Source organism: Pongo pygmaeus, chromosome X (genome assembly GCF_028885625.2).
Source record: "Pongo pygmaeus isolate AG05252 chromosome X, NHGRI_mPonPyg2-v2.0_pri, whole genome shotgun sequence".
NCBI classification, from domain to species: Eukaryota; Metazoa; Chordata; class Mammalia; order Primates; family Hominidae; genus Pongo; species Pongo pygmaeus.
Window position 1 is genome coordinate 68,970,376 of NC_072396.2, and position 72,089 is coordinate 69,042,464.

The 72,089-nt window shown below is 41.1% G+C and overlaps 1 protein-coding gene, 1 long non-coding RNA gene and 1 pseudogene across 5 annotated transcripts; 1 reads left to right on the top strand and 2 right to left on the bottom strand.

Annotated features, from left to right (window-relative positions):
- The first annotated feature begins 16,742 nt into the window (after window positions 1-16,742).
- Window positions 16,743-21,040, top strand: LOC129024685 (uncharacterized). The gene is made up of 2 exons (XR_008497122.1): window positions 16,743-16,826; window positions 20,095-21,040. It is a non-coding gene; the product is annotated as an uncharacterized LOC129024685 (long non-coding RNA).
- Window positions 21,041-23,017: 1,977 nt separating this feature from the next.
- VSIG4 (V-set and immunoglobulin domain containing 4) lies at window positions 23,018-41,174 on the bottom strand. 4 transcript variants are annotated; one of them, XM_054473079.1, is made up of 8 exons: window positions 41,027-41,174; window positions 34,716-35,072; window positions 33,706-33,987; window positions 29,307-29,369; window positions 28,734-28,783; window positions 26,305-26,409; window positions 24,122-24,143; window positions 23,018-23,897 (listed from the first exon to the last, which is right to left on the bottom strand). In XM_054473079.1, exons 1-8 carry the CDS (start codon window positions 41,079-41,081, stop codon window positions 23,797-23,799), a joined length of 1,035 nt encoding a protein of 344 aa, XP_054329054.1. In that variant the 5' UTR covers window positions 41,082-41,174; the 3' UTR covers window positions 23,018-23,796. The 4 variants fall into 4 exon arrangements, with proteins under 4 accessions (XP_054329054.1, XP_054329056.1, XP_054329057.1 ...); XM_054473081.1 differs by having other exon boundaries at window positions 23,018-23,781; window positions 26,305-26,415; window positions 28,715-28,783; XM_054473082.1 differs by lacking the exon at window positions 33,706-33,987 and having other exon boundaries at window positions 23,018-23,781; window positions 26,305-26,415; window positions 28,715-28,783.
- Window positions 41,175-56,754: 15,580 nt separating this feature from the next.
- On the bottom strand, window positions 56,755-57,927 carry LOC129024110 (ataxin-7-like protein 3; annotated as a pseudogene).
- Between the last annotated feature and the right edge of the window lie 14,162 nt (window positions 57,928-72,089).

A 72,089-nucleotide genomic window follows, 5' to 3' on the forward strand; every position in this document is an offset into this window, starting at 1 on the left:
CTCCTACCACGTGCCAAGTACTAAGCTAAGCAATATCCAATACAGCAGTGAACAAACAATCTCTGTTTATATCACAGAGCTACCAATCACAAAAATGCAGTGTTTAGAGCCAGGGAGGTGATCAGCAGTAAACATATAAATTGATCAAAAAATCAATTATTCCAAATGGTAAGGTGTGCTATTAAGAAAATCAGTAGGGTTCTAAGCATATGAGGGAAAAGGGGTAAGAAGAGCTATTTTATCTTGGTTTGGCAGGGAAGCCATTCCATAGAGAGAATATTTTAAGCTAAGACCTGAAGAATGAGAAGGAGAAGGAGTCAGCCATGGGTTGAAGGGAATTTCAAAGACCCTGAGATAAGAAAGTGCCAATGGTGCACATAGTCAAGCCAATTAGGATTCATAGCCATCTTAAGGCAGTGTGGTATACAGGAAAGGTGAAATGCATTGGATGCAACCTTAGGAATCCCCTTGTATTTTTGACCCATCCGTGCTAAGAGGTCAGAAGGGAACTGGCATATACTGTGTTTTTTTTTTTTTTTTTTTTTTTGGCAGGTTCTCGCTCTGTTGGGTAGGCTGGAGTACAGTGGCATTGTAACAGCCCACTGCAGCCTCAACCTCCCATGCTCAAAAGATTCTATTACCTCAGCCCCCTGAGTAGCTGGGACTACAGGTGCACACTACCGTGCCAGGCTAATTTTTGTATTTTTTGTAGAGACAGGGTTTTACCATGTTGCCCAGGCTAGTCTTGAACTCCTGGGCTCAAGTAATCCTCCCACTTTAGGCTCCTGAAGTACTGGGATTACAGTCACTGTACCTAGCCTACTATGTATCATGTCCAGCCAGGCACAAGCTAGTCCCTTTCTCACATGGATTTTTTTTTTTATTTCCCTGAGCCTCAGCATTCTTATAGGTGTAACAAGGAATTGAGACTTTTTGGCCTCTAAGAGCTTTTATAACTTGGAGAGATTAGTTGATCTAGTCTATGATCCCATCCTCCAGTTAGGAAGCTGAGGTCTTGGAAGATAAAGTGCTTTTATCTCAGGTTGCCAAATGGATAAGTACATTCCTTTTTAACTCTATGCCTGATTGACCAAGGTAAAGCTGAAAGAGTCTCATCTGAACTATAACCCAAGTGGGTAAGCCAGGCCCTTGGCACCGCCCAGAAAGAAGATATGGATGGGAGGACTACTCCTTGAATGCAGAGGATAAAAGTTATCTGGGAGCTCTTTTATTGTATGGTTGTGCCTTTGAATATGAGCAAAGCTTCTCCTAGCTGCAGATATTTTCAGGAAGAGCAGAAACTACACCACAGTGTTTTGGGTAGATAAGGCTTACCCTGGTGGGGAGAGAGGCCCTGGAAGGGGGTGAGCCCAAAATCTATATGCTTTCCTGGGAGGGGACCTGGTGTTTTAAATCCATTTTTAGAATTTTTTGTATTGCCACAAGAACTGGAGAGAGATGAAATCCATTTTCATTTGTTTCCAATAGCCCTTTTTTTGCTGCTGCTGCTGCTGCTGCTGTTTGTTCTGTTCCTCCTCCTCCTCCTCCTCCTCTTTCTTGTCCTTTTTTTTTTCTTCTTCCATCTCTTTTTCTTCTGGCTTTTGCAACTTAGAATGCACATGGTGGCTAGATACAGTTAAAAACCCAGTTCCATGCTCAGGCTCATCCTAGCACTGGTTCTAATATCTATTCCAGATTGTTGGAGAAGATAGGAGAAAATGAAGAAGGGAAGGGGAGAAACAAACAGAGAAGAAAGAAGGAAAAGAAGATAGGAGAGGGACAAGTAGAAGAAGGAAAGGAAAGGAAAAGCAAGGAAAAAGGATAACCTGCCCTCTTTCACTAGTAGGCTCACCAACTCTTCTTTACCATGGAAGGAATTTCAGTAGGACCCAAGGCTTTTCTCATGAAATAGTATTTTATCTTGATAAGAACCTAGCACATTGGTTACCAACCTCCTTAAATTGATTCCCTCAAAAGGAAGAAAGTGTATCTGCAAATCCTCTGAAACTTCCAGAGTTCCCCAAGCCCAATGCTATTTCTACCAGGGGAGAAAGCAGAGCTCTTTGTATATTTGGGTAGGAGCAAAGTAAGATTCTCCTCCCACTTTCCCCACAACCCAAAGCAAAAGTTTCTTCTGAGATTTCAACCAGTAAAATCACCATATAATAGATTAGGCATCTGGAGAAGTTCTTAATGGAACGAGAGCTCTCACTAATCAAAGCAGGAAAGAACAGGGCCTTGAAGAAATCAGAAATCTAATTAAGGTGGAATCTCAAGAGATCTGACTGAATGTTAAATAAGTTGTAGAAGCCTCATCAAAAGGATTAACTCAGCTGCAGAGACAACGCAGAAGGGCAGGTGGGGATTCTGCATGAAGACTGGAAAAAAAAAAAAACAGTGACAAGAACTGAAAGTGGTCATTGTGTTCATGGTGTGTCTAAAGGACAGATAAAAGAAAGAGGTGCCCCTGACCCCTCCTTTCACCCCATCTTAGTTGATGAGGTTTGGGGAAAAGAAGAGTTTGTTAAGCTCATTTAATCTGTTTTGTCTTGTCCATGTTTTCATCAAGCAACTTTCTGATTAATTTGGCTTTTAGAATATATTTTTCCAAGCAAGACAGAGATTGTTATTCAGCCAACATGAGCATTCCCAGCTGTTTTTGGGTTATATTAGCTCTGGAATTAAAACAAAACCAAACAAAAAAGCCTCTCTGTGTTATATCTGCTTTCTGTGAGTTTGACTTGCATAGATCAGTTCATGGAGTATGATCAGGTCAATTCCAGGTGTCTTCTCAAAACTGAACTGTATGGGTTCTGTAAAACTAAACCGTGTGGTCCATAGTAAGAGGTCTCTGCTTGAGAAGTAAGCCACATCCTTGAAGGGCATTTCTATCTCACTCCTTCTGTTATGCAAAGAAGCTTAGTCCTTTATTTTGCACATGGGGACGCTGAAGCCCAGAGAAGCCCAGAGAAGCCCAGAGAAGGGAAGAAACTAACTTTCCATAGTGGATCAATGGTAAAGCCAGGATCTAAGTGTAGGTCATAACCTGGTCCTACACAGGCTTTTTTCCTACAACATTCTATGTCTAGATTTTGTAGTCTCTTTCTTAGCCCCTGTGAGATATATATATATATATATGTGTGTGTGTGTGTGTGTGTGTGTGTAGGTTTTCATCCACAGTTCCTTTAGGCCTCAGAAGCAGGCCTCAGAAAACAGAATCTCTCTCTCTCTCTCATATTGTCCTGCTCTCCTTTCACTTGTCCAAGGCAGCATTCTAATCTGATTGTGAATTAATCTCATTCCAGAGAGGGTCCTGACTCATACCCAGGAGGAAAGAATGCTGTGTAGAGAGGCCAAGAAGAATCTGAATAGATAAACCTTGCTGGCTCCCCTGACCCAGTCTGTTAGTATGATATAATACCATTTTTATCCAATCACATTTATACATGAGTGTCAATCATGCTTAGGTAAAGAAGCCTCCATAAAAACCCAAAAGGACAGAGTTTGGAGAGCTTCTGGATAGCTGAACATGTGAAGGTTCCTGCAGAGTAGTGTGCCCTGGGAGAGTATGGAAGCTCCACACCACTTCCTCCATACCCCACCATATGCATCTCTTTATCTGTACCCTTTGTAATATTCTCTATAGTAAAACTGTAAATGTGTTTCCCTGAGTTCTGTGAGCCACTCTAGCAAATTAATTGAACTCAAAAAGAGGGTTGTGGGTACCCCAACTTGACACTGCCCAGTCAGAAGTTCTGGAGGCCTGGACTTGGGACTGGTGTCTTCGGTGAAGGGAAGTCTTGGGAGATAAGCCCTCAACTTGTGAGACCTGATGTGTTTCCCTGAGTTCTGTGAGCCACTCTAGCAAATTAATTGAACTCAAAAAGAGGGTTGTGGGTACCCCAACTTGACACTGCCCAGTCAGAAGTTCTGGAGGCCTGGACTTGGGACTGGTGTCTTTGGTGAAGGGAAGTCTTGGGAAATAAGCCCTCAACTTGTGAGACCTGAGGCTATCTTTAGGTAGATGGTGTTGGAATTGAATTAGAGGACACTCAGCTGGTGTCTGCTGCTTTGTGTGTGGGGGAAACTATCCCACACATTTGGCCACAGAAATCTTCCATGTTGATTGTTGTGTTGATGTGAAAGCAGAGGAAAAAAATGGTTTGGGGTTTTTCCCAAATAACCCTCAATTCAGGATCATGAGTTTTATGAACTCTCTGAAAAGCAATCTTTAAATCAATTGAACTTAACTTCAGTAGTCATTCTTCAAAGGGCTGAGGTTTATTTTCAGCTTTGCCTTTTGACATTTACAACAGATTTCCTCCCTCCAGCCCATGCAGCTTTGTCGCCTGTCTGATTTTCATTTCCTCTTCTTCCTTACCTAAGGTGACAGGAATGCAACCCTGGTTGCAATTGTGTTTTTCTCTATTCAAATTTTGTCTCATTATGTCCATAGGAAGAAAACAGAGGTTTAGAAGATGTTACTGGCTGGGCGGGGTGGCTAACACCTGTAATCCTAGCACTTTGGGAGGCCGAGGTGGGCAGATCATGAGGTCAGGAGTTCGAGACCAGCATGGCCAACATGGTGAAACCCCGTCTCTACTAAAAATACAAAAATTAGCTGGCATGGTAGCACACATCTGTAACCCCAGCTACTGGGGAGGCTGAGGCAGGAGAATCTCTTGAACCCAGGAGACGGAGGTTGCAGTTAGCCGAGATTGCACCATTGCATTCCAGCCTGGGCAACAGAGCAAGACTCCGCCTCAAAAAAAAAAAAAAAAAAAAAGAAGACATTACTCATCAACCCGATTGCTGTGCTGGCCTTTATTCACCTCCAGACACATCTTGATTTCAAATCGTTCACTAAAAGCCTACTGTGTTCTAGGTATGGAGCCTAAGAAATGACTCACCCCTGCCATCTGAAGAGATTTTAACTTGGGCAGAATTGGAGTTGTGGACTTAACATGTGTGGAAACTATCCATAAGCCAAGATGGAGTCAGACTATATAACACAAATATTAATATTTATTTCAGCAGGCATTTTAGTCAGATTTAACCAACATTTACAGAAAATCTACTTCATGGTAGAAGTTAACCTAGGATCTGGGAATCCAAAAATTATTAAGTTAAAGCCAGTGCCTGGTAGAGCACACTTTGTAACTATGTAAACAGGTAATCTAGATGCAATGTAATCAGGCTGTAATTTAGGTGCATACAAAGCACAGAAGAATTTGTCTAGGACAATTAAAAGAGGTTTCCCAGAGGAGATGATAATTGAGCTGGGTCTGAAGAAGAAACACAAGGTCTCCTGACAGAATAGATGTGAAGGGACTAGGAAGCTTTCAAGGTCCACAGAGAGGCATGTGTAAAAGGCTGGAGATATACTAGAATACAGGGCATGCAGTAGTCAGAATATAGGATGGGAAGAGAACAGTGAAGACATAGGCTGTGTACAGATTGTGAAAGATCCTGATCACCTAGCTGACAAATTTTGAACTTTAAGCTTAAAGCAATGAAAAGTCACTCATCTTTTCTAAGCAGTGCAAGAACACCACTAGAGTTGTGTTATTAAAAGATCATCCTGGCAATAAATATCAAACTTTAAGGATAAAAACATTCCTGGATGAAAATGAACATCATTTTCATCTTTTTTTTTCTATATTCTTCTTCATCATTACGAACAAAATCATTCTCTTCCTCAAATACAGGCACTCTGGGAGCTGACCTCATCACCCTTTATTAATTTAGCTAACAATTGCTAACACTAAGGCCCCTTACTATGTGCCAAACACTGGTGATACAGAAATCAATTTAAACAGAGATACTTTTTCTTGAGGGAACTACAGGCTACTCATGAGAAAAAGGCATGGACAAAAAATATCACACTGTAAGGTCATAAGTGTTATAATCAGAGTATTAGTAAAAATATATAATGGTGATCAACGATGATTGATATTTCTAACTTGGATTTTCTCCATGGAGATAAGAAACACAGTATTATGACCAAGTTTGTTTGAGGTGTAGGGTCTAGGGCATGAGGACTCAGACATTCAGGGAGATAAGTTCAATATTAGATTGAATCTACTGATCTGGAGCTAGGGAAGATAGAAAGATAGTAAGCAAGCATGCAGAGACACAACAAAAAGACAAAAGTACAGCGTATTTGGGAACACATTTAATAAAGAACAGGAAAGAAAGAGATGTCGTTAAGAGAACCAAAGAGAATGGTTAGGAAGATAGGTGAATCAGAGGAGTATAGGTAAATTCAACAATTCTCACTGAGCACTATTTGGGATCAAGTGCTCTGCTAGGTATCAGGGACACAAATGAAGAAGACAGTCTCTGCAATTGGCTGTGATCCTCTGGCATGAATTTGATGTTTACATCTCATCTGAACCACACTTCTGTGGTTCTGGTGATCAAATTCAGTCTGGAGAGGGAGGGTATTCTCTAAACCATTTGATGACAGGTTTTAGGAAAGAAGAAATGGCTGACAGTCACCTGTTGCAGAGACATTGAAGGGGTTGAGGGCTAGTAGAGAGGCTTTTGGCTTTGTTGATTAGGAGTTCATGGTAATTTTGTGACAATAGTTACCAAGGTTAGTGCAGAAATGCGAATAAGGGACAAAAAGCTAAATTATGGTAGATTAGGAGGTTAAACAGTGAGGTAATCTATGGAACCTACTTTTTAGAGTGATCTGAAGAATGATGTGGTGGTCACTAGAAAGATTTTTTTTTTAAAGTTGGTTGTAACGTGATTATATGTACAGGCTCAGAGATCAACAGATGAGGGACAAAACAGGACAATGTCTGAGGACAGGCTATTTGGTTGATGATCGTTGCGAGAACAGAGCCAATGGAGTAGTAAGAAGCAAGTGTAGTGGGAGTAGTAGATTCCAGTTCTAAAACCCCTTTGCTTAGCTTAGGGGTAAAATGAGAGGTTCCTGAGAGGTTTCAGGCTGCAGCTTGCAGCTCAGAGAAGAATGTTCAGAAGAAAAGTAGGATAAAGGAAGAGGAAGTTGACTTAAACCACAATAGGCCTGGTTCAGATTAGATGGGAGGTTCAACTTCCTGCCAGAGGAGCACCAGTTCATGTGAAGAGAAGTGAGAGAATTTCCTTATTTGTGATCCCCAAAACTTAGATATAATTCTCCTGCTTTGGAGTAAAAATTGATATGGTCCAGCCTGAAGGCAGCAAAAGACGTTAAAATGGACCTTCCAATTGGCATGTGGTATGGAAGACAGTAGAAAAATTGGTTTGAACTCCATCTTAGCTGATTAATTAATTACTTGAAGTAAGTCATTTGAGCACTCTGAGGTTCAATTTCCTTATCAGTGAAAGGTACGACAACTCTCACCTTGTAGAGTTGTTATGAAAATTACATAAGCAGATGTGCGTAAAGCATCTAGCTTGGGACAGAGTAGCCGTTCTTCAACTGTTGTCTGTCTTCCCCCACTTCCTCTGGTTCCCTAGCCCTATCAACACAGTGTACTGGAGTCTCCAGTCCTGCTGGAGATAATGAGATAATGAGAAGATGGGAAAGCCTGTGTATGCTGGGAATTTATGCCACAGTGTCCAAGAACTGATCATCTCCTGGATAGTCAAGGTTCTAGAGAGACCCATAGAGCTTCTTCCCCTTTTCTGTCGGCCGCCAGTGCCAAGACTTGCAGATAAGCCAGGCAGCTTCTAAGACATCTTTTATCATTAGTGGCTCAGGCAAATGAGCTTAATATATGGTTAGAGGTAGTTCCAGGCTCCAAAATATATCTTTCCTTTTCAGAGATAGATGATATCTACTTTGTACCAATAAGTGCACCAGCAGATCGCCCTACAAATCCCAAGGGGACTCAGATTCAGGTTGAGGTCCAGTCTCAAAGAAACCTTCATTGAGGGCCACCCATGGAGGTCCAAAACAGGTCAAGAGAAATCCCCAGACAAATGAGAAAATTCATCCCTCACAGTTTTATTATCACTTTGTAGTTTAGAAAGCTTTTTTCACATGTTAGGTGAGTATATATACATATATATATATTTTTAATATAATATAAATAATGTTTATACTATCACTATAAATTATAGTATATAGTGATATATATTATATATTATATAGTATATAGGTATAGTATATAGTATCACTATAAGTTATCTACAACAAATAATCATATTCATTATAATAATGAAAAATTAACAGGTAACTAGTAAAACAAACACAGTATAATTATTGTTAATATTATGTATGTACACATATATACAAGGCCCGAGAACTTTACTTAGTCTAGATCATTCTTTAGGTCTTAAATATTTTTTGAAGAAAGTCTTCCCTAAACTCCCATATCAGATTAGGTTTACTATTATTTGCTCTTATAATACCCTATATTTATCCTGTATAATACTTATATTTTCATTCTGACATACTTTGGCAAGTGCCTGTGTCCCTCATTTGAATGTGAGTTCCAGGAAGGCAGGGCCTTGGTCAGTCTTGCTATCTTTGACACCCTTGTTACCTAGACCACTTGACCAATCTGTGAATGGGAGAGAGAAGAGGGCCCTTTAAAGACCACACAGTTCACCCTATTTATAAATGGGGAGTGAGGGAGTGATATAGTTTGGATATGTGTCCCCACCCAAATCTCATGTTGAAATGTAATCCCCAATGTTGGAGGTGGGGCCTGGTGGGACGTAATTGGATCATGGGGGTGGTTTCTCATGAATGGTTTAACTCCATCCCCCTTGGTACTGTTGTTGCAAAAGTGATTAAGTTCTCATGAGATCTGGTTGTTTAAAAGTTGTTTAAAAGTCGTTTCTCCTTGATCTCTCTTACCATGTGATGTGCCTGCACCCCTTTGTCTTCCACCATGAGAAGCTTCCTGAGGCCTCCCCAGAAGCAGATGCTGCTATGCTTCCTGTACAGCCTGCAGAACTATGTGCCAATTAAACTTTCTAAAAATATGTAAATTGTCCAGTCTCAGGTATTTCTTTACAGCAATATGAGAATGAACGGATACAGGGAGACCAATACTCAGAGCAAAAAGGAAACTTCCCAAGGTCATGTTATAAGCCATGACACAGCTGGGCCTGGAACTCAGGTCTCCTGACACTCTGCCTAGAGCTATTCTCAGTGAGCCTTCAAACCTGATGGCTTCCAGGAACCAGGTCATCAGGAACCAGAGTCCAAGGAAGGTCAAAGCTTTCAGTATTCAGATATCACCTCATTTTCTGGTCTTGCAGAACAGGAAGATTTTTTTTTTTCATCAACAAATATTTACTGAGAACCTACTATTATAAGCAAGGCAGCTCTAGCACTAAGGATATAGTTAAGAATAAAATAAAATAACTACCCTCATGGAGCTTACACTGTAGTAGGGGACATAAACAATAAACAAAACTATAACATGGTAGAAGCAAAGTCAAAAGGCAAATGACAAACTAGTGGAAATAATTACAATTCTCGTTACATACAAAGGAAAAATCTCTCTAACATACAAAGTATGCCCAAAATCAATTAAGAAAAAGAAATCAGCAGTCTAATTGAAAATTGGGTATGACAGACATGGTTCCTGCTCTCATGGAGTTTGCAATTGAGTGGAATAACCCCCTTTTTTCTTTAAGGCTAGGGGAAACAGCTAGGCAGCAGGGTTTGAGGGGGCCAAAGGATATGGTGAGTCATTGAGTAGCCTCTTTTATGCCATCTTAGGGATAAACTTCTAAATTTTAGAATTTGGAATTCTAAATTCTAACAAAATTATAAATCTCAGCTTTGCCACTTACTAAATATGTGACGTTGAAGGAAGTTGCTTAATTTCTTCATGCTTCAATGCCTCCATTTGTGAAACAGAAATGATTCTTATTTTATAAGGTTATTGAGAGTAATAAGTGATATAATAGAGAGTGAGAGTAGGTGGTACATAATAAGCACTCAACAAAAGTGTTTTTCTTCCAATTCCCAGTTTCTATTCTGCCTAGATCTGAGAATAGAAGGCAGTGTCCCTTCTGATGCCAATATGAAGCTTTTCTGCTTCTTACCTTGCATTATCTGGCCGTTACAGGAGCTCTCAGGATTCCACTTTGAAAGCCCATGAGGTATCAATTTTTTAGGGATTGACTAATTCCTGAATCAGTGCCAAATCTAGTTCTAGCAAATGTTTAGCTGTGGTGAAAGCTCAAGGGTCTGCTCTAAATTTTCTTTTTGTTTCCCAAAAGGCACAATTCTTGCCCTTCCTTTACTCAGAAGACAAACTAAGAAGATGAAAATAGTCTGTGTGTGCCAAGTCAATGATATCAGGAGCAACTACCCCAGTCTGAATTAGGAAATATCTCTATACTGATATATAGATAGATGCAGATATAGATATAGATATATTCATTTAATTTTTTATTGTAAATTTATAATTGTATTTGTGGGATACAAAGTGATGTTATGATTTATGAATACAATGTGGAGTAATTAAATTTAATATATCCATTGCCTCAAATACCTATAATTTGTTGAATAATTTGAAATATACTGTCTTAGCAATTCTGAAACATGCAATATACTATTATTAACTGTATTCACTATGCTGTGCAATAGATCTCAAAAAAACCCTATTCCTTCTGTTTGAAACTTTGTACCCTTTGAAAATTATCTCCCCATTCCGCCCACCCCCAAGCCTCTGTAACCGTCATTCTACTCTCTGCTTCTATAACTTTCATTATCTTAGAATCCACATGTAAGTGAGATTATGTGGCATTTGTCTTCCTGTGCCTGGCTTATTTCACTTCACGTAATCTCCAATTCCATTTATGTTGTTGAAAATGACAGAATTTCCTCTTATTTATTTATTTTTTGAGACAGGGTTTTCCTCTGTTGCCTAGGCTGGAGTGCAGTGGCTATTCACAGGTGATCATAGTGCACTACAGCCTTGAACTCCTGGGCTCAAGTGATTCTCCTGCTTCAGCCTCCCCAGTAGCTGGGACTACAGCTGTGATGTGAATAGTGGGAGTGAGAGACAGACTGGAGTGAGAATATATATTTTAAATAAATACATGTTTGTTCCTTCCGAATATACTATTTACAACAGGCTATTGAAAGTTGATTCCTCATTCCTTTCTTCATTGTCCATTTAAAATTGTTCCCAAGGAAGTGTATATTTAGGGCAACTTGAATCTATGCTCCTGAGTTGCGGCTCTCAAGCTTGGCCCAGATAAACTCTTTACTCATTTTAAGGAAAAAAAAACAAACAAACAAACAAACAAAAAAAACAGCTGCTGCTTAGTAAAAATCTTTAGGTGGGTCATTATAGGAAATAGATTAAAATGGTTGATTAGGGTCACTTCAGTTATTTCTGCCATAGATGGAAGCTTCTGAGGGACTCTGACTGGGAGTGAGGTATGGCTAGTAAGTAGAACCAGTTTGGTTTTCTGTCTTTAAACAACTCCCTGGAACTCCCATTTTATTTACTTCATTTATTTTGTCTTTCTAAGAAGCTAAACAAAAGCTTCAGCTCAGACTTATCTAATGATCATAAATTGGAAATGAATGAGGTTTTCCTGGAAAAAACTGCCCTTAAAGACTGAGATGATAACTGACTTGAATTTGACATTTCCTAGCCAGAGACATATTATATATTTTTTCTGTAGATTGCTCCAAAATTTCTACCTTTCATAAATTGTTGCATGATATTTAAATCCTACATCTGCCATTTACTAGGTAATTATAGTATCTCCCTCATAAGGTTGTTGTTAGGATTACATAAACTAACATGTGTAAAGGGCTTCAAACAGTGCCTGGCACTTAGTAAGCTCACAATACTTGTTAATTATTGTTATTCCAGTACAAAATGGATCTCCTGATAGGTCCAAGGTCTTTGCCAGATTTCCTCCAGAGCACGTTTGGTGTGTTGGATAGGCCTTTGGGCTACTATTATTCTACGATGTCTATAGATACTCAAAAATGCTCTCAGGCTTATATTTGCCATTTTGTATCAGTAGTCTCCCTATTCACACAAGCTCACCATATTCTTTCGTATCTCTGCACCTTTACTTGGGTCCTTTCCTCTGCCTGAAATGCCTTTCTCTGATTATTGATCCTGTTATCCTTCAAGGCTCTTTTAAAATTCGGCCTCTTCTGTGAAGTCTCTAATCCAACCAGTTGGAATTAACTTTTCTTTCTTGTTTTTTGCCATAGTCTGGACCCCTAAAATCCTAGGCTTGAATATAGAAGGGCACTGCATCACATATATACACTTTCTGGCTTCTCATGTCTCAAACGCCCAACATAGCATACAAGGCCTTTCTTAGTTTGGCCCCCGGCTTAACTCTTCTACTTGCTTTATGCTATTTTTTTTCCTTTGTTCACTCTTTTTCAAGCCATACCAGCCTTTTATCTTCTTGGAATATGCCACATTATTCTCCATCTCAGAATCTTTATACATGTTGCTTCTTCTGCTTGGAACTGCCTTGCGCCCATTATCCACTTGGCTGACTACTTCTCATTTTTCAGTCTCACTTTAAAAGTTACTTACTTTGAGAAGTTTTCTTGACCTATCCAAGTCTGGTGGATTATGTTATCCTGTTATGTGTTCTCCCTGCTCTCTGATCTTCCCCCTTTCTTGACATATTTAAAAAATTTGTTTAATGGCTATTTTCCACCACACTGTATATGTCAGGAAGGCAAGCGTTTTATATGTCTTTTTCACTTCTGCATCTTAAGTACCTTGCACCATGCCTGACACTTAGAACACATTCAACATGTATTTGTTTTGTGAATAAATTTAATCAGACTTATTGTAGAGATGGAAATATGGAGGCCCAGAAAGGGAGAGGGATTTGCTCAAGGTCACACAGAGAATTAGTGGCAGAGAAAAGACTGTAGCCCAGATCTCCTGACTCTTAGTGCAGTTCTCTTTTCCACACATGCACCTCCACTATTGTACTCATTTTTTGAACATGCTCATGTAGCACTCTGGTTTCTGGACTGGACTGTGAATTCCTAGAGGATAGGGCCCATGTCTTATACCTGTTCTGGTCAATACGGTAGCCACTAGCCACATACGGCAATTTAACACTAGAAACATGGCAAGTTCAAATTGAGATGTACTGTTTGTATAAAATACATACTACATTTTGAATAATGTAAAATATCTTATTAATAAATGCTTACATTGTTTACAGGTTGAAATAACATTGTGGATGTATTGAGCTAAATAAAATATATTATTAAAATTAGTTTCACTTAAAAATTTTTCATGTGGTTATTATAATAATTGTGGCTCGCATTACATTTGTATTAGATTGTTGTATATTTCTGTTCTGTTGTATGTTTATTTTTTCCCCTTTTGCCAAGCATAGAGCTTTGTAGCCAGTAGGTGCTCAACACACCCTTGCTGAATATAGTTAAGCTGTAGTTATTGGGTTAATTGCTGCCATTTATCTTGTCAATATCACTGTTTTGTGGGAGCCTCACAGTGAAACTTCTGTCCCCAGGCCCAGGTGTACAAAAAGTTCTTTAGTCCTGGCCTGCGGGTGCCCTACACATTGCATCAGCCTTTGTATTTCCTTTCAGAGGAAACCCCAGTGCAATCCTATGCATAGCAATAACCAGGGTTGAGGTAGAGTGTGTGGACACAAGCCACTTGCACAGGAAGTGGCCTTAGCTTTGCAATTTTCCCTGGGGCCTCTTCTTGAAAGTCTTCTGAAAGGAGGTGGGGGTGAGTGAACAGGAAGATAAACTCAAAGTGAAGGGTGGGGGCTTCTCAGCTCCTTCATGGAGGTTGGATAAGCTAAGCAATGTGGGGACATTGCGCTATGAGGTCTCTTTCTTTTGCTTATGCATTGACTCATTCACTTATTCACCTCACAGTTCTGGGATAACTAGTTTATTCCTAGGCCTAAGAAGACAGTAAAGATCAAACATAGTTCCTACTTTGGGCAGTGCTTGGTCTTCTGGGAGAGGCTGACACCTAAGTGCTGTGTGGATGTTTTTCAAGAGTAGAGGAGGGCAAGGTGGGAAGCAATTAATTTTGCAGGTGGTTGTCAGAGAAGGCTTTCCAGAGACAGTGAGCATCATTTTTTTCCTCTCTATCCTTTAAGATGTAGCCAAAATCCTATTCTTCTGAGAACCTTTCCAGTTACCATCACCTCCTCATCTTCTGCCCTGGGAGAACCTTATATACGTATCTGACGGCACTTCATGCCTTTGTCAAATTACGTATCATATTCCGTAGGGTGACATAGCTCTTGGGGTGCACACCTGTCTTCCATTTCCCTTTAGCCTGAGAATCCTTCAATCTGATGTAAGGACTAAGGCTCAGACAGGCTGTGTGTGATTGTTCAAGGTCACATAATTGATAAGTTACAGAGCTTGGTCTATAACCCAGGGTTTAAGATGCAGGGACTCTGATTCAGTGTTCTTTCTATTCCAGTACTGAAGAAATAAATGAGTGTGTCTGCAGTGTGGGACCCCAGCACTGCCTGCTTGCTCCGCTTGTCAACTATTTTCCCTTCTTTCTCATCTCCCTTCACAAGCACAGGCAAAGCAGAAATCATACAAAATGGGAAAACTTTGTGACTTTTGGTTGCTCTCTGCAGAAGCCTGGACAACAGATCAAAAAGAAGAAGCCCCTTTGTGCTGTTATTGGAAACTTGGCCCTTCCCAGCATAATTTGTGTTTGTGGGCTAAAGAGGAACTCTGAGCACAGTTCCCTTTTCTCTCATTCAGGCCCTATGCATAGGTGGTACGATTTTCAGAGCCTTCTGGTTCCTAATGCTCTCTTTTATTGCCCTGTCTTTGGGCTCAAAATAGATACCATTCATTACTACTTTAGGTAAACACATTGTCTCCAGAAACCCCTGTTAAAAGGCCAGTAGTGTACCCTAATTGACAGGGAAGAAAAAAACGTGTGTAGCTAAACTTAATCTCTATGGTATGCGTAGGAAGAAGGGGGTCCCTTTTTAGAAAAGTGCCCACAGGACTACCCTACTTCCGCTCCAAGCTTTAGTCAGCAACCAAAAGAAACAAGAACTGAATCTTTCTAGAAGCTAGATCTGGGGTATTGAAGCCTGAGCCAATAAATTATTCTGGTAGAAGGAAGTTTTCTCCGGAGTGATGTTAGTGCAAGTGAATCCCTATCTCAGGCTTTCACAGAGCCTCAGGTCCTGCAACCATGGGGAAGCCCACAGTGAGTAACGAAGAGCCACAAAGGAACCAGGGAATGTTTGAGTTGGAGTGGTATCCAAGACCATTTAGTCCAACCTCTGTTGGTTAAAGGAGAAACTAATGCCCAGGGAGGTAGTAGAGTGGGGACTAGGGCCCAGGGCTCTTGGCTCACAGGATGTGGTCTTTCTTTTGAACCTGAATTTATAAGAATGTATGTAGCTTGAAAAGATTATTTACCACGGCTTGAGTACCACTCAGGGCCATACTTCCACTAGTGTAGACAGAGGACTGTGACTTGGGCACTGCAATCATTGAAAGCTATCAAAGTATACCCTGAAAGCATTGCCCCTCCCATCCTTCATGCCATCAGAATTCATGGTGGAGGGCACTGCATGATGGGAATTCATCATCTTCCTGGCTGTTAATGGGGACTCCCTGGAGACTGCAAACATGAGGCACTAGGAAACCATTCACCCTCTTTTCACACCTTTCGTGTCCCTCATTAGCCTGAAGGTCACAGTTGAACTTAGGGGTCTGGCACTATTTTTTCTTTCTCAAAGTCAACTACTTTCTTCTCCCTTCCTTGTAGCCAATGTAGGAAAGTAGACGAAAACCTCAACATTTAGAGTTAGACCTGAGTGAAAAATCTGCCTTCTCTATTATTTTCTAGTTTTGTTTCCTTAGACAAGTCACTTTATTTCTGTGTGCCTCAGTTTCCTCACCTATAAATAAGAATAATAATAATACCATGCCAGAGAGTTGTTGAATAAATTAGATAATACACATGAAAAAATATCATAAGTACTCTAATAAATGTGAATTTCCTTATTTATTTCCTTCGGCAAGCTCCAAGATGACAGAATGTGGCCTGTGGTTATAACTGTGCCCCAGGGCCGGCTTCATAGGCATAGGACCTGTACAGCTTCACAGGACTCCATGCTTAGAAGGACCCCACACTTAGTTTAATGTTCTGCTGTCATCATCTTGATGTTCTTAATTTTTACATAAAGGGCCTATCGTTTTCATTTTTTACTGGGCCTTGCAAATTATGTAGCTGGTTCTGTATGCCAGGAGAGAAGTTGGAAGTAAAATGGTATTCCAGGACCAGGAGGCATACTGGCAGAGTGAAAGAACATGTGATTTGGAGTCCATAGGGATGGGTTTAAATTTCAGCTTTCCACTAATTTGCTTTGTGATACTGAATATTTCCTTTTATCCCTCAGAGACTCTGTTTCTCAATTTTGACTACGGGTTTTTTCATTAGATAATGTCTCAGTTCTGGTATTCCAGGTTTCCCTCAATTATTCTGGGAAAATCTCCTTGACCCACAGGCAGAGCCTAGGGCAGCCAGGTGCTTTCTACTCTCTCTCTCTCTGCAGCTTGGAAAGTTAGTGTCTGTTGAAGGTCAGCTGGGAGTTGGTGGAGGCAGGGCAGTGGCCTGCTACTATTGCTGCAGTAGCAGACCCTTTCACAACAGCATTGTTTTGTCATTTTGCACCCAGATTTCCGTTGGCTAACCTCAGTCTTATCTTCCTCATTTCTGTTTCCTGTTGAAGACACCAAGGGCCCTTCAAAACACAGAAGCTTCTTGCTCACGGCAGAAAGTCCAATTCCATCTGGCCCCTGCAGGTTGGTTCAGCACTGGGGAATCAGAGTCCCCTCCATGACCAAGGCACCACTCCACTGACAGGTATGGTATCCATTTGCCCTCTCTTCTTGGATTCTCAAGCTGGGGCAGAGTCCATGGCAGCCAAGGGTGGCTTGGATCTGCCCATCCCATTCTCCTCAGACCCTCCTCAGGGATCAAGGACAAAGGTGGGAGGAAGAAGGTTTCCATTGGCCTTTTATCCTAGAGGTTCTAATAGAGGGGAAAAGGGGATAGGATATTTTCTATCCAATCAGGATGCTTTGGAGATAGTCACATGGAAGTGGAATGTTCTTTGGACCCAGGAGTCAGGAAATTTGAGTAGCCGTCCTTGTTTTACCATTTACCCAATGTGTATCTTTGGGTAAGTCCTTTCTCCAATCTAGGACACAGTTTTTTCACCCCTTTTGCAAAATAAAAAAGTAAAAAGAGGAAAAGAATGATTAGATAGATGCTGTCTAGAGACCCATAGTTATTAGATTCCTTATTTTCATGATTGTCAGCCCTCTGTCAAGAAAGAAGATGAGAGTAATCTTTGCATATGTAACCGTGGGTGGGGCTGAACACATTCAAGAGGAGAGTGCTGGTGGTAATCCATATAGCACTCTCTGAGAGGCATGACTCAAAGATGAAAGCCTCTTTTCTAGTCCAATCTTTGACTCCTAGAGATTCAGAATTCAAAGACTCTTAGAGACTAGGTACATATGGAAGAAACTGATGTCCAGAAAGAGGAAGAAAGGGACTTGCCCGAAGTCATACAGAGAATCTGTAGCACAGCTGGGTCTGGGCTCCCAGGTCAGTCCTAGGAGGACTGAGACATCAAGCAGCAGGACCTGTCCTGTAACTGACCCAGTTGGGCCTCCTCATTCTAGAGGCAGTCTGGAATTTTTAGGCATGGTCCTGAGGACTTCTTCTTTTCCTCTATTTTTCTTTCAGGTACTTGGCTCATTCTGAGTGTTCAGAGCTTCCTACACACCTACTTACCCCTCCTTCTTCTGGTCTATTCCCTCCAATTCCCTCCATAAAAACTGACTCATCCTTTGCATCAACAATAGTGGCTTGGTGAAGCTCTCCAATAGACGATTTTGCATTTCATATGGGGAAAAATGATGTTATTCTAAGTAATATAACAGACCAAGAGAAGAGCTTTCAAATTCCCTTAATATCATCCCACATAGACATTTATCTCTTCTTTCTATGGGTCTGGTGAACATTTCTCAACTGAATGTGATTTTCTTACATACACTCCATTGGAGAGGCATGAACAGCAAGAGTGGAAATGAAACCAGTCTAGTTTCAGCTCAGCCACTAACTCCTTCCATTAATACTGGAGCAATGTTGTCTATAAGGCTTTACAAATTTCAAAGTACTAATAATTTTTAGCCCCTTTTATGCCTCCTTTCCAGGCTTTCTGGAGGTGAATAAAGTCAGAAAGGGCATTCAAAAGGCTGTGAACACCTCCAGCTTATCTAGGTCTTCTTACTGGAGCTGGCAGCCAATGAGGGTAATGACACAAAAAAGGTAACAATCCATTTCTTTTTTTCCTGCCATCCCCAACTCAGACTCTGTTAATCAGCTTGCTTGGCTGGCCTCCAACCATAGGTCCAGGGGCTGAGACAAGGTCCTTTTGAGCTCCTATGTGGGAGGCTCTGGAAAGCTTAGCAACACTTTCCAACAACTTTGCCAGGTAAGTCTTCTTGTCCCCATTTCCAGAGAAGACAACTGAAACCCCAAGAAAGACTTGCTCAAGCCATTATTGGCTAGTTGATGGCCAAGACAGCATTAGAACACAAGTTTGTCTGATTCTTTCATGCCATATTTGGTGACCATGACTGCTGCTTTTGCTGCTGGGTGGCTTAGGCTGAATTGGGTAGGTAGAAAAGGAAGTGAGGGAGTGAAAGAGCTTTAGTTTTGAGATTACTGCCAGAACTTAAATTGAAGGGGTATGTTACCTCCTTACATTCAATTAAAAGAATTGAGCAAGAAAAGACACTGAGTGTTTTCTTGTTGAAAGACAAGGCTGAATCCCTCTGTCTTGCCTTTGCTTGGACAGGGCTTTCCAGCCTCATGGGGGCAGTTTATCATTTCTGGTAACCTTGTGATGTTTGCCACTTTTCATGACAATATTTAATGTAGACCAGCTACCTGCTCACAGATCAACTGCCACAGCTGGTAAGGGCAGTAATTTGATACCAGCAACCTGGCATTTTTAGCAACAGGATCTGATTGTTGCCAAGGGAATTCTCCCAGAAGTTTCAGACCTGACCCTGCTTCTGGCAGCTTCCTTATTGCCCTGGTGGCTTGTGGGTTCAGTGATCCCAAATGCTGCTTTGCAAAGCTATTGCCTGTTTTTGCCCTCTTTGTTGATGTGTCTCCTGTTTTCCAGAGGGATATACAGAGAAGGGGGGCAAAATAACCAATGAGGAAAGCTGTATAAGGCATACTGCTGAACTGCAAAAAATTTATTGTATAAACTTTACAAGTCTCCTCCCCAGCATGAGCCTTTGTTATCTCATTTATAACCTAAGTGAGTGAGACTAGATGATCTTTAAGGGCAGTTTAATAGCTGCCATTCTTGAGTCCCTATGGGTCAAGAGGATCATGTTAGGCAAGGCTGAGACCACAAGAAATCAATGTCACACCTGTCCAGATCCTGCTAAATCAATTGCCAATAGCTCTTTCTTTCATTTTGGTCGTACAACCACTACTTTTTGAGCGTTTGTTGTGTATTGAATACTGAACCAAAGGCTTTACATGCATTATCCCCTGTCATTCTCACAATAACCTTATGAGGTAGGTACTATACTTACATACATTTTGTGGGTGTAGCAAACTTGAGCTCAGAGAGGTGAAATGATGTATCCAAGGTTGCCTAGCTAGCTAATGGAAGAACTAGGATTTAAGCTCATGTTTAACCTCAAAGCCTATGTGCATAACCACAGCTCTGAAAACGCAGCTTGGGAGAATTGAGAAGAGGGAGCAAGGATGCTGACTCTAGGGTCTGGTACTTTCCTCAAGTCAGGGAGGCAGGATGATGACCAAATTTTCCCCTCTGTGCTGCATAGAGGAACCCACTGAAGCTTGGGACCCCTAGAAATGCCATAGTTACAGGACTCAGGCCTGATGAGCTTCCAGCTGAGCACTGGGTGTCACTCGGGCTTTACCTGCTTATCTTCAGGATCTCTCTTCTGGTTAGGAACCTTATGCCTATTTTGCTCACTTCCCTATTCTGGTGCTTTGGCTGGTCCTTTGAGCAAGATCCCCGGGGCTAAGGGTGTGACTTCATCACTCCTTTCTCTCTCTTTCCCTCTAGGGTCACATCTCCCAGGAAGATCTCACTTCCCCACAGAAGCTCTTGGCCTGGCCTCCTGCAGTGCCACGCTCCGTGTATTTGACAAGCTGAGTTAGACACTCCGTGTGGTAGAGTGTCAGTTTGTCAAATACCCCAAGTGCGGCACATGCTTACCAGCTCCAGGCCAGGGCAGATGGTATATGACGAATGGACTGCCAGCTGGATACAAGGATGCTTACCAAGCACCAAGTTCTCACAAGTTATTTTACGTGACTCTGCAGGAACTGAGGCATTATATCTGAGGACACCAGGGGAAAAGTGTGGCATCTCTGGGAAATACAGCCCTGGGCTGTGTCTACACATACCATGAGAGTGCTGATGGGGGCGCAATAGTCTTGAAAATGTATAAAGCATCCGGGAATGGAAGTGCTCTTTGATTCATTATTATTTTCTTCCTTCATATTCGCCTCCCAGAGTCTCCTATCTAGGACATCAGAATTCTCACACAAGCATCATGGCTTACCTGAGTAAGCAGGGCTTAGAAATTCACTTTCTTGATACTCAGTCTTGCCTTCTAAACACTCCTTGATCTTGCCTACCTCTCCCCTTTTCCACATGTCTTTTCCTCTAGGAACACTTTCTCCATTTATTCCTGCCTGTCCAATTCTTCCGTATATTTCCTGGACCAGCTAAAGTCCAGTGTTTCCAGAGACTTTTGAAAGTCAACTTAACACTTTTTCCTTCTTTATTCACAAAGCACTTCTTCCCTGTGCCCTGGTGTGTGCCCCTTTCTCTCCTACTGTCTAATAGCACCTCTTGAACTGTCAGTGGACTTTTCTAGGGGTATTCTTGAATTCCCAACTAGATTGTGAGCTTCTGGAAGACAAGGCTATGTCTTTGATTGTTGTCTCCCCTACCACAGCCCAGTACTTTAGTTACAGAAAATAATAAATATTTACTGATTGATTGACTTTCCTCTTGTCTACTAGCTTTAGGTTTGGGAGCCAAATTCTACCCTGGATTTTGAAAACAAAATCAAACTGTGAACACCACAATGTTACAGAGCATATGAGGTAGTAGCCAGCATGAAGGATTTTTTCTTCCTGAGAAACAGTGTCAAGGGCTGGAGGAAGAGGGTAAAATAGCAGACTCAGAGGGCAAATAAATTTTGGTACTACTTGGTTACACAAGGTTATACAGGTGCTTTCTTGTAGGATTTTTCAGAGCCTTTAATAGTCTAATGTTGCATTGAGACTCTCAAAGAGGAAACCATAGAATGAGGCATTTGCCATACCTATCTGATCATGAATTTTCTTTTCCCCCACAGCCTTCTCCTGTGTCAATGTCCAGTGAAGCACGATTTGGGAAACTGTCCTAGAGAAACTTTATACCTTCCCTCTCTTCTGGAGATCTTTTCCTCTTTTCACTCATCTACTTTCCCCAACCAGCCATCTGCCTAAGAAAGGTCCCATGTTATCATCTCATTTTTGTTTAGCCTCTGCAGCTGTGGACTATCTTTATTACACAGGAATTCTTTACTAGCTTGTCCTGTATTTAAAAGTATTCTCAGTTTTGAGGCAAAGATGATCCAGATGCTGCAATAAATATATGCATTGAGGAGTTCACAGGCCTGACTTTTGTTCTCCTTTCTACCACTAACTGTGTTTTTCTTCCTCTCTGAGCTTCATTGTCTCATCTCTAATATGGGAGTATTAGAATCAGTGATCTCTAGGCTCTTTAAGATGAATGACTTTGAGATATCCCTGGGAGTCCTTAGCTCTTATGGAGCAGCGTCCCTGGATGTGTGGCTCCTCTTACCAGTGAAAAGGCAACCAAGATTCTCTTCCCAACACCTAAAACTCATTTTTCTACGGGTAGTAGGGAAAGATAATGGGTATTTTCAAAGGCTGTAGGGTCTGGACGCAGAGTTGTTTCATGAAGGAAGTTGAGGTTTCCCCTGGGTGGAGGCCCTATTTCAGAGGCTTGTAAGCACGATGGGGAAGAAAGAGTTGTTCCTTTCGCCAACTAGGAGAAACTAGTGTCTGGAATGAGGAAAACGTTGAGGTTTTTACCCTGGATTTGGCATGTTGGGTGGTGGTGAAGTGGAGGACTCCTTTTTGTTACTTTCGTGTACTACTCTGTAATCATTGCAAAAGGGGAGCAGCTCCTTGTGAAACATGAGCTGACCTAGGGGCTGCATGGGAACCAGAAGTAGCAACATGGCAGCTTCCTTGAAGAGTGCAGAAGTTGATTTGACATTAATTACATGGAGAAAAGAAAACTGTGTTGACCTGGGTCAGAACAGGTCCTCACAGGGGAGCCTGATTTAAAGGTGTAGGAACTTACGTACACATACAAACTCTCTCTCTCTCTCTCTGTCACACACACACACGCGCGCACACACACACACACACACACACACACACACTCCTCGCCCTATTCCTCCTTGAAGAGAAAGGCTTTTTTGCTCTTATCCCCACCTCACATTGTAAGAAGGGGCCAGGAGCTAAGGAAGATAACACGTGAAAAATGCAACTACCCCCAAGATTTTAAGATTCAAAGAAGTGGAAATCCTTGGGAGTGGTGCATCCATACTTTGGAAAGAAGGAAATCCCTTCATTTCTGCATTCATAGTCCCCTGAGACAGAAGGACTTTTTCTTTCTTAGGCTTCCAATTGATGTGGGAAGAATCATCCAGGTGTACCTGGCAGGATGACAGATGGGATAATGGAAGCCAGGGGAGTACTGTTCAATCAAGTATTCACTGTTCTCCAGCTGGGCTTACCAGTGGAGTGAAGTAGGAGTGGCATGTGTGGGAAGGGGAAAGACCAAAAAAGCAAAAGCAACATCCATATTCTCGAGCCCCAGCCATCTTAACTAGTCTCACTTTAATTACTTTTAGTAGGTCCTACCATACTGTGAGAGAAGACCAACACGACTGAAGTTGCTGTTATGATTAGATATTTATTGAACACCAGGAAAGAGTCAGAACATTAGACTTACAGTGTAGGAGTAGAACTGAACCCTAGTCTGTGAAATGACAATTTCAATTAAAAGCTGTCTGGCCCTGAAGAAAGAGAAATGATCCTGGATATAGCTGGTCCTCTGAGCTGGCAGAGCTGAGCCTCCCTCTGGTCTTCTGGTGGCAAGATGCCAAAGTTGAATAGTGTCTGTAGGCATGATGACCAAGTCCTAGTGCTATGGGCATCTTCCCTCTGGTATTTAGAGAGGACTACCAGAAGCCCCTGGCAGAGATACTAGAAGGGCCCAGGGCCAAATCCAGCAACTGGCTTACTTGAGATGCATCTGGCAAATTCTAAGGCAAAGCCAGTGACTCCCAGGGGCCCCGGTGTTGGCAGGGCAGACACTTTGGGCTATCCAGGAAGAGAGGTAGCAGGGAAGAAGGCCATGCAGAAGGCAAGGACTGAATAGGCAATTATGTCAGCAGATCCTGGCCTAATGGGGCATTTTTAACAGACATTCTTTCCCTCAGTGGCCAGAAACTCATAATCCAGAGGAACTGTGTCCAGCAGGCGGGCGTAGTCGCCATTGATCTGGGCGGTGATCTGGTACTCCTGTCCTATGCAGGGCTCATCAGAGTAGTTGTTGCCCAGATTCTGGGAAGTTGGCTCATCACTGGAGCAGCCACTTGCGAAGATAGCCACCCTCATGGTTTCTCCAGAGTCGTTGGCCTCTCTGGCATGCGCCCTATGGTCCAAGAGCTCACCACCCATAAGAAGGGGCTTGGGGCTGTGGTCCTGGTTTCCCACCCTTCTGCCTCAATTCTTGCCAATTAATTCTCAGGATCCTGCCACCCAGGGATTCTGGAAGCAGAAGGCAGATAGATCTAAATTATCCTTTGTGTTCAGAGGGCCAAAACAACCTCAGAAGGTGCCTGAGAGAGGGAAGACAGCTATGTCCTGACCCTGAAGGCCTCCGGCCTTAGGATTGGGTCTGTGCCACATCCCCCTTCCTCCATGTTTCCTGCCAGTAATGAAAATTGAGGGCAGGGACGGGGTCAAAAATGGAAGAGGAGAGACTTTCTTACCTGGCCGCTTCATAGACATGCTCTAGAAAAGAAGGAGGAATCATGTCAGAAGTTTTCATGGCAAGTGGACAAAGGTCAAGCATGGATCCTGGGTACCAGTCAAAAGATGAGGGAAGGGTACAGAGGAGGGGATTTTAATATGTCTCAGCTTTCCAACAACTGGGAGGTATTGGGGAGGTGAATTGAAACACAGAGATGCAAATTTATCAGGTAAAAGAAGGGGAAGCACATTTGGTCACTATCCTTTTTGTCATCTTGGACTCAGGATATTGGGCTGGAGCAGTTTCTCGGTATGGGTTGGGGGAGGGCACTGGAACTGGACTTGCTCTTTACCCAGGAATCTCCCCCAAGGATCCCCAGAGAGTCCTTGTGGGAAACTTGACTGTCAGGCCACATACCAGGAAGAAGGGGCTGGATTAGCCTGATGCTGATGGTCGTTACCCAAGACATTCCCAAATGCACTCACCCCCACCATATAACCGGGAAAAACCATGGTATTGGTTACCATTGCCCCCTAGTGTCTGTGGAGGAGGAGTGTCCTATATTCCATACAGGCTCAAAGGCTTAGGTTGGGGCAAAGACAGATATTTCTTGGTACTGCCCTCTAGGTGCTTATAATTTTTCAGGGATGCAACTGGAAATGCAAGCATTAAATGACAACAAAGTAAACAAGGGAAGCCACAGGACTTTTGCCTTATGGTAGAGCCCTGCATTTCTGTGTCTTACTCTCCCATTGGCCTATGAGCACCTGTACTGCAAGGGTCGTGTCTTTTTCATCTTAATATGCCCAGCACCTGTCACACAATAGGTGCTCAGCAATTATGTTAAATTAAATTGATGCTCTGAGGCTGTCTCCCTTATATAGAGATAGGAAAGAGAAGTTTTTGGAAATGAGACTAGGTATAAGGAAGTGGTGGGTTGAGAAAGCTGGCTAGAGCCACATCACAGAGAGACTTGAATAGAATGCTACATTTTGACCTTTATCCCCTGGGCCATAAGAAACCATGGAAGGTTTTTGAGAGAGAAACAATTTAATGTGGTTACCGTTTATGCCCAGCCTCATCAAGACTATATGCGAATACTTTCATTTTAGTGCCCCTGGGGTTTGTAGTCATGTGCTATCAAGTTCAGCCTCATGGTGATAGCCATGCTAACTGGCAAAAGCCAGAGCTTATAATTGAAACTGGGAGAAGGAGATACTCAAGGCTCCCTTCTGGTGATGGAAATCCATCAGACCCATGGTAGTAACCAGGCTATTTGGGAGTAAGAGATACTACAGAGAATAAGACAAATTGATGCTAGGCAAAATGACTAGTGCACTGGGCATTGAGAGACAGCTAGTATTTTTTTCTTTTAGAAACAAGCATCCCAATTTTTTTCCTCTCGCTTGGTTCATAGTTTTTAAATGGCTCTGACAACTGTGCTGTCATTATGCCACTTCCATGCTTGAAAAATTTGGTAACTTTTAGTGCCCTTGCAAGGCCTGGTGAAGAAAGTCCAAATTATTTAACCTGGCATTTAAGGCCTTCTATAATCAGGAATAAGCTTTCATTTCCCATTGTACTTCCCTGTTGCCCATCTACAGAAGTTTTCTTTATTGATGACCCCACTCTCAGTTGTCTTTCAGGCCCTAACAACTATGCTGAAGTAGTTCTCTCTTCCTGAAATACTGTCTCCTTACAAATTGTTTTCATCCTCCAAAATGTGGTCTAAGATATTCTTCCTTCTGAAATCCCTTGCTAATTACTCAAGCCTTAAGTTACTCTCTTCTCCTCTGGATCCCTTTAACATTGATTGTCTTCTCTAGTTTTTGAGCTCATAGCCTCTATTGCTATGTATTGTTATCGATAAACCCCATGTTTCTACCTTGAATCTCCTAAATAAATTGTGAGCAACTTGAGGTCAGGGATTGTGACTTCTCCTTCTTTTGCATCATTACAAGTTGACTCGTTAGAAAGATGGCTGTACTTGACTGAGTACCAAAGACTAGCACGTTTAGTGCCATAAGTCTTATGCCAATGTTTGCTCGAACATCTGCCTCCCTGCACCCCAACCTTAACTCCCAAACTAGGCCGGGAGCTTCTTGAAGTGCCTAACACAATGCTTGATACAGAATTTAGGCTCAAGTATACTGACAGAAAGAATAAATGAGCCAAAGCCACCTTCTCATATTCATCACTAACCTTGTTGGGACATCTTCCGACAGAGCACGATATAGGCCATAGTAAAAACCACCATACAGCACAGGGAGATGATGAGGATGATAGCAAAGACAGGCAGGCTCTTTCCTGGAGGGTAAAACAAGATCAAGTGGTATTTGGTTGAAAATAAGGCCAGAAACAAAAACTCTAAGGAACAGCCCAGACTAGGCCAGGCCTTTTTCTTTTTCATTTTCCATATTCTCCTAACCTTCTTAGCTAGCCAGAGAGACAAAACTTCAGTCCCATGAGAAAGACTTGAGAAAGAGATGCCATGTGTAAACAGGTTTTTCCAGATTCACTGGTGGGCTGATTGGCCTGGGCATTTGAGCTAGTTGTCCATGCTTTCTATAGGGCCAAGACAGGTTTTCACCTTCCCTTAGAAAAAAGAAAATAATATCCTGACTTTCCAGCTTCACCAAAAATGCTACATACCTTATTAAGATTCTGGTCAGTTACTTCTAGCCACAAAGATTCTTCCCATCACACTCTCTGGTCAAGTCCCCAGCTTCCTTCTTTCTCAAAACATATTTCCACTGAGCCACTTGAAACACATATTCCCATTATGCCTAAAAGCTGAAAGAATCAACTGGACTTGGCTTCCAGTCCTAGATCTGTTATTTACTTGCTGTATGACTATGGTAGGAAGAATAATGGTCCTCTAAAGATATTCACATCTAAATTCCCGGAACCTGTCAGTATGTTAGTTTACATAGTAAAAAGGAGTAGAGATTTGAGAATGCTACATTGTTAGTTTTGAAAATGGAGGAAGGGGTCCATGAGCCAAGGAATGTGGGTAGCTTCTAGAAGCCAGAAAAGACAGACAAGGAAATTAATTCTTCTCCAAACCCTCCAAGAGGAGCACAGCCTTGCTGACTGACAGTTTGATTTTAGCTCAGTGATAATTGTGTCAGACTTATTTCCAGAAGTGGAAGATAATATATTTATGCTGTTTTAGGATACTAGGTTTGGGGTTAGTTTTTACAGCAGCCATGGAAAAATGAATACAGTGACCTTAGACAAAACTTTGACTGTCACTAGGCCTTAGTTGCCCCATAAGTTCAATGAAAAGATTGGATGATGTCTAAAGCACTTTTAGCTATAATATTCTGAATCTAAGAGGCTAGGTCAGGGGGGATAGAGAGAGGCGTGAGGAAAGGAACCTCAGTGTACTTAGGATTTGTTGCTGCAACTGGCTTGTTTTCATGAGACTGTAAGATATCGTGTCCTAGGAATCCAGTATTTGTGGTCCTCAGAGTGTCTTGTTGGAACTGAGAGAATTCAAGTTATAAGCTGGTACAAATCGAAGAAATATTCTCTTTTGAAGAGAGTCAAGTACTAAAAAACTTGGTAGAGAAAATAGGGCGCAGACCCAACATCTAAGAACTTAGACTTTGCCCAAGGTTATTTTCTCATTTTTCCAAACCAACTCCCTATGAGGCATTTTCTAACTTCTCTTCTCCCAATAGATGTTCTTCTGGGAGAAGAATGGAGCTATGGAAATCTTGAAGCCAAAGATGGCGATGCAAATGTGGCACATAAAACAGGTTTGAGTGCTGCCCAGGGATAGCCAAAAAGCTCTGCAATCAGGAATGGAGAGGTACAAAGAGCATTTGGAAGTCCATTCTCTCAATTATACACAGGCAGAGAATGAGTACCAGGAGTGATAGTTATCAAACTATTTAATTCCAACCAATCACAACAAATGCGTACTGTAGACTTGGAGTCTTAGAGATTCCTTGGTATACCTTTTGTTGCATGACCATGGGGGTGGTCTAGAGAGTTCTGAGGAATGGGACAAGGCAGCCCCAGGTAATAATGGAGGGCTCAGGGGTTAAGGGGAGCAGCTAATTATCAATTAGTGTGAGAGTGTTCTATTATTTCAACAGTCAGTGTAGTCATGTCAATGCATACCAACTGACTATCAGATGCAGGTGAAACACAAAAGATTTATTTGGGATTTGAATCTCTGAGACCCTGACTTGGGAATTTTCAAGGCCTTGGAGGAATCAGAAATCAGCTTCAAGCGGCTTGAAGAGCCCTGGTTAAGAGCTCCAGCAATGACACTCTGCCATTATCCTTACCTGGCTGAGGTGATGATGTCATAATGTCCTTATCCGTATTCTTGCTCAGAATGTTTGGAAAGTATATTACTATGACAACACAGAACTAAATAAAGGACACATTTATCACTCCCCTTAACCTCACTCTGACTTTGCTCATCCCTGGATCTGTATCTCTCTCTCTACATCCCACCCACTTTACCCATCCTCAGTGCCCTTGACCATTGCTTGGCACATAGCAGGTAATGATTTGCAGAGTTCAATGCTGTAGAACAGTGTGCATAAGGGAAAGTTTTGGTCACAAAGCTTAGAGTTAAGAAGAAAACATAGAAATCCTGACAATGTTCCTACCTGGCCCATGTCAGTGGTCCAGTCCCAGGATTGCTTTACTGTAGATATTGCTATGAATATAGAGAATAGGGTCAGAGATGTCTCTCTTCTATCAAAAAGTTGAGAGATAGGAGATGGTTGAAAAGGTTGGAGTCCTTCTCTGGCCATTTGTGCTGTACTTTGCAGGGTGCCTGACCATGTTATCAACCACTAGTACCACGAGATGAGGCATCTTCATTTCTTACTGTTAGGTGTGGGCAGTGATAAGAATTCCCATCGAGGGGAGGTAATATACCCAAAGTCACACAGCAAGTCAAACTAGGAGCAGAATAGAATTTAGTGTTCTTGTTTTTTTGTATTTCCAATGGGAGTATTCTAACTCTCTCTTTCCTTTTGCCTCAGAAGTTTTCACAAAAAAAGAGTATATATTCATCATTGTTACCTTTCTTTTGTTTCCATTCCTTTACTGCTATGTTCTCTCTGAGGAACCAAGTGACTGTTTATTAGCCATTCAATGGCATTGTGATTCCTTCCTTGGCTACCATGACACCATTTTGAACCTCTACTACTTCCTCAAACCCTAGTAAAACTCACCTTTCAAGGGGTATGTCATGGTTGTAGGTGCCTCAGTCTTGGTCTTGAGTAGCTTTGAGGAGTCTGCAAGGAAAAGGGAACCGATTGAAGGGACCTTGTACCCTTGGGTGAACAGTTTAATGCCCTAGGGAAATAGGAAGTAAGTAAAGGCCATTCAGGTCCATACTTGGACCTGCCTCAACACTTCTGTCATGATGCTGGTAAGTCCTGTGTTGCTTGTTCATCTTTCATACATCAATCAAGGACAGAGTTTTTAACTCAGGATTAATAGATCTCAAAGGAAACTGTAGCTAGAGTTCAGAGAGTCAGTCAACTTGGATGGGAAAATATATTCTATTTTTACTAACTTCTAACTGAGACCTAGTAATTAATTATCTTGAGAGAAACTTCGGAAGTATCATAAAGAAGGTGGCAATGGGTGACATCAGTGAAAATGGTGACATAATACCCTCCAGAAATTTACCCTTTAACAACATCAGTGAAATAATGCAAAATTTGATGTAATCAACTTTTTTTTTTATTAGAATTTTGCAAAATAGCCAAAGGTTTGCAGCACCTTAGACAGGATTTATGGAATAAAAATATCCCAGTTTTGGTAAGAACAGCAAGCTTTGTGCTGTTTTAACTTCTCCTAGTCCCCTTACCCCTTCTACTTCAGAGGTAATCTTGAACATACAACCCCATTCCAGGTGCTGGAATGAGCCCAACAAACTTCATTTTTGAATAATTGCCATTATTTGGCCTGTCTGGTGGTTCCCTGAAAGACCTGACTCAAAAGACTTGTTTTATTGGTCACCCAGTGCTAAGAGCCTCTCCCCAGGGATGGGGTAGCATTTGTCACACAGCTGCCTGAGGCAATGGATAATAGGTGAGAGAAACAAAAAAACTAACCAAAATAGCCTTAAAAACAGTTGAGGAATAAGATTTCCATAGGGATTTTGAAGAGTTCTGACACAGTTCTGGGAAACTAGGAGGCCACATACAAGCCCAGGGCCGTGTACCTGCTCAGAAAAGACATGAGAAAACCATAAGCTCCTCCCTTTTGCTAGCAGAGGAAACAGCATGCTCCGTTTTAGATGTGGCGAAACATACTAGTAGATAAGGCTGGATAGGTAGGCTGAAAACAGACTAAAAGAGTTTGGGCTTTGTTCTTTGGTTGGAAGGATCCATGGGGTGTAACAGAAGGTTACACCTTTTGAGAAAGGTTTACTTCTTTTTGAGAAAGGAAGCAAAAATTGTTCAGTCTATTTTTTTTGGAAATAATTCTGACAACAGTGTGGTAGGATTTTCAAAGGTGAGGCAATAGCATATTTTTCCCATTCATTAACAAATACAGTATTCATCTAGTGTCTAGTGTCTTCTTTGTGCCAAATACTTTGCTGGGCTCTGGAGGACAGCAATGAAGTAGACAGGTAGAATTCTGCACTCTTGAATTTTATAATCTAGTGACATAAAATATATACTCAATAAATATTGAATAAGTTGATGATTTTGTAAGAATGTATGAACATGGAGAGAACATTTAGAAGACGACTGAAATTGTTTTTTAAAAAAGAATATGAGACCATGAGGGTATAGGAAGAGAAAGAAAAAGCCTAATAAGGTATCTGATTCAGTAGGTGAATTCACAGCACTTGGTAATCTTGATGATTATTTGACGATGCGAGGTAAAAGAGAAGGAGGAGTCAAAGGTACTGCTGTGTTTTCTAACAGGTTTGAGGAACAGGTTTGGTGAGTAAAAGGTACATTCAGTTTTGAACAAGCTGAAATTATAAATGAAGCTGTCCAGAAGGTAACTAGACACTGGGATCTAGCAGTCAGGAAAAAAAAAAATTACAGATAATATTATGGTTTGAGAGTCATCAGACTACAGGTGATATTTGAAGCCACAGAAGTAAATAAAATCTCTTGATAATATAGAAATACATGCAGAGATGAATAAGAATTGAGTCTTTGAGAACATTTACAATTAAGGAGTGAATGAAAAAAGAGCCAACAAAGGTGTCTCAGAAGGATCATTCAGGAAGGTCTTAGAAGAACCAAGATAAATTGATAGCAGTGATTGAAAGAATATTGAGGAGGATAAAATGGCCAACAGGGTCCACTGCTGCAGAGATGTTGAGGAGGAAAAGTATGAATGGAGAGGTCTTGGGATTTGGTGATATGGAGGTTAATGATGACCCCAAATTACAAAGTTATATTGTGGTGAATGAATTGAGTGATTCAGCTGGTGGAAGTTACCTTCGTGAGAAGGTTGGTAGTGACCATAGGAGAGATGAGGTGGCAGATGGAGAGAAAGATTTTTGAAAAATAATATATATATATGTATGTATTAGGCTTGCACACTGACATATGTATATATATTATACATGCGTATATATTTGGCTTAGGTAGAGGATAAAGGGTATTGCAGGGCATTGGAGTAGCTGATGTTAAGAGTTCAGGAGGAGGGGCTTGTTGTGGAGAGGAGCAAAGCATACCTTACTCTGAGCCAAGAGGAAATGGATAGGGAAATATCAAGGCAGAGAGGAGGGTAGTTGATAAAATTCACATCTGAAGAGGGCCTGGACCTTCTTACAGAGGAAGGAAGTTACCTTATCTTTTAGGAGCAAGGCTGGGGGCCTGAAATAAGGTAGAAATGTTCTGAAAAGCTGCTATGAGGAATGAGACAAAGATAAGCAAATAGATAGACACACGGCATGGGGGCAGGCAGTAGATATCGCAGGGCATAAAATTAAAGTGGAGTCAATTCATATCTGTGTTTTGTTTTGTTTGTCAGCAAAGCTCAGCAGTCCAAGAACATGAGCAAAAGCAGGGCCTCCAGAGACATTCTAGAAATAAAAACAGTGCAGAGTGAGGTGGAAGGGTGAAAGGGCTGAGAGTTCCATAGGGCAGAGGTGAAACGGGGTCAGACTCAGGGGACAAGGTTGGGTGGACAAGGAGGCAGGTAGAGGTAGCCAGGAAAGATTACCTTGGCTCACAGAGCAGGGAAGAGTGGAAGGCTGAAAATAACTTCCCTGAGCCTCAGTTTTCCTATCTATCAGTAGGGGGCAATGGCGAGCCCTGCTTAACAGCACTGTAATAAGCATTGACTGTGAGAAGGAATAAACAGGCGGGTTTACTGTGAGCAAGTTCTTGCCTAGATGGTATGAGAAGTAACTCACAGAAAGGCAAGAATGTTCAATTCGTCTCTTTATGAAGTATACATTCTTGGATTTTCTGGTCATGCCCTGCCCTCTCTGCTTGACCAGACTGTCAGCACTTAGAGAACTGGGACACTGTTCATATAACTTTCAGGGCGGACTACTCTTGTTCCTCCCAAAACTAACAAACCATGATCTACAGCACACACATCCTCACTACAGCTTAACTTTGGGAAACAAATTCCTCCAGGCAAACATAAGAGTCTCAAACCAACATCAGTCTCCTAGCCCAAATGGCAGTAAGCCATTTGGGCTAGGTTTATGCCCTCTCCTTACACAGAACTATCCTCAGAAGATAATAATTTTCAGATAGTTCTGAGGGAAATTCCCTAAAATCGGTTAGTTTCCAACATGTTTTGGGCAATGGTAACCTTGTTGGGGTGTCTTTCTTTCCAAGGAGATCTCTTGAAAGCTAAGAAAACTCATCTGGACATATCACTGCTGGACTCTTCATTTAAGCCTCAGCTTACAGTCTTTATATGCATAGTTTGTAGTGCTCCCAGGACAGTGCTGTAAGGAATAGTCAAATCTTGATTAACAAGAGCCCATCTTCAAGGATACTTCAACCAGAACTTGTATTTGGGTTTACAATGAAGTGGGGGAGGGAAGTTAAAAGAAAGCATGTAGATATATTAGATCAAGCCTAATCAAACAAGCAAAACAATAACCAAACAAACAGAACACGCAAACAAAAAACAACAGCTTTCAAAGGGTGCCCAGGATCTGATATAGATTCAACCATGAGAAACAATCAGACATAGTAGGAAGAGCATGAAATCTGAGTGCAAATCCAGATTTATACTTCCTTGCTGTGAGACAATGGGCTAGTAGATTCCCCTTTCTGATTGTTTCCTCTTCTGTAAAGTAAGAGTAATGATAACTATCTCATGGGACAGTCGTGGGGATTCAATGAGAAAATGTGTGTCAAGTTATTGTACTTTGTATCTGGCAAATACAATGTGCTAGTAAATCTCACTCTTTCCTTTACCGTCTTTATCTACTTAACCAATGGCATGATAGGCAGTGTCTCTATCCCTGTTTTCCCCAGTCCAATTTTTTTTTCTTTGTGATTGTATGAGCATTGCCTGCCTGGGATCCTACTCTCCCAATTCTTCTTTTGCATAAGGGCACCTTTTGAGGTATCTTTGGTTCAAGTTGGTGTGTTAAGATGCTCACCAGGAAAGAGGGCTGCTCACCTTTGACCACAAACTTCACAATGTCGCTGTGCTGCTCAGAGCCAACCTGGCCCTTGGCAGTGCAGAAATAGGAGCCCGAGTCAGCTACCACTGCAGGCTTGAAGAGTAAGGTACTTAAGGTTGCTACTTTGATAGGTTCCTGGTTATTAGTCTGTTGCTTATACCAAATATAACTGATGGGAGGAGAACCCCGAGCCTGGCATTGAAGGCTAATCCTCATTCCCTGGGGCACCGTGAAGCCATAACCACTGCCAGTTGTCACTGTGGGCTTGGAGACAGAGACTGTAAAGAAAAGACAAGACAGGAAACTCTGGGCAGTCGTAAGGATATGGGACCACAAGGCTGAATCATTCTTGTTGGGCGTAAGGGCATGCATATATCTGCAACTGGAACTAAAGGGGGCTTCTGACTTTGGAGGAAATAGGAAGGAAAGGGCAATACAAATAAAATGGCTTCCTTTGAAGGTAGGTACTTTTTGGTATTACCTGGGGTTTTGGAACACTTGGAAGTAAAAATCAACTGATCTTTAAAAATAATGTAGTTTGTTCTGGGGCTCAAGTAGAGCTTTTGATTACCTGCAGTTGTGGATTATCAGGGCCAGACCTTTGTAAAATTGTCCAGCAAGCAAACTTATCCTGGCTAACCTCTGCCTCCCTTTCCCCAGAGCTTCTCTATCAGCATCTATCTACAAATTAAATATACTCATTTTTGAGTTGTAAAGCCCAGAGCCCAAGGAGGGTAACTGGTCTATGGATACTGGCATTTCTGGGACACTCGAAGGGATAGAGATTTGCAGGTCAGGAACCCTTCCCAGCACTTCCTAAATTTAACCATGGGAATGCTGACCCTAAGAATCCGCTGCCTGTCCACTTCCTCTGATAAGCACATATACCTGTGGAGAGCCTCTGTATAGATAAGCAAAGGCCTCTGGATTTTTCAGGCGTTTCTAGAATTACATCCACTATTGATTCATTGATTATCAGTGCTTTCCTACCCCCATAGTGACTCACGTTTCTGGACACGGAGCTCAGTAATCTTATCTCTCACAACTTGGTTGCCATCAGGAGTCTGCCAGGTGACTTCACACGTGTAGTGGCTCCGGTCATCCATCTCCAGGGTGCTCAATTGGAGGGATACATCTCCTGGAACCTTGTGGCTCACATGCAGGCGGCCCTGGTACTTTGCCTGCTGGATATGGTCTCCAGAAGAGTCACGTAGAAAGATGGTGACAGGGTCTGAGCCACGTTGTACCAGCCACTTCACCAAGACTTGGGTGTAGCCTTGCTGGGGGTCATAGGTGCAGGGAATATTCACATCCCCTTTCCAAGGTCCTGTTACGCTCTCTGGCACTTCCAGGATGGGACGGCCTGAAGAGGCGGAACAGAGGAAAGAAGCAAACGTAGATGGCATACCTACTTGGCAACTAAGGTGGCAGTGACAAACCTCAAAAGGTTTCTGAGAAACACCACTCAACTTTCTTTCTATCACACTTTTGTGTACCTGTGCCCTTTTGCTCTTTGCCAGCCTTCTCGTCAATCAGAACCAGTCTTCAGAATGAAAGCCTTTAACATTGTTTAGATCTTGTGAGTTTCAAGTCCTTTTTATGTTACTGTCTTGCTATGAAGGTGATCCTAGGTAAGTCACCTTCTTACCATGGAAGATTCATTTACTTCATCTATAATGTGGAGAGTTTGGATGGTAGGCGCTCTAGATATTCTATCAACTCTGTCGTTCTGCAAATCCATGAAAAAATTTTCCTTTCACATTTTCCAAAAGAGATGTGGAAGCAAAAATGCTAAGCATTTGGGTCTGGACTATTTCATTTTGTGTAAATTTGCACCTGGAGAAACGTGGAGGCTTTTGAGATCAGCAAGAAAGGGCCCTCTGCCCTGTTATCTTCTCTTGTTCCCTTAGAAATCCTCAGTGAGTGGGGTCCCAACCCTAAGCTGTTCTCTGGAAGACAGGCAAAAGGAAATACTGAGGGTGGAATCAAGTGTGAGGAAGAAGTCTGGATATATATTCCTGTTTAACAAAATCATTAGCTATTGTTAAATTCGAAACCTGCACTTTGTAAACCTGACTTTTTTTCTGATATCTTTTGTTTATTTTCCTTTTGGTTTCTCTTAGTTCTTAGCAAGGATACATAGGAAAATTTCATCTTGAGGGGGAAAAGATTGCATCCATTTTTGGTCTAGAGAGGAAAAGGTTCTGAGTGAAATCCTGAAGCTGGCTGTAGTAGGGGTGGTGATAGAAGCAATGGGAGATTGCTCCTTGGCGTACTTGAGAAGGAAACCCTTAGGGATGGGGGTGGGGGTGGGGGAAGGAGGCGGGGATGTTGAAACAGCCATTGCCTCCCATCAGAATTTTCCATCCATAAGCTCTTATTTAGAAGATTTTTTGTCTTATTTAGCTGGGGCCAGGAGTGTGGGGTGGGTATATTTCGGCAATATATTCATGTCTCTCCTAAGAGAGGTGGTTTCAAAGATATGAGGTATTCCTGAATAAAAACCTTTTAATGAGCCTAGAATTACCAATATTCAGTCAAGTGGATGGAAGATGACATCTTTTGGATGGGTTGAGTGTATGTTTTCTAACTCCCAGAATGTACTGTCCAGCATCAGGACTTCTGTTAATAGAGATACTAAAATCAAGCCTCTAGCCTTTGCCCTCACCAGGGACTCTTAGAACATCAATAGCATATTTTAGTCAAGAAAAAGCCCTTGAGTAGAAAAGAATAAATAAACTTAAGTCCATGTTGCTAGATCCACTATATACTCTCTGGAATGCTTCGAATTTGGCAGAGAGCAGAACTCAGACCTACGAATGGGAATACAAGAGGGGCAGATTTTGGTTTGCTCTATTTTCCTAATTCTATTTCTTTTTATGTTATTCTTTTCTGCTTTTCGCATCGCAGAACGGATGGTTTGCCTTAAAATAAACTTTGTGATTAATCAGAGCTGTCTGTGGATGGATAAACTGTCTGGGGGAAGTTCTAGGCTTTGTTTGGGTCTTAGCATTGCTCTTTAAGGTCCCTTCTAATCTTAGGTGGTCCAGTGTTAATAGACTATAATAGAAATAGAAGTTATATAATTATATGATCCAGCTGGTGGTGAATTTTCACCAGGTAGTGGGTTTCACTGTGCTATAGATAGTTCACACCTCCATGTGATTGCAGATACAGCTTTTCATCATCATGGACATACATGCCCATACATATTTTTGGCCACATGCAAGCACAAACATACCATGCTTAAACCCCGTGAAAACTGTGAGCCTCTTGGTTTAATAGGCTATTCCCATTAATCTTCCTCTGGACTTTCCCAATGTCCCTCCTCTTCAGTGAAAAGCATTCTCACATTCCCCTCTTGGGCAACAAAGCAGCATTCTGCTGTGAGTTGAAAATGCCTTTGTCTATGCATATGCATGTCTTCCTTCTGACCTTAGGGGAGCTGCAAGGCCTGGCTTGTATTTTTCCTCCCTGGGAATTTGCTGGAAATTCTCACAAAGCTCAGTCTGGCCTATCAAGAAAATTGCTAGATAGTCTCAATTTCTCAGTTTTGAAAATCACTTCTGGAAGTAGGTCAGGCTTGACTCCTCCATCCCAGAATGAATAGGACAGAGTTGGTAACTAGACTTCCCAAAATGGCATGTTTTTTTCCCCCTTTTACTGTTTTTTTCCTTTCCCTTCTTCCTCCTTTATTTCTTCTACTCATTGTTCCATTATGCTTCCGTTCCTTTTTTGTTCCTTCTCCTTTTTCTTAATCTTATCTCCTCTTCCTCCTCATGCTTCATTAGTTGCATAAAGAGAGACTGGATTATGGGTACAGGACATCACAAGAAAAATGACATTGTACTATTCCTCATGCTCTCTGATCTCCAAAGTGAAGTAAACCACAATACCACCGACTTGTATCTTCTACCTTTCCTTGTAGTTCCCCTAGAATCAAGTAGGAGCCCCTAATGAGAGCAGGAAGGTAATGAAGGACTGTATGATGTAGTAGGAATAACACTGATCTAAGCGCAAGGTCTGCCTTACCACATATCTCTCTGTGTGACCTTGGGTAAATTACTAAACCTATCTGAACTTCAAGTCATTATCAGTAAAGTGGAAGTAATAATAAAGATTCTATGGAGGATAATTGTGAAGGTTAAATGAGTTTATACATGTGAAAGCACCTAGCATATGGCTGGCATTCAGTGGGTGCTGGATAAATGTCAGTCTTGTCTGATGCCCTAAGTGAAACTTCTTGTATTTGTCTTAAATTATTCCTATCCTATAGCAGTCTTCAATATGTCATTTCCTGGATAAACAGATTCATTAGGTTGGAACATTGTCAGCTCTTTAATATTGACATGAAGGAGAAGTCACCACACGGTAAGGTAAGGAACCACTCTCTCCTGTCTGATATAATCTACTGAGTTATGGGCAGGTACTAGGTTGTCTGTGGGTTGTAGGGCAGCCAGAGAGAACACAGCAGCCCGTGCCTCCAATAACAGGGCTGTTTTGGCAACCAATGTAAAATGTTGGCCAAATTAAGCAATACTCCTGATTTTCCTGGAAGATTGAGTATGAAAAAACCATTTCAGGAAACCCCCCACCTCATGGCAGAACACTGTGCCCATTATGGATACCTCAAAACCACCAAATGACAAGCCACTTGGTATAACAGGGGTTGAGGTACCAAAGAGGATGGAATTTGGAGCCTTCTGGAATGGCATAGCTGGAAGAGCTTTTAGAAATCACTTAGTTGCATTTCCTTATGGTACCTATGGGTAAGCTGAAGCCCAGAGATAGGAAGATGCTTACTCAAAGTCACATGGATAGCAAGGTCAAAGCTAAGTCTGGAGGCCTAGAATACAGGTTTTCAGAAGCTACACTGCTTTCTTACCTTCTTAACTTATTAAACTGTCAGTCAAAATTGAAACCAGCAACCTTTTACCTGGGCCTACCTGACATGGCTTCTGGGTGTTATCCAAGGGTTAGATATTATCCCATGATTGTCTGAAAAAAAATGCCCCCATCTGCCAGCTGCTTTCTGAAAAATCTTTCCCATAATTCCAGAGCCCTGCTCTCCTCCCTCAGGAAATGTTTGGATTTCCTTCAAATATTGGCCTTCCTCAGGAGAAAGACCACGGCTGGATATTGACTTAAGGAGCTTTGATGAAGGAGGATTTGGCTTGAGAAAGAGGGAACAGTATTGAGCTTAATGTGGTCCTGAGACCCAGCCTTATAAAAGCAAATGTCTGATGCCTGTGTAATGGTACTGAAGAAAAGAAAGGTTGAATTTGCTAGGTGTGTGCTCCTTTATAAGACCCATTCTAGCTCTCTTTCTGAATCCCCTTCCTCCCATCATCACAAAGAGGGTGACATTTTCCATGTCTCTATCCCATTCCCCCACGTGACTGGCTTCTCTCCCTTTCCTGGAATGCCTCCTGGATGGAGGTTTAACTTATATAATAGATGTTTATAAGATGTTTCTGAAATGTTTAAAATGTATATAAAATGTGAATATTAGAAATTTTTTAAATTTTGATTATCTTGACGTATCTCTTAGCCCCACAGGAAGAGGCTAGCAGCTTATTCTGGCCCCTACAGGCTTTTTAGCAGTGAAGCTGCAGTCCCACAGAGCTGTCCAGCTGAGAAACCCCTTTAAGGCCAGTCAAGTCAACCTCCTCACTGTACAGATGGGCTAGGAACAATGAGGTCCAGGGAGAGGGAAGGTATTATTTGCAGCTCAGCATAACCTGAGCCTCAGGTCTATGGTGTAAGAACCTGTATACAAATGGAAGGTCTGCTTCCAGGTCTGGAAAAGCTCATAGGCTGGGGAAGGAGCAAGACACATGAGTGCTCTCTCTCTCTCTCACACACACACACACACACGAATGCACACACACACATACACAGACACACAAACACAGGATTTAAATTTAACATTTCTAAAATGCTCCCTCAAGCCCCAGGCTTGAGCCCTAGCTCAAACCAACAGACTTGGAGAAGGTAGAGAGATACATTATAAAACCTGCTAGAGAATGGAAATGTGGTAGTTATAGAAAGAAAAATATTTTTTCAGGAGCATTAACTCTGCCACTAATGCTCTTTGGCTTGGGGGCAAATTATTTTTTCTCTTGGTTGACTTAATTCAGAGTCTTTTCTAACTCTGAGGTTCCAGAGTCTGATGGGTCATAGAGCCCCAGGATAGGGTAACCTAATCAGAGTCAGCTATGGAAAGCTGGATTCTTTCTGACCTCACAAGTGACACCAAGCTAACACCTATCCAGCCTTTTTCTCTAGGGATAATAGGGAAGCAGCAAAAACCCCCTTTACCCTATATTGGATCTCACTTAACTGTTACCCAGGTTGAGTTTCCTGAAAATCCATCTCACTTCTCAGGAGTGTAGATGAGGATGGAGCTTCCCAAACTCCAAGGAAATAATGCCACTATGGAATAGTCCATCCTCCTTTGGGATTTGTATCCAGCCCATAAATAGCCCAGACAAATTGAGTCATGTCTATAGGGAAGAGAGTTAGCCCAGGAATGGGTAAGAAACCAAGTCCTATGAAGACTAGTTGAAAAAGCTGGGGCTGTTCAGTTTGGAGGAGAGAAGAGTCAAGGAGACATAGTACTTGTCCTCAGGCCTTTGAAGGGCTATCACAGGGCAAGGAAGCATCTATGTTCTGTGTAGCCCCAAGAAGCAAAGCTGGGGCTTTTGGATGGAAGTCAGAGGGAACTGGATTTCGTTAAACGAAAATAAGAACTTTCTAACAGTTGGAGCTGCTCCTGGATAGACTAGATGGTCTGGGGAGGTAGTAAACAGTGAAATCTCAATCACTACTGGATGTTTCTGAGCACTTATTCATGACAATGAAGGGTGGTATAGGTTACTTCTATAGTCCTATCCAACTCTTAGAAAACACTCCTTCTTCGGGGGTTGTAAATTTTAACAGAGGACAAAGCTTGGAGGCAGAGTGGTTAAGTCCAATTGTAGAATTTTAGATGAGAGGCAGCAGATGGAGGAAAAATTCGGATGTCATTGGGAACCTTCTTGATGCCCCTGAGATACAAGCCCTAGAAAATCATGCAGATGTTTTCCAAGAGAAAAATCCTTTTTCAATTTCTGCCCAAACTTGCCTTCTGGCTTCTTCAGCAGCCTTCAACTATGTCCATCTATTTTGCTCAAGGCTGAGCGAACCTGCAGAGTTTGGCTGAGAAAACTCACCTGCCCAGTAGGAATAGGCTTTCCTTAGTAGACATTAAACACCAACCCTCTAGCCTTTTGCCTAAGCCAGCAATGGCAGCCAGGCCCCCACTTTCTGCCTTACCATAAGTGTCCACTGTTAGGTGCCCCAGGAGTAGCAGGCCCAGTAAGATCCCCATCACAGCCAGAGCCACTTCTGTCCTTTCTTCCAGCCTCCTGCTACCAAAGAGGCTCAAACTTCTGGTGGCCGCCAGCGTCTGTGCCTGCTTACTTCCCTTCCTTCCCTATATCTCTCACTCAAACTCCTAGTCCCATCACACATTCCCCTTCCTTCCCTATTTCAGCACAGGTCATGTGGGGTGCCCCCCTTCCCCCATCTCCCTGGGGTTGGAGGTTCCAGGGTGAGTGAAGCAATTCTTCCCCCTGCTAGGGTGTTGACTTGACTTTCCCTGGAGCCAATGGGGCTTTCTGGTCTTTGATCTCCCAGGCTGTATTTATTTTGAGTCTCCTCCACAAGATTCAGAGGTTGTGGGGGCGACCTTTGGGATGAGTCTTCTCACTCCAGTATGCGGGTGTTTTCCTTTGTAGTGAGCACAGGGAGAAGAGATCAACTTTGCTGGCCTATCCAATTGTCATTAGTTGTACTGTTAACCCTTGCCTGTGCAGCCTATGCAAATAGACAGGGTGTTGGGCCTGGGGTGCTTTTGGGCTTAAGAGTACAAGAGCTTAGTGTATTAAAGGGCTTTCTACACATCAAAGCTTGAATAATTGACAAGCCAATGGATAAGGCTGTTATGGGTGAATATGCCTCATATCTCATATTGGGGAAGCTCTTTGAATCACTTTCTACAATGGCTCCACCTCTCTGATGGTAAGGGAGAATTCATTTTCATTAATGTTCTCTGTGCTTTTTCATAAGGAATTTATTTTTTACTTCTTTTAAGGGAAATTTAAGCCTAGCCTCCAGTGCAGTAGCCCATTAGTGGTGTGCTCTATTAGGTTGAATTTTTCATTGACTTCCAATTGGTACAGGCCCTTGACCTACAAGAGAGTAATATTATGCCTCCTAGCAAAGCTCAACTGCTCCAGAAATTGCTCCTCTTCACAGGCCCCAGAGTGACTGTAATTTCATCAGCAGTCTAACTAGGTTTGGCACTGCCCTTTGTCTACTAAGTTTTGAAACAGTAAGCACTTTCAAAAGCACAACTACATCCCAAAAATTCATACTGCACTGTAAGTAACATCTAAGCTTAGTTTACTTTTTGATTGGAGGGATAGGAAAGGACTTGGTGAGGGGAGGGAGGAGTTTGTGCAGAGATGGGAAGTGGGAATATAAAGAAACATACTTGCCAAGGGGTGGCTGCATACAGATGATTTGGAGCTGTGCACGGGCTAAGGAGACATTCCAGCATCTCAGGACCCATTATTACATGGAATTCTATCAATCACCTCTGCCTCTAGGGCCCAATCCCCCTTGGCTGAGTGTTCCTTGTTTTTTGAGTACTGCACTCATTCCATCTCACTGGAACTTTTAGCCATTTTTTCCCACCGGGTCCTCACTCAGGAAACCCTGAACTTCAGGGAACCCTACTTTGATATTTTTCAACCAACACCCTATCACCACTACCACCACCACCACACACACACACACACACACACACACACACACACCTCCCCTTCCCCACTAAAAAGCCCACTGGACAGGTGTAAATTTCTGCCTGGCCAGGTTATTGTGTATGTTTTGAGCTACCTCTTGCATTTTGTTAGGACTTCCTGGATCTGAAGATAAAGAAATGTCCTGGGGAGTATGCACAACATTACCTTAAGGCTAGGAAAGACTTCCAGTCTTGCAGTAGGCTCAGTAGCCCTCTTGATTAGTAAAAGAATTGGATGAGAAGTCAGAAACCTGGAGATAAGCCTGGCTCTGTGTCTACTTCATTCTGAGATCTTGAACAAGTCAAATCTCTCTGAACCTCAGCTTCCCTAATTGTAACATGAACATAATTATACTTGATGCTTGTATCGTCTCAGATTTATAAAAATCAAACTATACTATACACACAATAACAACTATATAATGATAGTTGCTATTTAAAATCTTTTACTCTTCCAGTCACTGAATTCAGCACCTTGCATGGGTTATTTCCCATGGTACTTACAACCCCTCAGGTGGGTATTATTGCACATACTCTTGTATCTCTCCCTACCACTCTATACTCCTTTACACTACTTTTCTTTTTCACTATAGAGCCCACCACTACTTGACATATTGTATATTTATTGTCTTACTTGGTTGTTGTCCATCTCCAGAATGTAAGACTGGAATGTAAGGCTTCTGAAGGCAGGAATTTTTGTATGTCATGTTCACTGTTGTATTTCCAGTGCCTAAAATGGTGCCTAGCATATAAGACACTCAATAAATATTTGTTCAATGAACGAATTCAATAGATCCCATTTTACGAATGTGTCTAAAACCCAGAATGGTGAAATCACTTACTTTTATAGAGGGTGCCTAGACAAGATTCAAACTCCTATCTATATGCCTCCAGAAATGATACTGTTAAGTAACACACTATTCTGCTTCATTCATACCTTTAATGACCACTTCTGCAATAGTTCCAGATCTTTTCTGGATGTTGTGAGGGAGAGAAAAGAAATGTTAAATATGGTCCCTGTATAAGTGAGATTTTAGTGTAAAGGAAAGACAAACACATATGAACCACTAATACAAGGTGAATTATTAACTGAGCTGTAAAACTTGTGGTTTGGGCAGTATTTAGTGAAGGAAATAGTAGCGTGGGAAGGCTTCCCAGGTAAAGTGATACTAAAACTACCATTTGTAGAACTCCTGCTCTGTGCTGTGCACATTATCCCTGGGCCTTACCTCACAAGGAAGGCATTATGAATAACCTTTCCTTATTGAGAGAACTGAGGTCTGGAGGTACCGTGGAACCTGCCCATGGTCACACAACTGATAAATGACAGAAGTGTAATTTGCCATCCAAGTTGGTGTTTCAAAAAATTGTACCTTTGATCCTCCATGCACCAGGGCATGAGCCAGACAAGATGAAGTGGTTGAAGAGGAGAGCGATGGATAGTTACTTTAATTCAAGGGGTCCACCTTTTTCTTATTTTCAAACTCAGTGCTTCATGAGATGATAATGTGCATGTGGTAGGAGTTCACAGAATGTGGGTGAGCAGCAGAGAAAACGACTCACACCCTTTGAGGCCCAATATTCAGAGTTCACTGTGGCTCTGTGTCTATTTCTACCCCCATATCCCACCTTTCTAGACAAAGGTTGAAAGGTCAGGTTGGAGAAATTTATCAATGTGTAAACATTATCTGAGACCCTCCTGTGTGTATGTGCACCTTGGGCTTACTGAGCTGGAGAGAAGCAGTGGTACAAAGAGGAAATCCACACAGGCCCTGCTCAAGGACACACACACACACACACACACACACACACACACACACACACCCCTATAAGTACTACAAATAAACATAAATGCACAGATACATATGGTCACACATTTGTGTATAGCTATACATATGTATATAATATGGTCTTAAGCACAAACGTGAGCACATTGATGCACAATACACAAAATATACACACAGAGGCATGTAAGCACATGGGACACAGACACACAAAATATGCATGCAAACACACAAATACACATAGACCTGCACATAGACATGAGAAAACAAGCAATGAAACACAGATTCATACACTCAAGCAGAACATAGGTAGATAATACGTGCATATAAACATATGAACACTTAAATAAAAACACAGATATAACATACATATACAGAGAAATACACAGATAAACATCAACCTAAAGATACATAGAAAGATAAACATGAGGGTTTAGAAGAAAAGTAATGATAACAGGCCTTACATACTAAGGGACAAAGGAATGGCAGAAACTCTTTTGTACAATGGGAGTTGAGAGGTGGTAGCAATCCCTACGGACTTCAGTGGTTTAGGAAAGCTTTCTAGAGGAGCTGGAGTGTGGGCTGGGATGTGAGATTTGGTTAACATTGGATAGGCAAAGAGGATGGGGAAAAATTACAGGTAAGTGGTAGAGAAAGAGCCAAAGTCCAGAGGCAATCAAAGGCAAGAATGATTCTGATGAACAGGGAGAGTCAGTTGGACTTCAGCTTGGTGTATATTTAGAAAGGCAGGAGAAGAAAAAGCTGAGCCAGATTGTGGAGGGTCTTGAAAATAAGGCCAAAATGCCTAGACTTGATCTTAAAGACTTCTATGGGAGCCGTAGAAGGTTCTATAGTGAAACGGGGCCCTGCTGTGGTTGAAAGCAGCTTCTTAGGACTAAATCTGTTTGCAGAATATCAATGGAATAGGATGGGGAAATTGGAAGCAGAAAACTGAGAGACTAATTAGACTATTGGTTGTATAATGCAATGGAAAGAGCATGGGAATGGGCATTAGGAGACCTGGGTTCATTCACCTCTCTAGGCCTCAGTGTTCCCATCTATACTCTAAAGGTGTCATATTCACCCATGGATTTTCAATCTATGTTCTGGGGATCCTTAGGAGTTCTGTAGCAGGGAAGAGGAAGGGAACAGACAGAAATTTAGGTGACTGGATTTCAACCAATGGTGTACTAGAGCCAACTTAAATTCTAAGAGCTGATTGTGTGAATTTATTCCTAACTCTGTGTTTAGTGACATTGTGTTGGTAGTTTGAAAGAAGCCATGATGAAGATATTTACAAGACCCTAAACATAAGACCAGGCATATAATAGGTATTTAATAAATGCATATAATGCACTTTTGATGTTTCTGACACTGTTCTAGGTCCTGGGGGATATAGTAGTAAAGAAACAGACATGAAACTTAAATTTTAATAGAAAGAAAAAAGTTTAAAAAACAACCAAGCAAATATCAAAAGGAAAATCAATCATTATATAATTATATATTATATGGCTCAGCCATGATGTACCAGTAACATAAACACTGAATCTTGCTCTCACCACCAACATTGTCTATAAATAATTTATTTATTAATAATAAATTGTGGAATATGAAGACAGGAAATACTCATATGTGTATGTGCAGGACTTGGGTGAATAGAGGTGAGGGAGTGAATTAGAACTAGATTCTTAAGAATAACAATAGCAATATGAGCATGTTATTCAGAGATATGAAGTGTCAACCCCTGGCCAAAAAAAAAAAAAATAAACAAAAAACAACAGCCAACAAAGTTGAAAATGATTATCTTGGGGAAGGGGAAATATTTTAACAAGCTTCATAGAAAGATTTGATTTTCTTGATTATGTCTATCTAGCTAACAAATATGTATATTGTATATAATATTTCAAATGGTGATAAGTACCATGAAGTAAAATAAAGCAGGGCTATGGGATAGAGAGTGTGAAAGTGTGATAGGCAGAGTACTGAACCCCCAAAGACGTCCGTATACTAATCCCCAGAACCTATGAATAAGTTAGGTTACATGGCAAAGGAGAATTAAATTTGCAGATGGAGTTAAGGTTGCAAATCAATTGACCTTAACATAGGGAGATTATTTTGGATTACCCAGGTGGGTCCACTGTAATCACAAAAGTCCTTAAAAGTGGAAAAGGGAGGCAGAGGAGTTAGCTAGGTAGGGGGAAATGTGATTATGGGAGAAAGGCACAAATAGGTGCAACACTGCTAACTTTGAAGATAGAGGAAGGGAAAACATGTGCCAAGGAAAAGGGGTGACCTCTAGAAGCTTGAGAGAGCAAATAAATGGATTCTCCCCTAGACCCTAGAGAAAGGAATGCAGTCCTCTGACATCTTCATTGTAGCTCAATATGATTCATGGCAGACTTCTGACCTCCAGGACTGTATGATGGTTAATTTATGTTGCTTTAAGCCAGTAAAGTTGTTCTAATTTGTTATGACAGTGATGTAACACTAATACAGAGAGTAATGAGATAGCACGTATTCTCAGAGGAAATAATATTTGAACACACCTGAATGAAATATGAGAGTAGGCTTAGCAGATATCTGGGGAAAGATAATTCCAGGCATGGAGGACTGCAAGTGCAAAGACCTTGAGGCAAGAACATGCCTAGAATGTTCAAAGAGGTGTGTTTGGAGCAGAGGAGTGAAGGAGAAAATTGGGAGTAGATAAGATGGGAACGGAAAAGGGTGAGGGAGAGTATATTATGCAGGTTCTTGTAGGGCATTTAAATGATTTTAACTTTTATTCTGAGTAAGGAACGATTGGAGGGATCTGAACAGGAGGATGAGATAATCTTATTTGTGTTTTAAAAGGATTGCCCTTGCTTCTCTATTGTAGAATATAGATGAGCAAGGGTAGAAGCAGGGAATCCAGTCTGGATTTGCAACAAATGAGTAAATGCAGGACAGTGACAGTGAAATCAGAGTATAAGGGATGGATGCCAGAGACTGTGGAAAGAAGAGTGACTAGGTTTTGGTTACGTGGCAGAGTGAATCATGGCTAAGTGGAAAGCATAGATACTACTCATGTTGTACATATGGTTGTCCTAGACAACAATAAGGCCATAAACAGAGCTCAGAAATTGTTCAAGGGGAGGGGTTATTTTTAGCAGAAGACAGTTTGGGATTAGCCATGTGGAAACAGAGGTGATGGGACTCCTGCAGTGAGATGTCCTCATAGTGTGAAGAAGGTAGGACTGGAGTCCAGGGGAGATCATGCCTAGAGGGAGAACTTTGACAATCATTCAAAGACATGTGATGGTGAAGCCATGGGAGATTGTCATATCCCTCAGTATAGGAGAGTGCAGAAATAAGCAGGTATCTAAGGATAGAGAGCTGAGAGTTCTATGTGGCACTCAACTCTCTCCTTCACCACCAATTCTAGATCCATACTTAAAATCACAGAAAGTCAGAGCCTACAGGACCCTTTGAGACCACAATGAGTCCTCCTCCTTCGCCTCGACTTCACAGGGGGAAAACATGAAGCTTAGTGATGGAATAGAATGTGTTTAATGATACACAGTGAAGATCAGTGGCAGAGGTAGGATTAGAACCCAGACTACCTTTATTTACATCACACTGCCACTCGTGCTGCTACATCCTCTAATTATGCAGGTTCCAAGAAATTACCCTCAAAAATGCATTTGGGAGAGGCCACTTCTAGACTGGACAGAGTGGAGCTGCTTTGTCTTTACTGAGCCCTAGTTGCTCTCTCTGAAGTGAAAAGCTAATAGTAATAATCAGTCAACTAAAACAACCAAGAGTATACTTGAAAATCAAGCTGGGATCCATTGGTTACATGCATGCATGCAGAATGGAAAACAAACAAAAAATAAACTATATGCCACCGCCCTTATTTTTGATTGAACAATAAGAAGCAGTGTTTTTTGAGCTCTGGTTTTTAAGGTGACAGAAAAAGAGGAAGTGAGACAGTTGTGGCTGTGAGTGGGTGGATGTGATACATAAACTGAAAAAATTTTGTCATTTTTCTACTTCCACCCATTCTACCTACTGACTTGGAGAGTTCAACAAACAACAGCCTAGGAAGATCCCTGGTAGGCTAGGCCTGCAAGCCTTTTTCCTGGTTCCTCTTAAATGGACTTTCAATTTAAATCCAATTAATTTCATCAAAAGACTTGAGTACTTACTGTGTATGTCAGGCTTGTGTTAGGGCCCTTACAAAAATTTTCTCCTTCATTCCTTCATATAGCTTTATGAGAAAGGTACTAATTTATTCACATTTTACAAAGAGTGTAAGCCTCAAGGCCTGGGCTCCAAATTTAATTTGAAATGGAGCTGGGAATTGAACCTATACAGTTTGTGGATAGAGTCCATGTTCTGGCTACCACTATCCGATACTGACTCTTGTACTATGAGTTTTATCTCTGTAACTCTAGGCCCAGCCAAGGGCCTCACATGTGTCCGGTTCTGTCTGTTAGGTATAACCAAATTGAATGTAGAAGGTACTATCCTAGGAGGTTAAACTAATATAAAACTACAAGGAAACAAAGATCCAAATTCCCCTCAGAGTCAGGGAAGGCTTTGAGGTGGGAGGTCGTGACATTTCCAGTATACTTTGAGGATTGGGTAGGTCTTTTTCCTTTTCCTTTTTTTTTTTTTTTAAGAGAGAACCTCCCTCTTTTTCCCAGGCTGGAGTGCAGTGTCATGACCACCGCTCACTCCAGCCTCAAACTCCTAGGCTCGGCAATCCTCCTCCCTCAGCCTCCTGAGTACCTGGGACTATGCACACCATCAGTGTAGATCTTTTATGGGAAGAATTAAGAGCAAATAAGGAGGTTGTTCCAAATGGAAGTTCAGGGTGAAGCAGGACAACTTTTGTACAGTTGAATAACTTCATTTTTAGCATCTCTAGCCTTGACTAGTTTGCTAGACTGCAGACCCCAGATGTGAGGCAGCTGTTTTCTTCATGACAGGATTCGACCTATGCTATACCCAAATGCATGTAATACAAACAATGTAATAACATTTCTGCTGTACTAACCTTATGTTTGCTTTCCCTAAGCACATACTATCTGGAAGATTTCAAGGCATCCATGCCCATATTAGTAGGTGGAAACAAATAAGCCAGCATTAAAAGTTCTCCAAAAAATAGGCAAATTAATCTAGAGTCATAAAGTAGGTTTATTGCTGCGTGGGGTTAGGAGAAATTGCTGCTTAGTGCCAGTGAAAAAATGGGAAGTGACTGCTAATGGGTATAAGATTTCTTTCTGGAGTTATGAAAATATTCTAAAATTGATTATGGCAAAGGTTACACAGTTCTGTGAATATACTAAAAACCACTGAATTGTACACTTTAAGTGGGTAAAGTTTATGTTCTATAAATTATATCTCAATGAAGCTGTTGAAAAATTCATTACAGTTTTGGAAGAAGTTTTAATGGCTTGGGAAAAAGTTTACAATATAATGTTAAGTAATAAAGTAGAATATGAAATTGTACATAAGCCATAATCCAAACTAAGTTAAAAGTATGATGAGCTTGCAGATAATGTTTAATTTTTTTCTTATAATTTTTTGTATTTTCAAATTTTTCTAATAATCATATATTTCTTTAAGAATTTATTTTTATAATTTTCTTCAAATATGCATCAAATACATATTTTAATTGGTAGAACTAAAATAATTTTTGTTTTGTACTTTTTGCTTTGTTCCATTTTCTGATTTTCTACAATTAAAATGTACAATTTTAATAATCAGACAAAACTAATGCATTTGAAAATACCATAAAATATCCATTACACATTATAGCATCTACAAATAAATAAGAATAATTTAAGTCAACTAATGAAAGAATGAACACTCAGGAGACAATTTGCACAAGAAGTAATATGTTTGGCTAGTAAACACATAGAAATATGCTAAACCTCACTTATAATAGCCAAAGTATAAAAACAATTGATGCTGCCCATTTTTGTTGAAGGTGTAGGGAAAAAGACACTTTCATACAGGGATGGTTGGAGTTCAGACTGGTGCCACCACTCTAGAAAGTAATTTGACAATACCTATTAAGATAAAAAAAAATTTTACTGAGCAATTAAAGTTTTAGGATGTTATTCAACAGAAACATTTACACAAGTGTACGATGAAATACAAGATGTTTATTGCATCATCGATGGTAATATGGAAAAGTTAGAAGCAACTTAAATGCCTATCAGTAAGAGATTGCTTAAATAAGTGTTAGTTCATCAATATACTGAAGAATACTATGAAGCTATTAAAAAGAATGGGGGTAGTTTTATATGTACACATACAGAAAGATGCCTACAACATATTATAGATGAAGAAAGTAAAATTTAAACAAGAATGTATGAGTCCATTTTTGTTGAAAAATATAGGTTAATATATGCATAGAAAAATTCTGTGAAGGGCAGACAACAAATTGTTATCTGTGGGGTAGGTTTATGGGGTCTTTCAGTTTCAACAAAGAAGGAAAACTGAGTTTTAATCCTAGATTTTCTACTTACTAAGGCATGAGGCCTTATATAAGTTAGTTTCTATTTTCTCATATGTAATGGGGCTAAAATTTGTATGTATTTCATAAAGTTACCTTAAAGATAACTAATGTAACTAATAAATATCAGTTATTTAAAATGTAAGCAATAAATATCAGTTATTTTGCTTTACACTACAATTTTTAATAATTTTTACACATTGTTTCTAAAATCAGAAGAGAAGGTAAGAAGCTTGACAATCCACGTTCAAATAATGGTTTGGTGACTTTGTCAGAGTAGCAGGTAAGATGAACAGAAACTGTATAAAACCTCCCCATGAGGAACAGAATATCTGGTAACCTACAAAGGAGCTCCCCAGATAGGGAAAGCCTTAGATCTCTATTCTTAAAATTTATTGGAAACTGAAGCATTTTTACATGCATTATCCAAAATCTGTCAGTTATTATTACTCTATAGATAAAGCAGAGTCTCTGAAGTTAACTAACCTCCCCAAAGTCACACATCGTGGAACCATGAATCTTACCAGGTTCTGTGTGACTCCAAATTTGTGCTCCTTCATATTGCACAACACTGTCCAGATTAATTCAAGTGGAGAGTGAACTTTTTCTGGTACATCCCTTAGTCTCTTGCATAGCCATTGCCTTTCACACACCCAGACTGTTTCTTTGCTTTAGGGACTGGAAAGTGGAAGAGGAACCCCCTATGTTCTGTCCTGGGATATTTCCGGGGTGAGCCAAGAGTAGCTGCGTGTCCTGCTAGGTCATGGACTTTCACTGACCACAGAGGTTGAGAACCCTTGAGCAAACTAAATTCTTATATCTCACTGGTTTGGGAGCAAAGCAGAAGTGGCAAAAGCTGACAAAGCCCAGCTGGAGCAGGGACGTTGAAATGGACACAAATAAACATACCCTGTGGACACAATCAATATAAATGTTCTAAATTTACTTCTGCTCCTATGCTTATACTTTATGTTATCTTGTAGCTAATCTTGGAGGTACTAGATACTCTTCCCTTCTCTTTTGCCCCGTCTTTCAGGTGCCTAATTGTACTATTCTCCTCTTTATCTACATAGTCAAATTTCTCATTGAGGGTCTGTGTAGCTCACAGCTGGACTACTACAAATGTCTTCTCATGGGCCTACCTATCTCAAATTTATGTTTAAATGTGTCCCAAACACTCTATTTTGATTATCTTTTCTCAGTCCTCAAAATGCTTCATCAACTCCTCCTCATGATCTGGCTTTATTATCTGGGGACTTAAACCTGGACTTATGCAGTAAGTGGGCAGATGAAAGTAGGAAATATAAATATAATTTACTTCTAATTTTTACTGTCTGCTAGAATATAAGCTTTGTGAGGTAGAGATTTTGTGTATTTCATTTACTGGTATGTTGCAAGTGCCTAGAAATACGCTTGAAACCTTGGGAGCTCAACAAATATTTATTGAATGGGTGAATGTATAAACATTCTAAGATCTTGTAGTTAATTTTCTTCCTTTGTAGTACTCAAATAGGAGTCAAATCTGCCATGTAAAATGTAGAGGTCATATATTCCAAGGAATAAGACTCTACAAGTTTTCTTGAAAGCACTGTCCAATTTATAAAACTGCTCACTGCTAGGGAATGTATTCTTTTCTTCATGTTATTCTTTTAGTTCCTGCATGCCTACTCTGTGCCTGACCCTGAGCTGGCACTGGAAATACAAAAATGAGTACAAAACATTACTGCTTTCAGGAAACCCAAAATCCAGAGTGAAACAGACACATGACAACTAACTAGAAGTTTAGGCCACACATAGTAAGTGCCCTGTAATATATACTAAATAGTCCAGGGGTAGAGAGGAGAGAGATCACCTTCAATTTTGGAATCAGAAAAGAAATCCCGCTGGGCGTGGTGGCTCACATCTGTAATCCTAGAAATTTGGGAGGCTGAGGCAGGCTGATTGCCTGAGCTCAGGGGTTCGAGACCAGCCTGGGCAACATGATGAAACCTCATCTCTACTAAAATACAAAAAAAAAAAAAAAATTAGCCGGGCATGGTTGCATGCGCTTGTAGTCCTAGCTACTCTGGAGGCTGAACCCAGGATGCAGAGGTTGCAGTGAGCCGAGATCGTGCCACTGCACTCCAGCCTGGGCAACAGAGCGAGACTCCATCTCAAAAAAAAAAAAAAAAAAAAAAAACCTCCCAGTGTAGGTCATCTATCCATGGCAACTAAGCCTATTAAAGTCTTAGCAGGTGCCAAATAAGGTGTTGTTTGGCATAGCTTCCAATATTACAGACTGCAAAGATATCCCCTTCCCCAAGTACTCCCTCCCCAAGTCTTTCTTCTCTGTAGTATATAATCCCAGTTCCGTTAGCCTTATTTTACAGATCGTGGTCTCATGGCCGAGAACACTTTTTGAGAGTACTTACTAGGTTTTCTTCCTAAGTATTAACTATTCTAGTAAGCTGTTATAGTCAACCCCATGACTGCGGAGTTGGGAAATTCAAGCACTCACTGAGGGTGTGCTGACTTAGGTGGAAAAATGTCCTGAATAACCTAATAGTGAAATCAGCCCTTCACTCCCATGGAGCAACTAGGGTGGTGTAGCAATGTGTGTAACTGTGGGACAGAGAAGATGTGGAAATAAACAAGACAGACTTACAAGGAGTCACCAGAGTGCCAGAGTCGCAGAGGTCACCACCACTTGCACATCTTTCATTGACTTGGTCACTGTCACCTAGATGAAGAGTGGTGACATTAAATTTAATATGATTCTTTGTAAGACTGTTCCCGGCTGGCACTACTGAGGTTGTGCCAGCAGATCTAAACAGGCAGGCAGATCTAAAGGCCGAGATACCTGGGGCAAACTGGCTTAATGTAACTGTACTGATGCTGAGCCATGTGAGGAGGTGCAAAGTGTCAAACAGTAGATGCTACCTTTTCAATATACATGAATGACTTAACTCAAATGCAGCTGCTGCTCATCTCCATTTTGGAAGCTATTGCAAGGAAAAATTCAGTTAATAGTATTTTCATCTGGCTGTCTTCCTTTGCTATAATCTCTTGAAGTGAGAGTTATATATCACTGGTATGTAAAACATATATGTTTTATATATATATGGCATTTTCAAGAGCACTTCATTTTTCCAAAGGCCTGATAAACACTTTATATCTTTCTGGTACTTGGAAGAAATGTGTACTTCTCATGCTATGTTGGGCACATGTCCATGCTGTTGCTGGTTGATGGAGCTTTAAGGGTTGGTTTGGTTCCTACTACTTCAGGGTAGGTTCTCAAATTTATGGATCCAAGCAGTCACCATTATCAATTCTGATGGTGTCAAATTAATCAAAGGTGTAAAACAGTATCTCTCAGTCTTGGCTACACTTTATTTTTTATTTTATTTTATTTTATTTTATTATTTTTTACCAACAGGAGATGCAGTTTATTTACAAAAGCAGCCATGGGGGCAGAGGGAATACATAGCATTTACAGAGTTAGCTACCTGTACAGAATGAATTACATATGCAAAAATAAAAGTCTCAACATGACAGGACAGCGTGAGCTCCACTCCCCTCCCTCAATCACCCCAGCATGTGGTAATGCCAGGTTGGTGGCCCCTGAGTATGTGGGGGTGGGGGGGTGGGAGTGATGCATGGAAGGAAAAGCCACTGGCCATGGAAATTAGTACAGAATCACCCCCGCAAACCGCCCCCCCCCACACACACACACTCAGACACATGATAGGATACAGACAAAGGGCAGATGACACCTAGCTGGGATGGGAAGGATAGGAATTGAAGTCTACACAGCCTGCTGTAAGAGGGAGGAGAGTGGGAAGCTCCTAGCCACTGTTCAACTACATGGTACAGGGGAACTCTCTTTTCAGAAGGAAAAGGGTTTGTTCCTTCAGGGTCCCTGCTGGAGCAAGCCCATCTCTTACCCAGCCTAGGCAGGGGGCTCTGCCCTGAGGGTGGGCCAAGGAACAACGGGGAAGTTTATGTGGACAAACCAGTTCCCAAACTACTTCCAACTTCTCCCTCCTCTAACCAGAAGGGGGAAAAAGAGGAAAGAGGAGAGAAAAGGGTGTATTAGGGCCTGAGTTGCAGCTGCCTTTCAGAAGGCAGAGTGACCCACAGCCTTCCTCCCTTCACCTTCAGCCTACTCCCAAGACTGCATCTGGAAGGAGGCTGGAGGCCTGGTGAGATTCGCCTCTATCTCTGGCCTCCCTGGGAGGTAGAAGGCTACGGGGCCAAGAACAGAGGAGCCCAGGCCCCAGGATTTATTCTAACTTCTGCTAAAATCTGGTTTTTAAAAAATAATCACAATTTGTGGGTAAAAAACTGATTTGTAACCAGGCATCAGACACCATCCGAATCACCCTAGGGGGACAGTGGGGTTCCAAACAGGGCGCTGTAGCCCCATCTCTGTTGTTCCCTTAACCCTCTAGGATCCCTAACCTGATCAGTCCAACCAATCCTGGGTACTAACTACCCAAATGTAGGATGGCTCCTCTTGGGAAGAGGGCAGGGGACATGTCCAGCAAGTGCCAGAGAACTTGGCTCATGATCACCTCTACCCGTGTCAGTCAGCTCTGCTCTCAGCCCATGTTGTGGTCCTCCAGCGTGGCTCCTGGGAGTAGTGGTGCCCGCATAGAGGGGGGATGGAATATCTCTTCAGGATGTAGACAAGGCAGGTGGGCACACTGGCATTTGACAGTCCCACAGAAGGGCAATGATACCCCTTCCCCTCCACTGACAACCCAGAACACAGAGGCCACCCTCTCTTCCCACATAACTCCTAGCAAAGGGGGAAGAGGCACAAGATTAAGATTTTCCTCAGAGTCCCAAACCACAAGTAAAGAATAAACAACTTAAAAGCACTAAGGAAGGGAAACGGGGGGCTTTCGAGGCAGGAGCACTGAAATAGGAAGAGAAGCCAGTCAAGGTGAAGGGGGTTGGCAAGCAGCAGTTGGGGACTTCGGCTGCCCTGGTAGGGCAGTGGGGCAGGGTGGGTAGGAGGAACACAGGGCCACCCCAGGAGAGTGAGGCTGGGCCCCTTCCTGGGGCAGGGAATGGGGTAAGAAAACATCCCAAATAAGGCAACACAGTTCCCTCTCACCTTGGGGCACCACTCCTCACCAGCCCTGGGTCAGGGAGGAGAGTCATGGGGAATAATTCTGACACAGCTCCCTCTTCATATCCTCCCTTTCCCATTCCTTGAAGCTGTAGAGGCTGGAGGCCCTTTCTTGGCACCCAACAACAAAAGGACAGCTCCTGCTGCCAAGGAAGCCCATGGGGACTAAGGGGAAAGGGCTGTCCCTGTGAAGGGCGGGGAAGGTGGTGGCAATTCTGGATGCCCACCTCAGCAGAGAGTACTCTGTGCCTGCCTACCCTGGGACTGGGGACATTTGATAGGATTCTTCTCACAGACAAGACATGCCCATCCTTGCCCCTCAGCTCCAAGTACTGGACCCATTCACATTGCTGAGGGCAACGAGGGCAGGCCCCCTCCAGGCTCAGCTTCCAATCCACAGCCTCCTGGGCCACCACATTGCTCCTCAGAAGGGCTTAGTCCAGTTCCTATGGTGGGAGATAAGCAGTGCCCTGGCACAGTGCCCAGTTAAGGCCCCTGGCCTAGCTGGACATTCGGTAACTCACAGAATAAATAGAAAAACCGCCTCCCCACCACACTTATGTCCAAAGCATCATATGTCCAGGTCTGAGTCCTGCACGCCGAGGAGTTGTGCTCCATTGTAAAGGACCTTGACATCCCCCAGGGGCACATAATCAGATCCTCTGCCTGCCTGGCCTACCGAGCTTCCCAAGCCCCAACCCCCAGCAGCCATCCATTTGCCAGGCTATGGCACCTGGGTGGGGATCAGGAGAGAGGGCTCTGCTCAGCCAAAGGCTATCTCTTGCACCAAAGTCAGTTGATGTCATCATAGATGCTGGCCATCTGGGGTATCGGTAGCTTTGGCTTCTTGTTGTTGGAGCCCAGGTCGGAGGAAGTCCCTACCAGGCTCAGATGGGATTTCTTTTTCTTGGTTTTCTGTGTCTCAGAGCTGTTGATACCTAGACCCCATCTCTGATTTTCGCTCGTCTTGGGGGAGCCTGAATCACAGGGTGAGAGATCAGAGGTGCAGTCCCACTGAAGCTGGCTGATCAGGGCCTGGCTGTCAGTCATGTCAAAGCTGTCATCCTGGGAGCTCTCCACCTCTGGATGGACAGCTGAGGCCCTGAAGAAATACATCTGCAAGGTTCACTTCTGCTCATCTGTGTGCTGTGGGCAGTGCAGGGACTTTGTGCACATCTTCTTGGTATCTTCAGAAATCACCCTACATTGCATGCTTAGCAGGATATGAAGCTCCTCTGGCCCCAGGTTTCATAGCTGATCCCAGTTGAGTTGTTATACTTAAAAAAAATCAAATCACAAAGTTCCCCATTTTTGTGTTTTAAAGACTCAGATCTTCGAGGGGAATCGGGGTTCTTGCCTGATTTTCTCTTCTTGGCTTTATTCTCTGAGCCATAGGACCAGTCGTTGTCATTGATGTCATCATTATCCTCTTGGTCACTCTCAGACTTGCCCATATTGTTGCTATTGGCACTCCGGTGGATGGCGATTCGGCTGCTATTCCCACCCATTCCCAGGCACTTATCCAGATGGGGAGCAAAACGGGAGGCAGGAATGCTACAGTTGCATTTGGGGCAAACACACTCTCTGCTCTTCCACTGGTTGAAAACCAAAATCCTTCATGCTATCAGGGTCCGTGTCATCCACGAAGAGGTAGCCACACTTGACAGCCTGGTGTACCTCAAAGCAGAATCCCGAACAAGAATTCTAGACTAGGTCCGCTTATATCTCCCGAGCTATGGCCTCTAGTTTGCTGTTATTCAGGCCAGACAAAGACATTTCCTCCATTTTCTTTTGTAAACTGTTGTGGAGAGGGCGCTCTGACTGTTCATAGCACAGCAGGCGGGCGGGGGTGGGGAGTGAAGGAGGGATTGGGGAGGGGGGAGAAGGAGAGGGGTGGTCAGGTAGCCTCTCAGGGAAGCATTCTCTGGGGGCGGCTGCTCCAGAACCCCATGTCCTTTGGTCCATTCTCACCTCTCCCTGGGGCCCGAGGCCTGGCTGGGGGTTGGGCCTCCTTCCTGCCTCACCGCCTCACCAGGCAGCCGTGGCCTCTTCCCCTCCCTTCTTATCCAATCGCCGCCTCCTCCTCACCTACCCCGACCCCGCACAGTCCTCCGGGCCATCTTGGCTACACTTTAGAGTCACCTGGAAAACTTTTAAAAGTTCAAATATCCAGATATTACCTCAGACAAATTAAATCAAAGTCTTTAGGAGTAGGTCCCAGACGTCAGTATTCTTAGAGCTCTGTATTAGTCTGTTCTCATGCTGCTAACAAAGACCTACCTGAGACTGGGTACTTTATAAAGGAAAGAGGCTTAATTAACTCACAGTTCCACATGGCTGGGGAGGCCTCACAATCATGGTGGAAGGCAAAGGAGAAGCAAAGGCACGTCTTACACAGCAGCAGGCAAGAGGGCATATGCAGGGGAATTCCCTTTTATAAAACCATCAGAACTCATGAGACTTATTCACTATCAGGAGGACAGTGCAGACCTGCCCCCATGATTCAATTACCTTCCACTGGGTCTCTTCCACAACACTTGGGGATTATTACAATTCAAGGTGAGATTTGGGTGGGGACACAGAGCCAAACCATATCAAGCCTGCCATCTGATTTCAATGTGCAGCCAAGGTTAAGAACCACCTAGATGCCATTTGAGTTACTGTGACGAGAGATATAACTAGCAATACTTGCAGAAATTACCATTTCTTCTTCCTTTCCGCTTTTTGGTATGGGCATACATAATAAATATTATTCTGGGAAATCAAACTTAAATACTATCCTTGATGAGTGTGTGATCAAAATGTAGAGTCAGGGGCTCGCCAGGCATAGGAAGAATTCTTATGATTTGAAACAGTGCCTAAATGGGATAAAGGGTAAAGAGAGAGCCTGAAATTAGATAACAGATACAAAATACCCTCCCACCCCAGCAGGCCCTATTACTTGGACGTAATACTATCCAGTATTCAAAGGGAAACCATCATATTACTTGATTCTTTGTTAAGTTTCCTACTCTATGAATTCCTTCTGTAATTTATTTTTTTTAATGGGAACCAATGTTACCTAAAGTCTTATTTTAATAAATTTAATGTTATAGGCAACTTTGTTGGAATCTATACATCTCATAAAACAAGCAATAAATATATTTATTAGGCTAAGATAAAAAACATTAGAATAGGAAACGTCTGGCAATATTCTAATTGAGTTGTCACTTTTGCAGGTCAGCACGGCAGTGTGGAACAAATATGTATATATATTTAAAGAAAGAAATTAGTATTGGAAGACTGGAAAAAAAAGAATATGAAATGGTTAATAGAATTTCAGTTATACAAACAAAGGTAGACTGTTTTGTCTAACCTGTACATGGCTTCCAAAATAAAATAGGTTCAGGCTCTCCAAAAGGATAGGTTCAGGCTCTCTAGAAGAAGTACAATGGACTCTTGCTTTATTTCAAGCACTTGCCTTAGGCATATTTCTTGGTTCTAAGTGGAATAATCCAAAATGAGCATCTGTCTTAGAAATTTCATTGATGGAGGGGCATTTCTTTGTCTCAAGATTTTGTAGTTGGCTGGGCATGGTGGCTCACGCTTGTAATCCCAGCACTTTGGGAGGCCAAAGTGGGCAGATCACCTGGGATCAGGAGTTTGAGACCAGCCTGGCAAACATGGTGAAACCCTGTCTCTACTAAAAATACAAAAATTAGCCAGGCCCGGTGGCATGTGCCTGTAATCCCAGCTACCCAGGAGGCTGAGGCAGAAGACTCCTGGGAGGCAGAGGCTGCAGCAAGCCGAGATCATGCCACTGCACTCTAGCCTGGGTGACAGAGCAAGACTCGGTCTCAAAAAAAAAAAAAAAAAAAAAAGTATTGGTAGTTTTATCCAACCACTATGAAATGTTTCCCTCTACTCAACAGATAGTTTGGTTGATCGTTTATCCATTTTTTCATTCAATAAACATGTATTGAGGGACTGACTACTATGTTCTAGGCACTGATGATACAAAAGTAGAAAAGGGAACAAGACAAAATACTTGCTCTTTGAACTTATAGTTTGGTTAAGAAGAACTGACAATGAATAAGTAAATCTCCTTTTTCACCTTTTCTCTTTGCACTTAATTATATATTTGTGGTGACTCCTTTTAGAGACTAAAATTCAGGAGGTATGGGACCCTGTTATGTTCACCACTATATTTTCAGTTCTTGGTGCAGAGTAGGCACTCAATAAATATTTGTTAAACGAAAGAACTCAGAGCAATAGAAAAGCAAATGGTGGTCTGTTACATTTTGAGTTCTTGAGTTTTACTACTTTCCTCATTGTACTCTGTCTTTGACAATAGCTCAACAGTCAAGCAGTCAGCAAAGACTAATTTTTGCCTAAAGAGCTTGTGTCTTGGAAAGGGAATGGAGATCTTCCTCCATTGTTCTAAAATCACATCTACCAGTACTCATTTCTGAAGGGCAGTGCCATGAGCACAGGCAAAGTAAAGTGAGCTAAAGCATTTGTTTGAAAGCTTTCCATTTTAGGAGATGAATTCTTTCATAATTTTGAATTCTAGGGGCAGCTGTTAGTAGCTTCCTAGTCTTCATTAAGAAAGTTGGTTAATAATATATTTTATTTATACTTTTCAGAATGTACATAGTGTTTCTAATTTGGGGGAAGTTACAGCCCACTGCATAACTGAGTTTTTGTCCAATGGAATATTTTACCTTTTCTCAGACATATGCCCAGATAAGAACGTCCATGAAAGACATTGGTACTTGCTTGGCTTAGGAGAAGGGACCATGGCTCTTCAGGGGAGAAGAGAAGCAAGGCCTACATTATTGAAACTTACTTAGTGATCTGGCACCAGGACGATTTACCCAGATTACTTTGTGGTGGTCATACCATTCAGCACAGTGATTGCTTTTTCTTCTATAGGCTGTCTAAAGCAATGTAGTGATAGGATTAGGAAAAAAATATTTCCCAAACGAGGAAAAGCCAAGGTTTAATATTCACTTGGTAAACATTAAGACTCCTCAGTCATTTGGTTTGAGGCTAGTAGCAAATTATGCTGATTATTTCATTACCCTTTTAGTATGGGCTGTGGGCCCTAGGAAAACACAGAACATTTGGTAGACTTATAAATGTTTGATTCTTAAAGCTATCCAAACTACAGTCTGATTATTTATATAGCATGGCAATTTGATATCATTTTACTCCTCAGATCTTCTTGACTGCTTTCTACTGATACAGATCTAATTAACTGTCCCAAGAAACCCTGGAATGATGTAACTCATTTGCTATATCGAGTCCTCCTGAACTATGGACTTAGAGATACCACCTTAGTTGGCCTAATTCAACCACCTCTTTGATCCTATTTGTAGCTCCTGCTCCAGCTATGCTATTCTCACCTTTAGTTCTTCCTCTGTTATGTCTTTAAAACTCTCCACAGCCTTTAAAAGCTAAGTTTAATGTCTACTTCTCTGGTTATCATAGAACTACCTATAAATCCAGATCACTTTTGCTCATGCTACTTTGTGATACATATGACTCTGTGATGTTTTTACCATAAAACCAGAGGGCACTCAATCTAGGAGATTTTTTCTGAAGTGCAAAAAATAATTAAAACACAAGTTCATATATATGTCTGCTTTACAGTCTCAATACCTACATGAACATGTGATCTAGAAGCTGTATTCCTTTTTATTTCATAGGGTCCAGTCTACCTAAAAGAAGAGGACCCTATGAAATGCATGCGAAGTTCTTTGTTAACTTTATGTAACATGTTGAAGCAACACTGTAGTGACAACATAGTTCTTTCAATTTTTGAAATATGCTAGGTTCATTCCTGCATATCGAAAGCTCAGTCCTGGGTAAATTGAAGCCTGGACTTTCTTGAGAATTTTAAACATTGTGTAAACATTATATTTAAGTGAATGTGTTTTTTATAAGATATACTGACTGAAAGCAATGACAAAATCCTTCCTTTCCTTTGAAGTTTATTGGAGAGGCTATGGAAGCACATGTAGAACTTTGTGAAATAAAAGGAGAATAAAATGAGTAAACATGTAAGGGGAGTTTAGCAGGTGGAAGTAAAAGAGTGGGGAAGCAGTACAAACTGATCTCTTTGAAAACAGCTTGAAGTTTTGTATTCATTTTATGTTATTTAATTTTAATTCTTATCTTTTTAATTTTTTTCCATAAGTTATTGGGGTACAGGTGGTATTTGGTTACATGAGTAAGTTCTTTAGTGGTGATTTGTGAGATTTTGGTGCACCCATCACCCAAACAGTATACATTGATCATGGTGGATTATCTTTTGGATATGTTGTTGGATTCGGTTAACTAGTATTTTGTTAAGGATTTTAGCATCTATGTTCATCAAGAATATTGGTCTGTAGTTTTCTTTTTTGGTTATGTCCCTTCCTGGTTTTGGTATTAGGGTGATGCTGGCTTCATAGAACGAATTAAGGAGAGTTCCTTCTTTCTCTGTCTTGTGAAATAGTGTCAAAAGATTTGGTACCAATTATTTGAATGTCTGGTAGAATTCTGCTGTGAATCTGTCTGGTCCTGGATTTCTTTTTGTTGGTAATTTTTAAATTACCATTTCAATATCTTTGCCTGTTATTGGTCTGTTCAGGGTATCTAATTCTTCCTGATTTAAGCTAGTATGGTTGTATTTTTACAGGAATTTATCCACCTGTTCTGGGTTTTCTAGTTTATGTGCATAAAGGTGTTCATAGTAGCCTTGAACAATCTTTTGTATTGTCAGCTGTAATATCTCCTGTTTTGTTTCTTAATGAGGTTATTTGGATTTTCTCTCTACTTTTCTTGGTTAATGTTGCTAATGGTCTATCAATTTTATTTATCTTTTCAAAGAACCAGCTTTTTTGTTTCATTTATTTTTTGTATTTTTTTTTTCAATTTCATTTAGTTCTGCTCTGAACTTGGTTATTTCCTTTCTTCTACTGGGTTTGGGTTTGGTTTGTTCTTGTTTCTCTAGTTCCTTGAAGTGTGACCTTAGAATGTCAGTTTGTGCTCTTTTGGTCTTTTTGATACAGGCATTTAGGGCTATAAACTTTCCTCTTAGCACCAACTTTGATGTATCCCAGAAATTTTGATAGGTTGTGTCATTATTGTCATTCAGCTTGAAGAATTTTTTAATTTTCATCTTCATTTCATCTTTGACCCAATGCTCATTCAGGATCAGGTTTTTTAATTTCCATAGTTTTGAAGGTTCCTTTTGGAGTTGATTTGCAGTTTTATTCCACTGTGATCTGAGAGACTGCTTGATATAATTTCAATTTTCTTAAATTTATTAAGCCTCGTTTTATGGCCTATCATATTGTCTATCTTGGAGAAAGTTCCATGCACTGTTGAATAGAATGTGTAATCTGTGGTTGTTGAATGAAATGTTCTGTATATATCTGTTAATTCTATTTGTTCCAGGGTATAGTTTAAATCCATTGTTTCTTTGTTGACTTTCTGTCTTGATGACCTGTTTAGTGCTGTCAGTGCAGTATTAAAGTCCCCCACTATTATTGTGTTGCTGTCTATCTCATTTCTCAGGTCTATTAGTAATTGTTTCATAAATTTGGGAGCTCCAGTGTTAGGTGCATATATGTTTAGGATTGTGGTATTTTTTCTTTTGGTCAAGACCTTTTACCATTATATAATGTCCCTCTTTGTCTCTCTTAACTGCTGTTGCTTAAAAGTTTGTTTTGTCTGATATAAGAATCGCTACCCCTGCTCACTTTTGGTGTCCATTTTCATGAAATGCCTTTTTTCACCCCTTTACTTTAAGTTTATGTGAGTCCTTATGTGTTAGGTGAGTCTCTAGAAGCCAGAAGATAGTTGGCTGGTGAGTTCTTATCCATTCTGCAGTTCTGTATTTTTTTAAGTGGAGAATTTAGGCCATTTACATTCAATGTTAGTATTGAGATGCAAGGTACCATTGCATTCATCATGCTATTTGTTGCCTGTGTACTTTGGTTTTTTGTTCATTGCTTTTGCTTTTTAACTTGTATTTTTGCTTAATAGGTCTTATGTGATTCATGCTTTAAAGAGGTTAGGTTTTGATGTGTTTCCAAGATTGGTTTGAAGATTTAGAGCTCCTTTTAGCAGCTCTTGTAGTGGTGGCTTGGTAGTGGCAAATTCTCTCAGCATTTGTTTGTCTGAAAAAGGCTGTATCTTTCCTTCATATATGATGCTTAGTTTCACTGTGTACAAAATTCTTGGCTGATAATTGTTTTGTTTGAGGAGGCTGAAGATAGGGTCTCAATCCCTTCTAGCTTGTAGAAATCCGCTGTTAATCTGATGGGTTTTCCTTTACAGGTTACCTGGTGCTTCTGTCTCACAGCTCTTAAGATTCTTTCCTTCTTTGTCTTAACTTTAGCTAACCTGTGACAATGTGCCTAGGTGATGATATTTTTGCAATGAATTTCTCAGGTGTTCTTTGTGCTTCTTGTTTTCGGATGTCTAGGTCTCTAGTAAGGCCAGGGAATCTTGCCTCAATTATTCTCCCAAATACGTTTTCCAAGCTTTTAGAATTCTCTTCTTCCTCAGGAACACTGAGCATTCTTAGTTTTGATCATTTAGGATAATCCCAGACCTCTTGGAGGCTTTGTTCATATTTTCTTATTCTTTTTTCTTTGTCTTTGTTGGATTGTGTTAATTTGAGGACCTTGTCTTCGAACTCTGAATTCCTTTCTTCTAGTTGTTCAATTCTATTGCTGAGACTTTCCAGACCATTTTGCATTTCTGTTAGTGTGTTCAATGTTTTCTGAATTTTTTGTTTTTTCTTTAAGCTGTCTATTTCCTTGAAAATTTCTCCCTTTAATTCTTGTGCCATTTTTTGTATTTCCTTGCATTGAGGTTTGCCTTTCTCTGCTGCCTCTCTGATTAGCCTAATAACTAACCTCCTGAATTTTTTTTTTCTGGTAAATCAGGGATTTCTTCTTAGTTTGGATCCATTGCTGGTGAACTAGTGTGATTTCTTGGGGGGTGTTGAAGAGCTTGTTTTGTCATATTACCAGAGTTGGTTTTCTAGTTCCTTCTCATTTGGGTAGGCTTTGTCAGAGGGAAGGTCTAGGGCTGAAGGCTGTTGTTCAGATTCTTTTGTTCCACAGAGTGTGTTTTTGATGTAGTACTCTACCCCTTTTCCTATGGATGTGGCTTTCTGTGAGCCAAACTGCAGTGATTGTTGTCTGTCTTCTGGGTCTTTCAACCCAGCAAGTCTACCTGGCTCCAGGCTGGTACTGGGGGTTGTCTGCATAGGGTCCTGTGATGTGAACCATCTGTGGGTCTCTCAGCCATGGATACCAGTGCCTGCTCTGGTGGAGGTGGCAGGGCGGCGCAATGGACTCCATGACGGTTCTTAGGTTTGGTGGTTTAATGCTCTATTTTTGTGCTGGTTGTCCTTCGGCCGGGAGGTGGCACTTTCCAGAGAGTATCAGCTGTGGTAGTATACAAGGGAACCAGCCTGGAGGGGGGAGCCCAGTACTCCGAAGATTATATGCCCTTTGTCTTTAGCTACCAGGGTGAGTAGGGAAGGACGATTAGGTGGGGGCAGGGTTAGGCATGTCTGAGCTCAGACTCTCCTTGGGCTGGTCTTACTGTGGCCCTGTGGGGGATGGGGATGAGGTTCCCAGGTCAATGGAGTTGTGTACCTAGGAGGATTATGGCTGCTTCTGCTAGTCATGCAAGTTGTCACAGAAGTGGGGGAAAGCTCATAGTCACAGTCCTCACCCAGCTCCCATGCAAACCAAAGGGCTGGTCTCACTCCCATCATGCCCCCTCTAGCAACCCCAAGTCTGTTTCCAGGTGGTGGGTGAGCCAGGCTTGAGAACTTGCCCCAGGCTACCCACTTCCCAGCTACAAAAGAAAAGGGCTTGGTTCTTCCTCCACCTGTGGAGTCTGCACACCGGATTCGCACCCTTCCCTGAGTTCTGGCCAGGAGGTTTCTCACCCTATCCAAATTGTTATGAAGTTCAGCTGGAGATTTCTTCTCCTTGTGGTGTCTCCCTCACCATCTGGCCCCGCTCCTCTGGCCACCCTCCCGATGGATCCCTGTGGTCCCAGGCAGGAATGGCCTGCTTGGGGACCCAGCGAGCACCCAGAGCCTTTGTGCTGCTTCCTCTACCCCTGTATTTTTCTTGGATCTCTAAATTGACTCAGCTCCAGGTAAGGTCAGAACAGAAACTTCTTCCGCAAACAGACATTCCATTTCTCCAGTGGGGGTGTGTGTTTGGGAGAGGAGGTTCCCCCTTTCCCACTTCTGCCTTTGGGGGACTCACAATATTTGGGGTGTCTCCCAGGTCCTGCAGGAACAGTCTGCTTCCTTCAGCAGATCTGTGGCTCCTCTTGTGATTGCTGTTTTGTTCTTTCAGTCAATCTGGAGCTAAAATTCACAATGCAAGCCTTTGCACACTGCTCTGTCCGTCCAAGTCTGAGCTGCAATCGAGTCCTTCCTCCCATCTGCCATGATGATCTATACCTTGTATTCATTTTCAAAACTTAAAATCTTGCACATCTGCAAGTGTTCCCGTTACTAAATAAGTGTATTCCCGTTACTAAATAAGTTACTATGATGTTCAAACAATGACAACATAGCTTAACAATGCATTTCTCAGAACGTATCCCTGTTGTTAAGTGACACGTGACTGTATTAACAAAAAACTTCTTTCTTTCTTTCCTTCCTTCCTTCTTTCCTTCTTTCTCTTTCTTTCCTTCCTTTCTTTTCTTTCTTTCTTTCGTTTTTGCTTTTTTTTTTTTTTTTTTTTGAGGTAGGCGTCTTCTTATGTTGTCCAGGCTGGTCTTGAGCTCCTGGACTCAAGCGATCCTTCTGCCTCAGCCTCTTAAGTAGCTTGGATTGCAAGTGTGAGCCACTACACCTGGCTAAATCTTGCTTTCCAAAAACAGATCTAACTGTCCCAAGAAACATTGGAATGATATAACTCATTTGCTAGAAGCAAAATCAAGCTACATGGATTTGCTAATTATTTAGAAAACTGCTATAACATATGGTATTTAACAGAAATTTTGGTTCTAGACTCAAATAAGGTATTGGAAGAATGTTGATTTAAAACATTTTTTAAATCCCCTCCAACTTTGATGTATTCCTAACCTTTTATATATGGTCTGAATTTCATCCCAGCCATGAAAACTTGTTATGGTACCAGGAGGTAACAATTTTAACTATAATTTTTAAAGTACAGAGGTTAAGAAATGGAGGGAAATACACTAGACAGTCAAAGGTAGTTGAGTCCTGTGTATTTTCCAGAAGGAAGCTGGATTGGGAGGAGGATCTAAACATAAATTCAAACAGATGGGTCAATTTTAGTAGACTCCTCAATAAAGTTGGTAAGAGGGTTGAGAAAGAGCAAAGGGAATAGCTGGTTTCTGTGGCTAATTGGGGCTCAAAGCTTTCAATAGGATTTGCAACACCTAGTGTTGAAAATGTTAGGTGACCATGATTATACAGGCCTAAATGTTTGGCAAGAAACATTTAGGCCTGTATAATCATGGTCACCTAAATCTGATGAGACATCCGATGGGTTCTTCAGATCATCCAAAAGAAGGTCATTAGAGTCTCAAAGTTTTTCTCCAGAGTTTCTTATTAGCACCTCATCTAACAGGGAAGGCAGGGGAGTTTTCATGTTTTGTACCATCTGCTTGTCTGTGGAGGTAGTGTTGTGTTATACATGATGTGGAAGGACAGGGAATAAGATAAAGTATAATTCACAAGTCTTACACTGTTAAATACATCACAGCATTATGGAGGAGTGTCTTTTTAAAATCCTATTTTACTTTCTTTTTTCCCCAAGTATGTCAGAGGCTAATAAATTCTTTGAAAAATAATAATTGTACATATTCATGGGGTACATAGTGATGTTTTGATACATATAATGTATTGTGATCAGATCAGGGTGATTAGCATATCTATCATCTCAAACATTTATCATTTATTTGTGTTGGGAAAGTTCAAGACCCTCCTTCTAGCTATTTGAAACTAAACAATGTGTTATTGTTAACTATAGTCATCCTACAGTGGTATAGAACACTAGAACTTATTCCTCCTATCTAGCTACTTTGTATCCCTTACAAAATCTCTCCCTATCTGGAAGGACATTTTAACTACGAATAATGCACTCTCGCCTCTGGTCTTAGATGCTACTATCAGCCTTCCTTAATATATCTACTATTTCAACCCTTTTGATGCTTCTATAGGAGAAGAATAAAGATCTGTGATATAATTATGTCAAAATCTTGTTTTGGATTTAGGAATAGCATTAACATCTTAGAATATAGATCTTTGCAGGATGCACTTCTTATAAAAATCTAAAGCTGACTGTGGAGGACTAGGCTTAGTAAATAACAAAGGAACTATTTTCTGAGAAACAACTTCTTTGGATGTCATGTGAAAAACCCAACATCATTTTACAGTACATCTGTTTGATTATTTTATTTTTCTAATTTTTGTCTTAAAATCAGAGACATGATAATATGTTACCTTTTAAGTTTATATAGTAGTTTTCAGGCCTTTTCATCTTCTACCTTATTTAATATTCACAAAAGCTCACAAAGCAAGAAAAGCAGTTAGTATTATCATTGGTTTACACAAGAGTAGATTTGGGTTCAGATAGTTTAGTGACTTGCCCAGGGTCATCTGGATAGTAAACCATGCAGTTGGGACTAAGACATAAGTCTTCTGATTCCTCTACAAGTATGCTTTTGTATCTCTTTTTCCATTGGCTTCAAGTGGAGTTTTCTCTCCTTCATTTTTCTTTAAACTTAGACTCTAGACAGGGAGAGAAAACACTGATGTCTTTTTCAGCCAATCATTCTTAAAGATTAAGTTAAACACTTTAGGTAAAAAAAAAAACCTATATCTTGAAAGATTAACAAAATTGAGAAAAGAATGTTTATACTTTTTAAAATTTTGTACAGTGTGTAGTTGTCTTTGCTAACTGATCTTTAGACAAGGGGCAAAAAATCAATTAATAGTACAGCGAGAGCCAACTGTACAATATGGATCCAGTTGTCATTTAGCTTGAACTAATATTGACCAATATTTTCTGCCAAGACTGAAGCAAATGCAGTAAATATTGGATTTAAACACAACTGTTTTAATCTGAATGATGTGACTCATCAAACATGCCTAGTCTGTCTGGCAGAAAGAAAAGAACACTTCTTTCAAGTCATCTTGGCTAAACAATTTAACAAGAATCAATGCCTATCAGGGTCTAGTCCCATTACTTATTGGTCAATGACAAAAAAAAAAAAAAAAAAAAGATTCCATCTGGAGATCTTTCATAACCAGAGAAAACAGTTGTGGGGAAGTAGAAGGGTTTTATTCTTTGTCTTAAAATAGCAACACCAATAATAGTACTTCGCTAAGCTAAGAAAGAGATTTGTAAGAACAGTATTAAAGACAATTATCTGCTAGGAATTAGGGTTCCTTTCTATTTCAGGAGGTTGAAGAAGAGCTTAATAAAGACAATTTTACAAAGCGATGCCCTATTCTTTTTGATCCTCTTACAATTTCCAGTCATAATTATGGCTATTTACTATCTGACTCAGTCCAGTCATAATGCATGATTTATTCATATGGCTAAAATTTGGTTACCTATCCAATATTTAGACAGTAGTACATTTAATGTTTAGACACTTATCCATGTCACAGTCTAAAATGTACAGATTCTCCATTTATCAAATATTTTCATTTAAATGTTACCCATAGCCATAAAATTATGGTATAAAAAGATGGTAAAAATTATGATATAAAAAGATACCCTAGGATATAAAGTAATATTAGAGAAAATAAAGCAGATGAATAATGTGGTAATGCTAATGATTAATCCATTCATATTTTTTTGACTGACAAGTCCCTTAAAATATTTCCTTAAGTACTCTCTATAGTCTCCTTGGCCACATGTTTTAAGAAAGTTCTCTTATTCAACACAGTAACTAAAGTAAAAGCCCAGTGAATCAGTCATATATTCCAGTTTGTGATCTTATAGTCAGAGACAGAATAAGATTCATCTTTGTATAGTTTATAAAGAAAGCAACTGCCAAAAAAACAACAGTTTACTTAAGAAAAGAATATGTTAACTACTTCATCAGTAGCCATTTGCAAATGTGTGAACAAAGAATTTCTACTTCACCAAACAGGTCTCTGACATATCTTGTATGCATAGCAAAACAATTAAATATTGACAAAAATTTTTACTAATTGAGACTAGACTTTAATTAGTCAATATTAAGGCAGAGGAGAAAAAGCATGAGTAAAACAATAAGAAGATATGGATGGCATTCCATTCACTTAACTGAAAAGTTATCCGATGAATAACCTGCTATTACCTCAATCTTCACTGTACAGGTACAATACAGGGCCTTACAACTAGGTGATATATAAAAAAAGCAATAAAGAAAAGTAGAAAAATGGATCTTACACATCTATTTCTGTCATGACATTCATATTGAGTAAAGTTTCAGCTTCCTTTGTCATCAAACTTGGAAGTTCAGAACTGACTGGCTAAAAAGAAAAAAAAAGAGAAAGAATTATAAACAAAATCCTCTAAATACCACAACTTAAATTCTAAGCCTTAGGTTACTTAGGGAGAAAAGGCTTTGTACACAATATTGAGGGATAATACAAGAAGAGGAACTTTGGATATATGAAGAACTATTAACAAAAGCATTACAATTCTACACAATGGCTAATTTCATATTGGCAAATTTTAAGTGGAGCAAAGGAAAACACCACATAACAAATAAATTGTGATATTACTATGGGAAAGAGGGATATAATAACTTCTTCCATTTTAGTTCAGAAAGCCGAGACAGAAACACCATATACATGAAATCAGTAGAAAAGCCAAGATAAGAATTCGAGTATTCTTGAATTCCAGGATGAATAATATCCTCAGTGTCAGTGGTCATATACCATTCTTCTTTTGGAATAATACAAACAAGTACAGTAAAGTCTCAAAAATAAGCTTACCTCACTGACATGGTAAGAGTCATAATTCACTTTCTTCCTAGATAGCAATGACTAGCTCTGCCAGATTAGCTTCCAATACAGAGCCTGTGCATCTCATCCTGTAAATGAAAAGCAGAGGGGTGGGGAATCAAGCACTGCTGCCAGCAGGATGAAGGTGAATTGAAAAAATGGTAATCTAGAAGCCAGGAGACAATCTTTGAGAAAATACCACAGACAATAAATTTCTTAGATTATGGCAGGTCCTTGACCAAGAAAACACAAACCATATAGTATTTTCCAGTTATAGATATTTCACTTCCAGACTATAAAGCTTACTGCTATTCAGAAGATTTCAGTATGTAATTAACTTGTTATAGTTTAGCCAGAGTGGACCACAGTAGAGTAAAATACCAGAGTTTTCAAACAGAAGAGGTCCAGAAAAGAAGGATGAAGGCAAAACCAGATTACTCTGTTCCCTAGGAATCCTGAATAGGAAGCACTCTTCAACCTGGAAAAATTTTCAGCCCATAAGATGCCTTTTTGCCTATGTGGTGCCAGGTAAAGATGATAAATCACTTCACTGTCCCTAATCAGAAATGAAATGCGAGATATTCCAACAACGTAACTGGCTAGTCCAAATGACCTCTAGGGTCCTTCTATCTATGGGATTCTATATATATGCAACCTAGGCTTTGAAATGACTGTATTCCTCCTAGTGAACAGCACTCAGTCTGAATCTCATCAGTAGATGAGAGCCACAAGACTTGGGGAGTGGGACTTATGTCAATTGTCAGAGTGTAAAAAATTTGCATATTTTACCTTACCCAGTGATATAGATCTTGACTTCATTTTATAGTACCATTCATTATTAAAAGGAGGTGCTGTGAGGACCATTTGTGGTATTATTATCAACTATTATTTAACCTGATTTCAAGAGCTCAAAATGCCAGTAAATTCTAATAGGTCAGGAGCCTTTGGTCTTCCCTGTAGCTTTCTCAGTCTAGTAGAACTTGAACTCAGCTTTGATGGCCAACTAATAATCATCCCAAACTAGTTGCCTTCTGAGGCAACTCAGTGCCCTGAAGAGTGATGATTATTTTGCTGCTTAAAGTAGTACATTTTGGCACAGGTTCAAGGGGCTGGTCCACACTTAAGTTTGACATTAGGC

Excerpts from the sequence above, each read along its gene's own strand:
- VSIG4 (XM_054473081.1), bottom strand. The coding sequence starts at position 41,081 with ATGGGGATCTTACTGGGCCTGCTACTCCTGGGGCACCTAACAGTGGAC. Across the intron at positions 29,370-33,705 it reads TGTGAAGTTTGTGGTCAAAG|ACTCCTCAAAGCTACTCAAG; the intron begins GTGAGCAGCCCT and ends TTTTCCTTGCAG. Across the intron at positions 26,416-28,714 it reads GGTAGGAACATTGTCAGGAT|CTCCAGGAAAGAGCCTGCCT; the intron begins TTCTATGTTTTC and ends TCTTGTTTTACC.